General features: G+C 32.6%; 8 protein-coding genes across 19 annotated transcripts; 3 read left to right on the top strand and 5 right to left on the bottom strand.

Moving 5' to 3' along the window:
- Positions 1-2,382: 2,382 nt before the first annotated feature.
- LOC148199734 (uncharacterized) lies at positions 2,383-3,882 on the bottom strand. Its single transcript, XM_088111541.1, has 2 exons — positions 2,831-3,882; positions 2,383-2,750 (listed from the first exon to the last, which is right to left on the bottom strand). The coding sequence occupies exons 1-2, from the start codon at positions 3,755-3,757 to the stop codon at positions 2,445-2,447; spliced, it is 1,233 nt and encodes a 410-aa protein (XP_087967667.1). The 5' UTR covers positions 3,758-3,882; the 3' UTR covers positions 2,383-2,444.
- A 4,348-nt stretch (positions 3,883-8,230) lies between these two features.
- LOC124821454 (small ribosomal subunit protein uS3x-like) lies at positions 8,231-10,327 on the top strand. Its single transcript, XM_088113956.1, has 6 exons — positions 8,231-8,382; positions 8,488-8,635; positions 8,710-8,881; positions 9,517-9,571; positions 9,648-9,779; positions 9,911-10,327. Exons 1-6 carry the CDS (start codon positions 8,353-8,355, stop codon positions 10,082-10,084), a joined length of 711 nt encoding a protein of 236 aa, XP_087970082.1. The 5' UTR covers positions 8,231-8,352; the 3' UTR covers positions 10,085-10,327.
- A 1,850-nt stretch (positions 10,328-12,177) lies between these two features.
- LOC124828880 (small ribosomal subunit protein uS3z) lies at positions 12,178-18,132 on the bottom strand. Its single transcript, XM_088113483.1, has 6 exons — positions 17,993-18,132; positions 17,737-17,884; positions 17,491-17,662; positions 12,778-12,832; positions 12,559-12,690; positions 12,178-12,460 (listed from the first exon to the last, which is right to left on the bottom strand). Exons 1-6 carry the CDS (start codon positions 18,020-18,022, stop codon positions 12,281-12,283), a joined length of 717 nt encoding a protein of 238 aa, XP_087969609.1. The 5' UTR covers positions 18,023-18,132; the 3' UTR covers positions 12,178-12,280.
- Positions 18,133-19,860: 1,728 nt separating this feature from the next.
- ASHH3 (histone-lysine N-methyltransferase ASHH3) lies at positions 19,861-29,145 on the bottom strand. Of its 4 annotated transcripts, none has more exons than XM_047302274.2 (15): positions 28,952-29,145; positions 27,281-27,306; positions 27,140-27,196; positions 26,659-26,788; positions 26,318-26,432; positions 25,506-25,605; positions 24,912-24,990; positions 24,654-24,825; positions 24,483-24,563; positions 24,239-24,365; positions 20,945-20,972; positions 20,720-20,801; positions 20,580-20,625; positions 20,411-20,494; positions 19,861-20,182 (listed from the first exon to the last, which is right to left on the bottom strand). In XM_047302274.2, exons 3-14 carry the CDS (start codon positions 27,155-27,157, stop codon positions 20,426-20,428), a joined length of 1,047 nt encoding a protein of 348 aa, XP_047158230.2. In that variant the 5' UTR covers positions 27,158-27,196; positions 27,281-27,306; positions 28,952-29,145; the 3' UTR covers positions 19,861-20,182; positions 20,411-20,425. The 4 variants fall into 4 exon arrangements, with proteins under 4 accessions (XP_047158230.2, XP_047158227.2, XP_047158228.2 ...); XM_047302271.2 differs by having other exon boundaries at positions 27,140-27,183; XM_047302272.2 differs by having other exon boundaries at positions 19,861-20,176; positions 27,140-27,183.
- A 14,254-nt stretch (positions 29,146-43,399) lies between these two features.
- LOC124828877 (oxidoreductase) lies at positions 43,400-46,653 on the bottom strand. Of its 3 annotated transcripts, none has more exons than XM_088113185.1 (8): positions 46,524-46,653; positions 46,254-46,367; positions 46,101-46,161; positions 45,061-45,099; positions 44,343-44,455; positions 43,955-44,186; positions 43,793-43,845; positions 43,400-43,704 (listed from the first exon to the last, which is right to left on the bottom strand). In XM_088113185.1, exons 2-8 carry the CDS (start codon positions 46,359-46,361, stop codon positions 43,525-43,527), a joined length of 786 nt encoding a protein of 261 aa, XP_087969311.1. In that variant the 5' UTR covers positions 46,362-46,367; positions 46,524-46,653; the 3' UTR covers positions 43,400-43,524. The 3 variants fall into 3 exon arrangements, with proteins under 3 accessions (XP_087969311.1, XP_087969310.1, XP_047158223.1); XM_088113184.1 differs by having other exon boundaries at positions 46,254-46,392; positions 46,524-46,650; XM_047302267.2 differs by having other exon boundaries at positions 43,799-43,845; positions 46,254-46,392; positions 46,524-46,649.
- A 174-nt stretch (positions 46,654-46,827) lies between these two features.
- LOC124828878 (Class I peptide chain release factor) lies at positions 46,828-52,517 on the top strand. Of its 7 annotated transcripts, none has more exons than XM_088113188.1 (8): positions 46,828-47,290; positions 47,367-47,442; positions 47,782-47,814; positions 48,746-48,876; positions 49,013-49,083; positions 49,463-49,544; positions 51,578-51,630; positions 52,036-52,517. In XM_088113188.1, exons 1-7 carry the CDS (start codon positions 46,925-46,927, stop codon positions 51,596-51,598), a joined length of 780 nt encoding a protein of 259 aa, XP_087969314.1. In that variant the 5' UTR covers positions 46,828-46,924; the 3' UTR covers positions 51,599-51,630; positions 52,036-52,517. The 7 variants fall into 7 exon arrangements, 4 of the variants coding, with proteins under 4 accessions (XP_087969314.1, XP_087969315.1, XP_087969312.1 ...); XM_088113189.1 differs by having other exon boundaries at positions 52,002-52,517; XM_088113186.1 differs by having other exon boundaries at positions 51,982-52,517.
- Positions 52,518-56,695: 4,178 nt separating this feature from the next.
- On the top strand, positions 56,696-58,730 carry LOC124828876 (ENTH/ANTH/VHS superfamily protein). The gene has a single exon (XM_047302266.2). The coding sequence runs from the start codon at positions 57,012-57,014 to the stop codon at positions 58,308-58,310; it is 1,299 nt and encodes a 432-aa protein (XP_047158222.1). The 5' UTR covers positions 56,696-57,011; the 3' UTR covers positions 58,311-58,730.
- Positions 58,731-61,071: 2,341 nt separating this feature from the next.
- On the bottom strand, positions 61,072-63,500 carry LOC124828874 (uncharacterized). Its single transcript, XM_047302265.2, has one exon. The coding sequence runs from the start codon at positions 63,450-63,452 to the stop codon at positions 61,668-61,670; it is 1,785 nt and encodes a 594-aa protein (XP_047158221.1). The 5' UTR covers positions 63,453-63,500; the 3' UTR covers positions 61,072-61,667.
- Positions 63,501-69,070: the final 5,570 nt, after the last annotated feature.

Here is a 69,070-nt window from a genome sequence, read left to right as displayed (position 1 = left end):
TTTGGAAATAAATTTTTTTAATTTATCACGTTAATACAATTCTATACTAATATAAAAAAAAATTATTTCCAAATTCATTCTCATTTACCTCCAAATTCATTCAAATAAACAATAAAAAAAATTATTTTCAAATCTTCTCAAATCCCCTCAAATCCACTCCCTCAAATCCACTCAAAAGAACAAAGTCTTAGTTTTTAAATTGACCGCTAAAAAACTATCAAAATTTTAATCGTTAATTGGTTACTAAAAAATTAGGTCATCTTTAAGTGTTGGAGATCAATTTAGCAATCAAAATTTCAATTGTTAATTCAATAGCTAATAGATACAATTTTTACTTTAATTAAAATAGTTATCAGTAACTAAAACAGTGACTAAATCAGTTTACTTATATTCAATTGTCTACCCAACTTATAAATGTTGCATATTTAATTCTACTGAGATTATAATAAATTGCAATATATAATATAATAAAAAGTAGTGTAATACATTATCCAACATAAAACTAAAATGAAATTAGTGCTAAATAAATATGCAAATTTTAACATCATTATACATTAAACATAACTATTTTTCATGTGATCTATCATCACTCGAATAATCCATTGCTAGGAGGATAATAAAGTTATAGCATAGGATTATTCATCTGGATGTGCAGTAAATAAGTTTTATCTACTCTTATTGTTGGTATATATGTTCCTTCAAATCATAATAAAATTTAGGGTTAAATATGTTTTTAGTCCCTAAACTATGGGTCATTTCTGGTTTTCGTCCCTCTTCCAAAGTAAGGTACACTTTAGTCCTCATCCTTTTCGAAACTTTGGTTTCAGTCCTCCAAAACTAACACCGTGAAAAATATGCTGATGTGTCTAACGTCTCTTTCCACGTGTTCAACGTCTCTTTCGACGTGTTCAACGTCTCTTTCCATGTGTTTAAACAGCTAAAATGCAAAGTTAATCCAACGTTGTTGAAGTGTTGGTTTATTAGTTTCATTGCAAAGTGTTGTGTGAAGGATTCGAGCAAAGACAAAGTGGAAAGAAGGTTGAAGCTTGGATATCACCTTCTTGGGCGTTGGTGGAGTTGGGCACGTAAGTTCACATTTGTCTTTGTTTTGGTTTAAAATGATGGATGGATTTGGGGATGTAGGGTTTTGTTGAAGGGTACTGGTTTCGAACTTGAGTTTCTTTGTTAATCACTTTTGAAGGGAAATGAAAGGTGATAGAGGAGGTTGCACACCAAGGAGCATAGGTTCTGGAATGTCCCAAAGTTGTGGATCATCTCACTTAGCTTCAAAAAACTGTGGTTGTGGGGAAAGATTGTTGTTGTTGAAGGCAACTACATTGAAGAACAAAGGGAGACAATTTTATAGATGTAGAAATTGGGCAGTAAGTGAGAATAAAAGCTTTATTTATTGTGTTGAATATTGCATTGCTGATTTATAATTTTCATTTGCAGAGTAATTCAAGCTGTAACTTCTTTGAATGGGTTGATGAAGGAGATTTCGAAATGGAAGGAAGCTTACAAAGGAAGAGTGAAGAAGTTGAAGTGTGTATTGAAAATGTTGTGTTGGAGCTAAGGAAGAAGAAGGACAAGTTGAAGAAGAAATTAGAGGAAGAGAGAAAAAATTTCAAAATGATGTTGGTGTTTTTTGTATTGTCATGGGCATTAACTGCCATGTTTTGTATTCTGTTTGTGTTGAAGGTTAATTGTAATTAGATAGGTTGTGATGTGGATGTACAAGGAAGTTTTAAATTCAATAAACTGTGGAAGTTCAGTTCAATTGTGCCTTGATGGTTGTGTTATGTGCATTTGTGTTATATACTTTGGAAATATTAACAGGTGTGTTTAAAATCACCAAATTTTTCTGTTTAATATCAGAAAAAGTGTTTAAAATTTGGGGGTTTAAATGTCAATTTTGCAGAAACGAGTTTGGAATGTTAATGTGATGATTTTAGCAACTTTGTTTGACCAAATTTGACATGTACTAACTGCCAGCAGAGGCTAAAAGCTTCGAGATGAAAATATCAGTGTATGAGTTGGTCTTTAGCACCAAAAGTGGTGGATTAGAATGGGAAATTTGTAGAGGGACTAAAAGCAGAAACTAGCACGAAATTGTTGGTTGTTCCAGCAGCCAACAGAGGGACTCAAAGCATAAACTTGTACCAAATTGTATAAAATACCAGAAACTGCAAATATTTAAACCAGTTTAGCAGGAACATAATGAAGCACACTTTAGCAGACAGCAGATTAAAGAATTACAACATAAGTAAAAGCAAAGCAATGTGGTCCATATTGATTAATAAAGAAGATGTTCAAATAGTGGTCCCAGCATAGTTTAAAGGGTTACAGACAGTACAAGACAAAAAAGTGGTCCACTACAGCCACTACTTTAATTACAACTTCCTTGACAGCCTACAGCCACTACAATTTGTCTGAAATTACATCTTTCAATTACAACTTCCTTGAGACCCTACAATTTGTGCAGTCAATCTTGTGGATGTTCTTCTTGCCCCTTCACGCATAGTTGCAGATCCTCCACCTTGTGATGCTGATGCAGCCCCAGCCCCTGCAACTGTGGCTGATCTCCTTCCAGCTTGTGGTGCAGATGCAGATGCCCCCCTTCCAGCAATTGATGCAGCCCTTCCAGCTTGTGATGCAGATGCAGATGCCCCCCTTCCAGCTTCTGATGCAGATGCAGATCCAGCCCTTGTTGATGCAGATCCAGGTGTTGATGTAGAAGCCCCCCTTTTGTCCTACGAAAGGAGTAAGATAGTTAAATAACAAATAATTGTAAATAAATGAACTTGTAAATAACATTACCAAGAAGATTTACCTTCCTTTTCTGGCTCTTTTTACATGTCCTTACATTGTGTCCATATGCATTGCAAGTGCTACATCTTATAGCAGTATTGGTCTTTGACAATTTTCCATGGCTCACATATTCATCAACTTCTCTTCTTCTTAATTTTTTTGGCCTCCCAGGAGGTCTTTTGTAAATGGGAGGTAGTAGTTGTGGAGAGTCAGATGTAGGCCAAAGTTGTTGTCCATTGATAGGACTTATAATTGGTGCATAACAAGTTCTATAGGCATCTTTCTTATAGTAAGGATGAACATAATGTTCTGGGTTTTCTGATTTGTAATGAATGGCAGCAATTGCATGTCTACATGGTATTCCTACCAAATCCCACAAGTAACAAGTACATGTGTGATTACTTAAATCAACAACAAATTTGTCCATGGTAAAGCCATGAGTTACTTCAAACTGTGAACCCCCTGCCCATACCGGAAGCCAATTGCCACTCTTTTCAACCTCCATATCCAGCCTTTTCCTCGGTTTAGGCATAACATCACCAGGATATGAGTCAATTTTTTCTCTAAGACTTGCAAACCTACTCATTATGTATGATCTAATCCATTCCATCATTGAAATTATTGGTTTGTCCCTTGCCATTAAAATAGTACTATTAAATGATTCTGACAAGTTATTGATCAGCACATCACACCTAGGATAAGCACTAAAAGCATGCTTACACCAACTTTTAGTTGGTATACCCATCAACCAATTAAAGGCATCAACATTCACATTTTTTAACTCACCCATTTTTTTCTCCCATTCCTTATAGAATGTTGCCTTGGCAGCCCCCATCATAAGGTCTCTAATCAGCAAGCCTCCCCCAAATTTTTTCTTGTAATTGTTGTATAAATGGCGTAAACACAGCCTGTGTTCCACTCCATTCAAGATATCATCAAAAACTGACATTAATCCCTGCAACCATAATACACTAATAAGTATAACATAATCAAAATAAATTTCTAACTAAACTAAAAATTTTAATGTACCTTTTGCTGATCCGAAATAAAGATCCACCTTTGACAATCTATTCCTCCAATATCATCAAGCAGGTGTCTCAAAAACCACATCCATGTGTCTTTGCATTCTGTTTCTACCACAGCAAAAGCTAGTGGGAAATATTGGTCATTAGGGTCTCTTCCTACTGCAACTAACAACTGACCTCCATAATTTGTCTTCAAGTGACAACCATCTACACCAATAAATGGTCTGCAACTACCTAAAAACCCCTGCTTACAGCCCTCCAAACACATGTAAAATGACCCAAACCTTGGTTGCAAGGTGGGTTCGGGTTGATTGACCTTAATCTTGAAGGTCCCAGCCTTGACTCTTAATAACTCAGCCACATAGTCATACAAACAAGCATATTATCGTTCTCCATCACCCACTAAACAATCCATTGCAATTCTCTTAGCTCTTCCAGCCTTCCAATGAGTTATTCCAATACTATATGACTTTTGTATTTCATCTATGATTTGTTTCACTGTCATGCCTGCAACATTGACAAATCTGGAAACCAAAACCTGTGCAATCCATTCTACATTTGCACTTTTGCCACCAAAACCCCTTCCACACTTGTGCTGAACTAGAGTTTTCAGTCTAAAGGTTTCCCTGCTTCCTACCTTGCTAGCCATAATAACAAAACCACACCCCTTCTTACAAACTGCCCTTACCCTCTTCAAATCATTCTTCACAAACCTTACTTCTTTTCCATTCAAAACGCTATGCTCCTGTAAAGCACTCTTCAAATCCTTCAAACACTTAAACTCCATACCCAATCTAAATTTGAATCCCTTATTCATATCTTCTGCTTTATACGTTGGAAAGTGGCTTCTATTGTCCCTCACATCCTCATCACTATCTACATTTGAGGACAACTCTTCTGTATCATAATCTTCATTTATCTCATGTTCTCCAACATCTTCGTTAATGACAAATGTCCCCTCACTCTCTCCAAATCTGCTCCTAACACTTTTATTTTTGTTTTTCATTCTCTTCCACCTATCCAAAACTGGATTAATATTTCTTCTCTCTTCTTCAACATACACATTGTCCATCCCAAACCAATCATCACCATTTGCCATTCTCTCCTCTTCACTTTCATCAACATTTTCCATCCCTTCATCTTCACTCCTCAACAACATTCTCTCCTCTTCACTGTCATCAACATTCCCCTCTTCCTCCTGCTCTTCATCCCCCTCAACATTCCCCTCTTCCTCCTGCTCTTCCACCATTTCTCCCTCAACATTCCCCTCTTCCTCTTCTTCTTCATCTTGCTCTTTATCCCCCTCAACAATCCCCTCTTCCTCTTGCTCTTCCACTTGCTCTTCCACCATTTCTCCCTCAACATTCCCCTCTTCCTCTTCGTCATCTACTACCAGGTCTTGTACTTCAACATTTCCCTCCACCCCACCAATATCTTCTTCATCCATAACAACCTCTTCCTCCATTTGCTGTACTCTTACTTCCTCTGCCTCCTCACTAAATGTAAGAAAACTAATTTCCTCTGCCTGACTGGGTTGGCCATGTTGAACATAGATTTCAACTTCCTCCTTATTTGCCTCTGCATAGTTAGCCAACAAAATGGCTTCTCTGTCATCTGTCAGTGGTCTGAGGTTGTTCATTTCCTTTTGTTTGGAACCCTTCCACCAAAGTTTGAACTCTCCAGAGTACTTGAATTCTCTAACAAATCCCACTGCTTCAAAGTATGACCACATGTCGGGATCGATTCCCCTAATAACATGTATCTCTCCTCCCACGTATTGTAGACCCTTGTTCTTCATGAACTTCCCCATATGATACAAACACACATCAAAAACCATTTTTCCTACAAGGTCAAATGAAAACTTCCCACATTAGACTCACAATGCACAGCGGAATGCCCATTACACACACAATTGCTTTTTTTGTTCAACGAATCACAGAGAAAACAAGTTCAACTTAAACTAAAAAATTACCTTGCTGAACGAACCACCTCAACGAACGACAAAGAAATCCCTTTCTTTCACCAAGCAAACTCAATGAACCACGAAGATGCACGCGCAGATGAACCACGAACCAAACCCAAACAAAGAACAACAACACCAACACCAATTGCAACTGATTTTGAGTACCAATTTCGTTCCAAATTAAAGAGGAATCACTTCCATCCCCAGCTGACTTAACACGTCAGCAAAAAACCAATTACACGTGGAAAGAGACGTTAGACACATCAGCATATTTTTCACGGTGTTAGTTTTGGAGGACTGAAACCAAAGTTTCGAAAAGGATGAGGACTAAAGTGTACCTTACTTTGGAAGAGGGACGAAAACCAGAAATGGCCCATAGTTTAGGGACTAAAAACATATTTAACCCTAAAATTTAAATTAAGCATGAATAATATGAGATGTCAACTCAATGAGTAAAAAACTCACCTCTATTATAGGTGCACATCTCCTATAAGCAAGCTTATATTATGACTTTGTTTGCCAATCTAGTTTCAACTCAATATTCAGTTGCACGTATATTCATAAACTTACAAATTGAAGGAAAGTGTGATAGGTAATCACAGGTCTACTTCCTGCATCTACACTTTAATATTACCAATTTCGTTGTGTCATGTTTCAAAAGAAAAATTAATATTTATTTAAACACTCATTTAATAAATATGTATTAGTACTAAAAGGAGTGGAGGTATAGGTGTACGAAAATAAGGCGTGAAAGCTCGACAAGAATGAAGTCTCGAAATGAAATAAGAGGGGTTTGCACCTATTATAATAGGCGTTTTAATATTTATCATAATATCATTTCATCATAATGTTAATTTTACCATTGCTCACAACTTATTATGATAGGTAATTTTTACCTGTCATGATATATCATGATACATATAATTTTTATTATGAAAATGTCATTGTTACACCTATTATGATAGGTTTATTTAAATACATCATAATATATCTTAATTTTATTATAAAATTGTCACTCATCAATGTATTACGACAGGTGAATTTCACCTATCGTAATAGTTCGTCATGAAATCTTCTTTTTCCACTAGTATCTCACCACCTAAACTCTTTTATATGAGTTTGTGACCCTAAAGGTCAATTTAGTTAATATGAATAAAAAGTGAAAAGATTAAGATTAATTTCCCTTATCTTAGTCAAACAACTCATATTTGAAAATTGTTTCTTAATTTTATTTCTTAGAAGATGACCTAACTATAATAATAAAAATTCAAATTAGAATTTAACACATTATCATGATTATATACTAGCACAAATTTACTTTGAGCATAATTGAATCACAGTCATTGAATAACCCATCACATGTAATTCAAACAACTATAACAATCGTAAAAAAAAAACGTAGAAGATAACTTTTAAAAGATAGTTATTTTTATAAAATGAATTTCAAATCTATTTATAATTTTATATTTTTATTGTTAAAATATTCTAATGTCATCTCTTAAAAACTACCAATACTCTTAGACCAATTTTCTAGGTTCTCATTAAAAGAAATAAATGAAATAAAAGATAGTGAATATAATTTGTTTAATAAAAATGTGTATCTTTTGGGACGTTATTGAAATTTAGTTAAAATTTATTAATGGTTTCCACAACCGTTGAGAGACTTATTAAATAGAAAATGAAACTTACAAAGTTTAATTATTTGAAATAATTTGAAGTTAATAACAAAACTTAAATTTAAAAAAAATAATTTGAAAATAATATAAAATACTTTGTAAACATTAATTATACTTTTAAAAGAAAATTTAATTATATAAAATCAATTCTTAAAAATAATTTATATTTAACCTTTTTTTATATACTCAAAATAAATATAGCACAGTGAACTAGTGCAATTGTGTTATTTTCTTAATAAAAACAAGTTGGGCCCAACATTAGAGTTTCCTTTTGCAACGCTAATGTCTCCATACACCTCCCAATTTTGTGTATAAGAGTGGACTAAAAAGAGTAAACACCATGCCTATCAAAGAAGAGGGGTGTGACAAATCTATTATAGAAAAATGCTTTTTATTTAATAATTAGTTTTAAATTATAAAAAAATCTTTTTTGGCATACTTTTCTTTTGTTAAAATTTGATATTATCAAATAATAATACTTTATATTCGAGCCTCTAAAAAAAGTTGAATGTGAAAATTTTATCGAAAATGCTCAACCATTTTTATACTGAAATTATTTATTAAGTAAACTAATTAAAACTTTAAATATAAAAAATATTATATTTCGAAGCTCTTAGTGTATATTATTAATTTGAAATATAATAATAAATTATAATTATAATTATTACCATTAATCTGATAATAAAGATTGACATATATTCCTGATTAAAAAAAAGAAATTAAGATCTTAAATAAGTGAAAAATTTGGTCCGGCCCAACCCAAAACCCTATAAGTATATTCTTCCGAAATTAGGGTTTGCTGTCACAACCTCTACTTCTCATTCTGTGTTCAGATCAGAATCAGATCTCCGCTTCCCTTACTTCGAGTTCATCTGCAAACATGGCGACTCAGATGAGTAAGAAGAGAAAGGTAAAGAGCATATAGATTCGGACACACCAACATTTTCTGTTTCAGTTTCTGTTTTTTTTCTGATATTTTGTGTTAATTGAATATTTGAACTGTGTCAATATACAGTTTGTTGCGGATGGAGTGTTCTTCGCTGAACTGAACGAGGTTTTGACGCGTGAGTTGGCGGAGGATGGTTACTCTGGCGTGGAGGTCAGGGTTACGCCTATGCGAACCGAGATCATCATCAGAGCCACCAGAACCCAAGCCGTTCTAGGTATATGTGATTGTAGAGCCTCTGTTGGTTTTGTTGAATCCATGTTAGTTTATTGACTGTATTTTGATGTGTAGGTGAGAAGGGAAGGAGAATTAGGGAACTGACTTCAGTGGTGCAGAAGAGGTTCAAGTTTCCGGAAAACAGTGTTGAGCTTTATGCAGAAAAGGTGAACAACAGAGGTCTATGTGCCATTGCCCAGGCTGAGTCTCTTCGTTACAAGCTCCTTGGAGGTCTTGCTGTTCGCAGGTATGTATAATTTTCTGTAAATTTATTCATTTATATAGTGATAATAATATGTATGTTCTTTGGAGTTATCAATAGCCATAGATTTTAGTTTTGAATATTACTAATCTGCTAAGTGCTTGTTTTACTATGATAGATTGATTTATTTTATTTTTTATAGAATTTCACAAGTTGTTCTTGAAGTAAAGTAGAAAATTGATCTTTTAAATTGTTTTTGTTGAAGCAATGTATTTCTGAATAATTTTATCTTGAGTAATTTGTGTACATGTTTATTGTAAATTCTACTCCCTCATTTATATCTGAATTCTTTTTTCTTGGGAATAGATTCTTTTATCTTGAGTAATTTGTTTATTGTAAATTCTACCACCTCATTATGTGTATCTGAATTCTTTCATCTGGGAGTAATTTAAGTTAACCTAGTATTTCTTTTTGCCTCTAGTTACCAAGGTTTGGAAGAAAAATATATTTTACCTAACAATAACCAATCATTTACGCATTCACTAGAATAAGTTTAACGGGAGGCAGAGTTGATTGTGGTAATGGGTGGGAGCTTTATTATTTTTACATTTTGGTAAATACAGTTCATCTGCATGTTTGGCAACATTACAATATTTATGCATATTAACTGTTTGTTTCAGGGCTTGCTATGGTGTTTTGAGATTTGTGATGGAAAGCGGTGCCAAGGGATGCGAGGTTTGTTTATAGAAGCAGTTTTGTTGTATTGCTTTATTATGTAATGGTTTTGTTGATTGTTGTTTGATTTGAGCAGGTAATTGTCAGTGGAAAACTAAGAGCTCAGAGAGCCAAGTCCATGAAATTCAAGGATGGGTACATGATTTCTTCTGGACAACCAGTGAAGGATTACATTGATTCTGCAGTGAGACATGTTCTCCTAAGACAGGTTTGCTTCTATTTTTTCCTGGATGCCTGATTGAACCTCTTTTCGAAGTGGGATTTCATGCGTTTGGCTTCTTTTCCAATTCTCTAATCATGAAATGATGATGCGGATAATTTTTCATGTTGGTCTTGTAGGGTGTTCTTGGTATAAAGGTTAAGATCATGCTTGACTGGGATCCTAAAGGAAAACAGGGTCCTAAAACTCCCCTCCCAGATATCGTCACAATTCACACTCCAAAGGAGGAGGAAGAGTATGCCCGGCCTGCTTCTGTTTTGCCAACAGCTGATATTGAGGTCCCCGTTGCTTGAAAATGTTTTAATTGCTCGAATAGATTTATATTCTGAAATAGCACCTTGAGTATTTGAAGCCGAAGACCCAAACCGATTTTTGTAGTTTCGTTTCTTTTTAACAAACCTTATCCCTGAGTACAAGTATTCAAGCATAAATTATTTTATATTCCCCCTCTTCTGTTTGAATTGTCTTTTTGGATGTTATTTTATTGTATGTTAAACATTTAGGACGTGCAATGCAGTATTAGATTTTGTACTGAAGTTATAAAACTTGTTCGAAAGGTGATTTAACATTGAATTCTGCTGAAAAGTACCTTTTCGTTGACAACGATATAAATAGTATTTTTATCTCTAACGAGGGTTTTAGGACGACTTTTACTGTTAATAACATTAGGGAAAAGAATAATTAAAAAGGAAATTTTATGTTACCTTGGGTGGAGTGGGGGTGTTTAGGCATGATGAAAATTTCCATCTTCTTCCTATTGGTTAGAAGGGACAGAGCAATTTCCATCAGTATCATTAATAGGAAGAAGATTGAGTCATATTAGATTTTAAGAATTTGAGAGAAAAGGAGTACGGGTCAGATGCCACAACAAATAAGATGTCGTCATTTGTTTGAGATCATGATGTTCGATATTACACGCTTATCATAAAGTCGATAGCACATTAGCACTTGTATGTAGTAGGTTGTATAAATCTTAGAATAAATAAAGTAGTTTGTAAGTTCAGAAGGGAACAAAATTAATGATTTAAAATATCCCTCCATTTTTCTATCGTCCATATCAGAAAATGAGTTATTGATTTTTAACCCACTAAATAATCACTTAAAAAATTGGTTGTTCACTCAATCATTTACTTTATGCTCTCTTCTCTGACTTCAAATTATAAGACTATCAATCTATCTTTTCCGACTCCCATCCGTTCCCTCAATTCTTCCTTGAGGAGAGGATTGTCAGTTAAATATTTTGAAGAGTGAAACCGCCTAAAATTAATTTCTTGACAAAAAAAAAGTAAGATTTGGCTGGAAAAATTGCTATTTCTCTTAATCATGTAAATTTATGTTAAGATTGTTGTTTGAGCTATAAGTCATTTTAGCACTCGTTTTCTTTCTGCAATTTAGTAAGGTGTGGTAAAATGTCAGATTCTTTAAGTGATCGAATATTTTTCATTGCAATCTAAAATATGTTTTAAATTTATAAAACTAGGAATATGTTTCAAAAATTGAATTCGGAATGATAAAATATGAAACCTGATATAATGTAATGTTTTTAAAGGTAGAAATTTGCTCTAAACGATATAATGTAAAATGTTTTTAAATTATTTTATCAAATATTTAAAGCATGAGCAGTTTAGACTTCTTTTTAACGCTTGTCAAATGTACATAAAAGAAATGGGATGGACAAAGAAATGCCGACTGTGTTCTACATCCAATTCTTTAGTTATGCTCTTTCCTTTTGGTATTAGCAATAAACGAGAAAAAATTTTATACATTAAAAATACTATAGCCTTTAGATTACCAAACTGAACTGGAACACGATAAATATCTTTAATTATTTCAAAACCACTACGCCCATGATAAAAATCACTTCGAACATTGAACAAAATTCGTGAGCAACTTCCAGATGGCCATGTAAAAAATTCCTTCTCATGTTATAGTACGGTAAATTTAATGATTTGTCTCTAAAAAATTTTATATAGAAAACCATATTTAATATATTTTAAAATATTTTTCAGACTCTATGCAAATATCATTTGTAGTTAAACTTCACATATAATGATTGAAATCGATTGGATAACTGAAAAACAATAGTAGGGAATCAATACAACTATAATTTTAATTTAAAATTAAGTATATTTTTGGGTCCGTACTGATTTTGATGCTTGTATAATATAACAATAAAAAACCCTAAACCCTAAACTTAAATAAAAAATATTAAATTTAAAACTTCTTTTTTATCAATCTTGTAATTTGTAAGAGTAAAAATTTTATCATTAAATATTTAAGAAAAAAAAAACCTGACTAAAACACATTCAATTTGATGTTTTTTTTAACAGTTTTTCAACAGCAAAACCTCTTACCAAATTCAAACTCTCAGCAAAAGATTAAATCATAAAAAAACCAAATGCTGCTGTTGCTTAAATACCAAAATTTTGGAACTAGTTATCCAACAAATACTGCATAGAAATTCAACTACCTATTAACAATCAACATTTTTAAGCAACAGGAACCTCAATGTCGTTGGCCAAAACAGGAGCAGTAGTAGTAGCAGGCTGACTGTATTCTTCCTCTTTGGGAGTGTGGATTGTGACAATATCTGGGAGGGGAGTCTTAGGACCCTGTTTCCCTTTAGGATCCCAATCAAGCATGATCTTAACCTTTATACCAAGAACACCCTGTAAAACAATGAGGAAAAGTTAACCAAAAAGTTGAAATCCTAGTGCCAAATGACATTAAATAAAATAGTATTAGTTAACGAAGAATAGCAGCAAACCTGTCTAAGGAGCACATGTCTCACTGCAGAGTCGATGTAATCCTTGACTGGTTGTCCAGAAGAAATCATATACCCATCCTTGAATTTCATGGATTTGGCTCTCTGAGCTCTCAGTTTTCCACTAACAATGACCTGCTCAAGCCAAACAATAGTTACAACAAAATCATTGTATAAAGCAATACAAAAAACATTAGTTCAAAGAGGCTGCTGTAGACAAACCTCGCATCCCTTGGCACCGCTTTCCATCACAAATCTTAAAACACCATAGCAAGCCCTGCAACAAAGAGTTCAAGACTGTAGAGCTTCCACAGAGGCAGAAAAATGGGATTCGACCAAATAAAAAAATAAGAAATTTTAAAAGCTTCTAGTCCTTAAAAGCACTTTAGCAATGTAAAATACTAAAATGTGTTCCTATAGAAACAAAGTAATAGGATGAGAAGCTATCACATACATATACCATCAAGGTTACCATTAAACAACAACAGTCAAATAGCATTTCATCATGTTCTCAGAGAAGGTGTTTACAGCTGAAAAGGGGGAAGAAAGGCTAAAGTGTATGGGTGCGGGATTCATTCCTTGGAAGTCCGCAAGGGTGTGGTAGTCAAAATCGAGATGTTACTCAACTTCGTAAAGAGTATGGATTATAAATTTCGAAACTCTGACAGTTTACGTAGACTCAAAAAATCATGATAAACTCGAATATAAGAATTTACTTTAGATAAATAAATATTTAAATATTTATCAAAATTACAATAATTTATTATATAACATTATGAATAACTTTTATATTTTTTTATTGAAATATTATTATTAGTTAATCATATTATATATTTTTAAATATTTTTTATAATAATTTTAATTAATTATATATAACATTTAATATAATACAAAAAGTGTCTAAACTTTGACATCTAGAAACTTTGACTTTAAGGCCCAAATGTCAGCAGAAACCCTAAACTCAACATCATATTCCAAGAACAACATGATTGCGAGCAACAACGACAATGGGTAACAGCCACTTTGGGTGACAACGACTTTGGGTGATGGCGACACTTGGCCAGCCAGCGACATATCGTGAGCTATGACACCAAACAAGAGAGACAGAGACAGCACAACAGTGAGATGGATTCACAAGAGTCCAGGGAAGATAAAACCAGGACTAAAACCCTAATCTTGTAAGTGAGCCCTGAAATGATTTCACTTTGCGAAAAAACAAAATTTCTCGTTAAACTTGCCAAATCAGAAACAGACTCGCGAATTCACCCAATTCCACCTCGATCCCACAATACTACTCCAAAATCGAGTTTGCTTATGAGTTAACTCGAAAGCACTTAGTGAACACGTAAACTCATCCCGGTTAATGAGCTAACTTGCAAGTTTGATAACCATGAACACAAAATCATATATAAGCACATAATTAAACTTCAGTTCACATGGTAAGCAAAAAAAAAAGTAAATCATAAACAGTAAGCCAACAGTTGTAATTAGTTACAATAACACTATAAGCCATCCTAGTTACAATAACAGTAAGCCAATAGCTCCATCCTAGTTAATTAATTCTAAAATAATAAATCATAACATATAATCTAGCATGCTAAAATCATAATCATACAAAGATCTTCAACCCCATTATTTCCAATTCCATTTGCTCCACCATTCAAATTAGTAATGTCTACATCATCTTTGTACTTTCATCTTCCTCAACTTTGATTGAAACCAAGTTTTCATCCAAATCCAAATTGTCTGCCTCGAAACCTAATCCTTCACTCTACCTATGCTCATCTTGCATGATACACTCATCATTGGGTGAACAATCATCAAGATCAATTTGAAGCAGTTTTCTTGTTTGCTTCTTCTATGCTAATCTTGAATATGCCATAACAAAAATCATTCACCGTGCTTTGCTTTAGCCTATTCTTTCTCTTTGAGTACTTAAACAAATACAAAGGCAAGTATGATATGAAAGAACTAACTTACCATCTAAAAGGAACTCCAATTAAATTCAAATTCGGAGGAACTACATGTCAAGTTCAATACATGATGGCACACTTTAGTTTTAGATGCTCATCACCATAAGACTCTCACCAATCTATTGGCTAAGGTAAAACCAAAATATTTAACTCGTTTTTTGAAATCGCCAATTTAAACATCAATCAAATCCTTCACCATCCATGTTAAACATCACATTAGATCTTGTCTTACTTCCAACTTAGATTTCAATACAAGACAATAATGCATTTGAGTGTTAAGGAAATAACTTGCAACATGCAAAGGCATGTGAATTTGCTTGTCTCACCTTTCATCAAGAATGTTCATTAAAGGCAAATAATTAACCAAAATATATCACATTAGTTAGTTTTCTGTTTCAAAACCACTAAATTAATAAATAATACATTGATAGTCATATCTTTTCTGGACAACATTGAAAGTTTTCGTATATTCTCCTTAGCTTGGTCCATTGGTTCAAAAAGAAACCCCATGGCTGGGAATAAACTAACTGAAACACACTTCAAATAGAGGAAACACACCCTTTAAACAAATTATGATAGTTCTCCAAAAATCCTTATCCTTCCACATCCACAACTATTTTAATTTTCCATCAATTGCTTTTGCAAACCTATCATACTTTTATTCATTAATAGTAAACATTCTAATTAAATTTCCATTGTTCTCATGAAGCCCCATAATGTCAAGTAAGATGTGGCACAATGAGTAAGACTAGACCTCACCAAATCTTTCTTGTGAAATGGTGTAGTAGAGAAACTAGAGAAGTTCTCAAATAGATAAAGGTTGTAATTCATTTACGTTATATCTTCATGAATTATAAACTTCTTCTCATAATCCTCTAATATTAAGTCAACACAATGTACCACACAAGTATCCATAATAGTGTTTTCCCCTTTGCCCTCATCATTTGACCAATAGCTTTGTAGTTTATTGTATTATCTGCCACAACTTGTACAACATTGTCTTCCACCACCTCTTCAACAACACTAATACTCTATCAATCATCTCAAACCTTTTCAGCTACATTGGATATTGCGGATGCATCTAGGGACTTGAAAAACATGGTTCCATTGGGGTCGTTCACTAGTAAGTTTATTATTATTCTTTTCTTGTCGAGCCATCAACCATAATTGTACATCTTGTTTTCTTCCATTCATCCCTACATGCTTGTAAAACAAGTACATATTTTAAACTTTCCTCTTATGACGCCTCTTATGCTGCACCATGTGAGTTCTCGTGGCAACTCTTAGGTTGGGTAAGTTTCTAGGGGTTTTAATTGGTGGAGATGCATGACCCATTTTGTAACCTCTATCCTATCATGAGATTAGAGTCAAATATTTGGAGGAAGTTCAAAATACATCTCTTGCTTTAAAAGCACGTAGGGATGAATGAAAGAAAACGAGATGTACGATTATGACTAATGGTTTGATTGATAAGGAATGAAGGACAATAATAAAATTTCTAGTGAACAACCTAAAGGGAATTGTGTTTCAAAGTCCATAGATGCAACTACTATATCCAAAACAACTGAAAGTTTTTGAGATGATGGATAACATTTTTTGAAGAGTTCCAGAAAGACAATGTCATTAAAGTTATGACTCATAATGCAACAAACTACAAAGCTGTCTAGCCAAATGTTGATGGCAATGAGAAAAATGCTATTTTGGACACCTTGTGTTGCACATTGTGTTGACTTAATGTTGGAAGATTATGAGATCTCAATTTATGAAGAGACAATCCCAAAAGGTAAAACAATTACTACCTTTATATCTATTCAAGAAGTTCCCTAATATCTCTATGTCAAAATTTCAAGAAAGGAAGAGATTTGGTGAGGCAGGGTGTTATTCTCTTTGCTACATCTTACTTGACATTAGGGTGCCTTCATGAGAATAAGGGAGCTTTAATTATAATATTTACTAGTAATGAATTGAAGTCTAACATGTTTGCTAAAACAATTGATGGTAAAGTAGTTGAAGATGTGGTTTTAGGTAAGGATTTTTGAAAGAATATCATAACTTGTTTGAAAAGTGCATTGCCTCTAATTGAAGAGCTTTGAATTAAAAGCTAGTCACGAGGTTCATTTTTGAAGCATTGGACAAAGCTAAGGAGAAGATACAAAAGGCTTTCAATGCTATCAAGAAAAGGTATTATTCAATTTAACATTCTATATATTTTTTGGTTAAGATAGTGATTTTGAAATTTAAAACAAAAAATCAACCAAAAGTAATATATTTTGGTTAGTCAATTGCCTTGGTGGAACATCATCAATGAAGGATGGGACAAGAGCAACTCTACATGTCTTTGCATGCTGTAGGTTATTTTCTTAACACTCAAATGCACTATCGTCCTAGATTTAAAGCCGATTTGGAAGTGAAACGAGGTCTAATGAAATGTATAACTAGGATGGTAGGGGCTGAGGATGAACAAACTCTTATTGATGTTCAAATTGATGTTTTCAAAAAACAAGTTAAATATTTTGGTTGTCTCTTGGCTACTAGGTCAACCAATTTAAAGACTCCAAAAATTTGTCATTCATTTATTGAGCTTGACACGTAGCTCATCAAGATCTGAGTGTAATTGAAGTTCCTTTGAGATGGTTTGACTAGACCTTATAAAAAATTACTTAACTTTAGGTTGAAAATTTTACTGCCCTCAGGATAGAAGAATCCAGACATACGTACCCTTCAGTAGAAAACCAATTTTTTAAACCAAAATCAATTTCCTGCTCTCCTCGAACAAACAATTTTGCAAAAGCTTCTCTAAATACACTAAATCAATCTACTACCACAATAAAGCATAAGCATTAAGCAAGAAGTGCACAGATTCATAATATCCAAAACTAAAATCCCTGTCTATTGATAACTCAAATTCAGAAATACTATAATCATTATATAAACTAATAAATTTGCTAAAAATTATACATACCTGCGAACAGCAAGACCACCGAGGAGCTTGTAGCGAAGAGATTCGGCCTGAGCAATGGCACATAGACCTCTGTTGTTCACCTTTTCCGCATACAGCTCAACACTGTTCTCAGGAAACTTGAACCTCTTCTGCACCACTGAGGTCAGTTCCCTAATTCTCCTTCCCTTCTCACCTACACATCAAAACACAATCAGTAAACTGATATTGATTCAACCAAAGTAACAGAGGTTATAGAATCACACTTACCGAGAACGGCTTGGGTTCTGGTGGCTCTGATGATGATCTCGGTGCGCATAGGCGTAACCCTAACCTCGACACCGGAATAACCATCCTCCGCCAACTCACGTGTCAGGACCTCATTCAGTTCGGCGAAGAACACTCCGTCCGCAACAAACTGTACAGTCACAACGTTTGAATATTCAATTCACACAAAATATCAGAAAGCAGAAAGAAAAAAAAAAAAGAAAAATTGTTGTTGTTTCTGATTCCGTTAACAATTTACCTTTCTCTTCTTACTCATCTGAGTTGCCATGTTTAGAAACAAAGAGAGCGGATCTGATTCTGATCTGAACACAAAGAATGAGAGCCAGAGATTGTGACTACAAACCCTAATGTGTCTGAATAAGCTTGTAGAGTTTTGGATCAGGCCCAGATAAAATGTTTTAAATTATTTAAAATTTTACTTTTTACCTAAATATTATTGTTCTATTTTTTAAATGCAAAAATAATTTAGAAATACACTAATTTTAAACATAATATTTTAATTACATTAAATATCCATTGAATTTTTTTTAATAAATAATTTATTCTCTCTCATATATATATATATATATATATATATATATATATATATATATATATATATATATATATATATATATATATATATATATATGGGGTTTGGGGGTACGCCTGTTTTTCAGTTGGTACATTTTAGCAATATGTACCGGATTTTAGTAGACAAAAATACCCTTATATATCATGGATTCTAAGTTTTAACGTTAAGGGTATTTTAATAATTTTCATTCTCAAAACTTAAAAAAAAAAGAAACCCCAAACCCTTACTCACCTCTCTCATTCCTCTCAATCCTTTCTCTTTCATCTCTCTCACTCCAACCTTTTCTCTGTCATCCCTACTGTAACCCCAATTGAAACAATCAGAAACACTTGCCTTTAAAAGATTTGCCTTTGTAAAGAGTTGAGTCATTGACATATTCACCTTTAAGGCAAAGGTTCATTCAAGATCTCTTCAATTTCACCATCTTCACTAACCTCTCTAATTTCATCATCTGTATTTGTTGAATCATCATCTCTAAAAAAACCCTCGAGGCCAATTACCAATTCTTTCGGATGTCATTATGCTTGTGAAAATTAGATAAAATTATATACGACAAAAATTATAAAATGAAAACTCATTATATATATATATATATATATATATATATATATATATTCTTCACATTATTTGTTAATAGAAAGTGCTTGGATTTTTATTAAAAATTTACAAAAATAGGAAGGTATGATAAGATAAAAAAAAGTGGGTTATTTCATTTTGTACTTTCAAACATACATTGCATCTTCAATCTTCAAAATATCATATTTCAAAATCTAATGAAGAAAATAAAAAATTCTTTCTTCAATTTTAAAATTTGATGAAAAGAATCTTTCCTTAAATTTTGAAATATGATAGAGAAAAACTTTTTGTTAAATTTTAAAATCCAATAAAATTTTTGAGAAATTTTTCGTAGAATTTTAAAATTTAATAAAAAATTTCATTTGTTAGATTTCAAAATTCTGATGAAAATAGAAAATGATTTTTTAACTGAAGAGAAGAGTTTTGAAATCTTAAAAAAATTAAAAAATACAAGGTAAAATGATGGAAGATGCCAGATGAAAAAAGAAGTTCCAAAGCTTGACTCAATATGCTTGTCACAATTATGAACCCATTTATCATGCTTGAAAATTTAATGTTTTAAAATTCATTTTATACTTTATTATATGAGGAGGCCAATTAGTGGTTAAATTTTATGGCACAAAATAATTTGAACTGGTAGTTATTAATTTAACACAATGTTATTATGATTTTATATTCATACAATAGACAGTAGAATCTCCAAACATGTGAGTGTTCCTTTGCTTTGGTCATGTAACATTCAATGATAGAAAATTAACCTAACAAAGTCAAACACTGATTTTACATGTAATAATTAAAATGACTCTTACAATATAAGTCCAAGAGGAGGAAGATCAATGTGCCTGACTTTATCAGTCATCAGCATTGATCAAAGAGTAATGGACATTTAACAAGTTTCTCCTTTTTTTTCTGCATCAGAACTTCCTCATTATCACTAATAACCTTATGCTCGAAAATTGACAGTAAAAGAATACAATCGAAACTACACATATATTAGGTAATGGTACAAGAAGAATTCTCATTTTAGAGAGTACTTAGGATTTTAAAAAATACAAAGATTATTTCCAGTCCTTTGAACAACAATCATCTAGGCTAACACCATACAGTTTGTCAGAAGAAAACAAAACTTATTGATATCTTCAATCAGTAAGACTTGTGTTTTCATATATCCAGCTTCATTTTCCGTTGGTCAGAGCCTCAGCAACTACAAGAATTATGCACATGAAATGAAAGAATAATGACTGCGATTTTCAGTTTTTCACCTCCTTTCACCTGCACCTGAACAACACAGGTGTTAAGTAATCAATATATTCAAAACTAAATAACATGGTCTAAAGATCAACATATACACTGAAAGCAGACCAACTAATTTTCATCATTACCCAAGTCCCCAAATCAAATTAAAGTATGACAATTTGGAAATTTACCAATTAAAATACAATATATCACAATGTTATACAGATAGATAAATCATGCAAAAAGAAGTATTCACTAAGTAGTTCCTACCAAACAGTTGCATTACTATCTCACAAGCTCCCAGTCCTCTTTTGACATGTCATAAATTTCAACACAACCATCCTCAAACATGATCTGCAAAAGCAAAAATAAATACATATTCATATTTGATGACAATTTTCATCTAAATTGTCAAAATCCAGACAAAGAAATCCCTTACTGAATGTTTTCGAGAATGTTCATCAAACCGTTTAATGACTCCAAACCTGCAGCATTTTAAGAATGAAAATGATTAAGGATATACATACATAAACTTCAGAAGACAGAGTCACAACTAATAAAGGGACAATTTTGCCATACCTCTCCTTTTCAAAGCTTTTTATTCTAATAACTTCACCAATGCAATTGTGTAAGCATTTTCGGTGGTTAACACGAGAACCTCCTGAAAAACCAAGTGCAACAGGGAGATGGGTATTTTATATATCGTAGATAAATTATAAGAGGAACTGATCACAGATTTTATGCACATTTACTTTCAGAAGAAAAAAATAGTAAATAACAAACGAAATAAAAAAGCAAACCTACCAATTTGCAAGCGTCCATTCTGATAAACCTGTCCAGACGAAAGTACACAGTTAGTCAGCAAAACAGATACTAAATTCAGTAGAAGTGATTATGCTAATTAAGTATTGTGGAATGTGCTCAGCGGTTTAAGTTTTTATTCTCTCCCCCTTAAATGGCTAGCTTTTGTGGTGTAGTTCACCAAGACTCCAATTGATTGGTATTAGTGTCAGTTGTCAGATATCTCAAAAAGGTTACCAACAAAGAAGTTGAGTGAAGTGTCATAGAGTGAATCACTATCTCTCTAAGAGTACAATGATAAAACTTTTGGTTTTCCCTCCTTAACACAGTAGTAAAATATGTAGTGTTTGGTTCCTGCCCTTATCAATTTTCCTTAAGTTCTTATCAGCATCTAAAACAACTTTAAGTTGTTAGTTTGTTAGGGTTTGCTTGGATGAGCTTCTCCATAAGCTCTTTTAGAGAAGAAAAAGATAAATTTAACTTCTTCATAAACAAAAATTACCTTATGCACAAAAAGTAGAACAACTATACAAGAAAATTTCTACAAATTAAGCTCGGGAAGTAGTTTATTTCAAATTTTCTTCCTATTTTCCTCTCATGGAGCTTATGGAAATGAATTTCAATGAACTCAGTTTCTTTTCCCTGATTCTCTATCAATTTCCTCTATTTGTTGTTATAAGATAAATTATGTGTCACCAGAATTAGATTAGCTCAACTAAAACATAAACAAGGTTGCTTTTCTGTCATGGAGATTTTAGACAGCACAAAATCACAAGTGTTTTGACTTTCCCATTACAAATTTGAGATGATTTTCAACTTTATAACCCCATGTTACGTGCAGGCACACAAATACATACATACATATATACATACATACATATATACATACATATATATATATATATATATATATATATATATATATATATATATATATATATTTGTTTTGGTTTTCCATGGAAGAAGGCTTATCATATGTTTGATCCAATGCAAAGAATTTTTCCTTTAATGTTTCCTTTGTAATAGTGCAACAGTTTCCCAATGGGTAACCAAACACGGCATTATTCATTTGGTTTTGCCAAGTGGGTGGAAAATCTTGAGAATTTTTCTAAAAGTTGCTTTCTGTTTCAAAACATATTAAATAATGTCTGTATTGATTAAGATGATTCTGTGTAGTAGCTTCTTGAAACTTAAAATATGCCTGTTTATAATGATTGGAAGGTTTTATTGAATGATGCAGTTTAAAGAAAGTGTTTCTCAGTTTGGTGTGGCAAACCAGTTTACTGAACTGCACTCTAAGTAAACTAAAAAATAATTCACTGAACTGCACTGCACTATAAGTGAACTAAAAAATAGTTTAGTTCAGTTCGTTTGAATTATTTTTTAGTTCAGTCCAGTTCAGACGAACTATTTTATAGTTAACTATAAATTTTATAGTACAGTGCAGTTCAGTACACTTTGTCCACCCTTACCCATGGTAGAAGGAGGGTATCTTACATTTCCAAGGAGGAGGAAGTTACTTTCTACATTTCTACCTATCCCCAATCAAATTTTCCATCTTTTTTTTTTCAAATTTTAGTTAATTTGAAAAATGCTAAATACCAACCAAATGGAGAATTGACATCAATTAGGGTTTCAAATAATGTGCAATAGCAGCAGAGCAGAGTGGCTAAGATCCACTACAAGGGCTGCTACAGGGGAGCAAATTTCTGTAACAAGGTAAGTGATCAAATAGCAGGCTGAACAGCGATGGTAGCAGTCATAATGGCAGTTCTATGTGTTGGTTCCAAGAAAACCCTCTGAATTGAGATATTATAGCTACTTCTTCATGGGGTTATTTTTGGGATTGCAACTTCCAAAATATAAAATGATAAAGACCTTTTGACTTTGGTTGGCATTTAAATGTTCTGTTCAAGATACCTATAAGAACTTTTATTTGTAATTATCAATATCATAATTTTTTAGAGTTTATATGTAAATAGCTATAATTAAATAAAAAAATTTAGAAGAGTGACCATTCCACTGTCCACTATCCCTCTATAGTGTCAGCACCACTATGGATGGTTTTATAAACACCAGAATTTAAGCTCAAGTTTTTAGAGATGAGAAAATTGAAAAATCACAGAAAATTATGCAAGAACCAAGATGCTGTATACTTTTAGGCATATAAATTGTTGACACGAAGAAGAAAAAGTAAAAGTAATGCAAGTACCAATTACTTAGTGGAGATTCAACTCAAGGTGCTGTATGTTCTTTCAGGCACATAACTTGGTGAAATGGAGAAAAAACAAAATGTAACCTATTACTCAGAGGAGATTCACCTCACAATACTGTATATGCTTTTAGGCATATAACTCAGTGACATGGAGAAGAAAAAAGCATAATGTAAACTCAGTGTACTGTATGCTTTTAGGAGTATAATTCAGTGACAGAGAGAAGAAAAAAACAAAATCTTGTGAGGACAAGTGTCGATGCATAATTTCAGACCATATGAAGCCATTTTGTGAAAGGTATTGCACTCAACCCAGTTCAATGTTGTAAAATTGTTCCTTTAGTGTTTCAATTGGTATTGACTAAGGGATTTCCTAAAGAACAGTTTTGACATGTTTTTGGCATTCACCAACTTAAGAGAGGGTAGATTTAACTCAAAATTTGTCCTCATTGCTTCTTATTATTTCCCTAATTATGTACTTGTATCCATACTAATTCAGAAGTAATATTCACATTTAAAATTTCATATTTGTAATTTTTCATATCCACTGTCAAGAGTCAACACATTTAAAAACTTTACTGCAATTCACTGTTTGTTTAAATTCACTAATAAGAATTTTATTTTCCTGTTCCATTCATCCAAGATACTGTTAGAACTGTCTACTAATCATCATACCAAAAAAGTCATATCCTAACAATTCATTTAGTCACACCTATGAGGCTTGTATGGTGGCCAAACTCAGCATTATTAATCCTCCTGTTACCCCTTTACCTCTAATTCTTGTACAAAATAATGGAGTTTGTTCTTTTATAGTTTTTTAATCTAAATGCAGCACTGAAATGACAGACTTACGGACCTAATAAAGTTCCCAACATAAACCCAATTCAAAAAAATGTTACATCCTTGCTTCTTGAGCTTACGATTAGGAAATTTGTGATGCAGGACTAACCACCATTCACAAATAAAATCTGAACAAGTCACTGGAATAATCTAAGTTATAGTACTAGGTTATAATTAAAGTTTCATGGAGATTAGAGAGAGAAGCATAGATAGAATGGTTATTTTTCATGAGAAGATGAAGCCACCTGGTATGCAACTAATTTTAATGCAGCATCTGAAGACATTTTAGGCTTGGTAGGTCGAACACCCAATTTACGCCTACATGTAGCAGCACCACAGTGGCAATCTTGATCTGCACCAAATTGAACAAACCTGCAACGTAGTTAGAAACATCCCAGCCAGCCAGAATCATGTTGGTAGCATAACTCAGGAGAAGCCAACACCACCAAAACTTAAAGGGTGAAGCAAAGAACAGGTAAGTGCTCATACTGGTAATCATAAGTCAGATGCTCGCCCTTCTGTATGTCACGAGTTGCAAATATGCCAATTCTTGTTTCACCATCAATTATCCTTAAAAATGGAGAAAAAAAATTGCACGTTACAGGAATGTATAAATCCTGCAGCAACATCATCATACAAATAAAAAAATCAGTAACCAACCATTTCTGCATCTCAGTATTTGGACAGCAACTATGGTTGATGTATCTTGATTTATTTCCCTTATATGTTGCATCTATCACCATATCTCGATTGATTTCACATAAGTAGAAATTTGTTTCACCACGGTGTTTCATGTTCCAAAGCCTTTCCTCACATGTTCTATCATCAATGACTGTAGAGAAAGACAACCGTCGTAAGTAGCTTTCAGAGTAGTTAAGCAAAAACTCACTTTATAAATATTGATAGGAAAATAATCACCTTCTCCAACATATTCTATAACAAACTCCCCATGTTTGATATCTTCATCCGCCACAATTCCAGAACCACATTTCTCAGTCTACAGAAATGTTAAATCTCAGCATGTCAAGTGTAGATATTTGAAGAGAAAATGCTAGTGATTATACAAATTCAAATAATCTAACTAGAATAAAGACACATCTATCTATGAGGACACAAATAAAGTATTGTGATGATAGAAAAGTGGTGGAGATAGTGGGAGGAGAATGAGGACACTAAGAAAGGAATATAGTTACTATTTTTCAAATTTTCAAAGTTACTTTTATGAATGTAAACATTTTTATTAGTTTCTTTAGCAAAACTGAATAGAATAAGGTTAAAGAACTTTCAAGACAAAATGTAAAGAAACACACAGCAATATAGACCCAAATTAAAACGAAAAACAAGAGCAGCTAAATTACACAACCATGTCAGCAGGGCACATGCAAAAATTACCTCAACAAATTTCAATGACCTCTAAACAGAATCTTGATTTTGCTATGAAAAGGAAAATACAGGAATAACTCTTGAGAACTATATTATAACAAAAAAAAATTCTGAGCCAGAAATTTATACCTGAACCAATTTCATCTTTTTCACAGGGCGATTCTGGAATGGTTTGTTAAGACAAGAGCTCCCACATTTACAGCCTGATGAACAGCTAGACAGAAGCATCCTACAGGAACAGTCAACATGATGAGTAAGCTATGACTTAAAATCATGTTGATATACTTGCATCTGTAATATTATATGATATAATAAGTAAGTAGAGACTTTATGTTACATAGTAAAACCAAGTACTAGGTGGAACTATAATATCTGGAAACAATAACCCTTCCAGCCATTTTAAACATCACACAACTTCACAAGGCTAGCAACTCGCATGATTAGTCAAACAGGTAATAACCCTTCCGATCATGGAACAAGTTCAAGCTATTTCTTAAACTTATGGAAACCAAAGCTACACCATCCCATTCCTTATTGGTTTTGAAGGGTTTGAGGAATGCAACATGCTTGCCATGACATGGTAGCTTCGGAACAATTATTATAAAGGCTCAGATCAAGCAACAATGAGAATATTCGGTGCTACCAACAGTAACCATATTTGATGAACTAAGCATGCTTATGAAGAACTTAGTTAACCATACTACACAGCCCATTGAAAAACAAGTACTCAAACAGACACCAAAAATAAATATTTCTGAAAAAAAAATCAATGATGATTTTGGATGGTTGATTGGCTGCTGACAATAAACTTTATAAAAACATATAAGTAATAGAAATAAAGGTAGATTTGGGAACATTACTTAATATGGAGTAGAAACGTACTAGAAATGAGAATAAGCACATGAAGATTTCCCTAAAGAACATGCAAATGGAATACTTACCCACAGTGGCAATCTCTACCACATACACTAGTAGATCCAGCGGAAGGAGTACAGGAACAGAATATGCCATCATCATCAAACCGGGATCTTTTGACCTTCTTTGTGAGATATATATCTTAAATTTGTAAAAACAAACAAATATAGACAATTCTCTAAAACTCTAGCCATCTAAACAGACAAACTAAGTAAAACAGGATCGCACAATTTAGAGGAAATTAGGAAACTAAAAACAACTTAAACTCTAGCAGGCTCAATACATGCAAACTTACTTATAAACCATACAGCTCTACATGAAAGATACACAGTTACTGTGAACATTTCAGAAGAAGTACAAAGGATACTGCGTTTTATATAGGAGTACTGCATTGGCTTTGATTTATTAAACCAATTAGGAAGTTCAAAGTCAACAGGTTCTCGAAGCTCCTTCAACAACTTGTTGAAAACAGATCCAAAATGAGTCTGCTCAGAATTCTGTTAAACAGGAAAAAAAAACAGGAACTAAATCAACAGACCATAGACAATTCACTCAAAAGGAAAAATTCAAATTGAGTTGACTAACACAATAGCAATGGACTACCACAACAACATATTCTATAAAAATTGAATCTGATACGAAAAGCCATCAAAACCAAAATAAATATTTGATTAAATGGGTCATCTTAACTTAAAAGGGCCAACTAAAGATATGGCAATAACTAATGGTAAATTCATGTTAGTAATTTCTATACATTTGGCCAATCCCCCAGCATCATCACATAATATTTTAGAGAACTTAAGCGAATGACTGGTCAAGTCAAAGGTATTACAACAACACTAAACAACCTTTTTCATGGCAGGCATGAAATCTGATAGAGTACTTGATATTCCTATGTGATCAACCTGTGTCTCAGTTTCTCAATAGAAGCTCAAACCATAAATCGGATATTGAAAATCAATACCACAAAATCCACATACAAGACTTACTTGATTCCTTCAAAGGCATACTTTGCCTACAAAATGAAGAAAACTGTATCAGCTTTAAGCAAAAGTAAGACACCAAAATTTTTCCCTATGTTGAATTTCCAAAATCAATAAATCAAAATTAGCATCCTCAAACACAGACATAAAAAATATTTTTTTCCTACATATATGTTAGTGCCATGGCAAACAGAAACTAGACGGGATAAGCAGGCAGAAAGATGGTTCAATATTTATTCCTTGACAAGCAAAAGTGGGAATTGAAGAAAAAAATAACACATAATGAGAAAAACTGAAAAATGAAATTTAAAAAAAAAAATAAAACAAATTATCTGCTAAAACCAACTTTATTTAATTTAAATTCATAAAGAATCATTACTACAATGGCATCTTAATCTGTTTTGGGAACTCCTCCTGGTGTTACATTAAATAATTTAAAATGAACAGAAAACCTCAGAGTCTTTATTTTTCAACCACTAATAATCTGCAGTTTATCTGTTAATCAATTTCACAATTTTGAATGCAGAAATAAGAGCCAGTATAAGAGAACTTAAAGAAATTTAAATTAATATTAAATTGAATAAATTAAGGGGACCCTTACATATACAAAGGGTTTGGGTTATACGCAAAGATCAATTTAATTTCTTAAATCCCATTCAGAAGAAAGCCCCCAATTTTCAAGTAAGTATCTGCTTTTCATTAATTCCACTAAACCCATGACCTATATTTGAGGGACTACATCTATCACCCCCTCCCCCCCAACTTGCTATCTGTTGACACTGGAAACTTTCATTCCTTTCAAAATCTTCTCCATTACCTAATCTTTCAACTATTTCATTATCTTGCACTTGACAAGAACTACTCTTGATACAGACAATTGCTCCAATAAACACATTTTTTTCCCACAAAATAAAACAAATTAATAATAAACGAGTATCTGTCTCGTTTTAGATCCCTTCTCACTACTTTTCATTTGCATGGAAGGCAAAGAAAAAAAGAAGAGAGGAAACAAAGTTCTGAAAATTTACAATGGAGTAACAACTAAGAAATCCTACGTTTACATGTCACAATTATCCTATCCCCACCTTCCCTCTTATGCTTCTCCCTTCTCCCAAACACAAGAAAATTCCTAAAAGAAAAAAAAATACTTTTTTTGAAAAATTCAAACTTTTCCCCCCATTTTCCTCACAAATCCCAATGTTTTCTCCCCTTATTTCAGAAATCACAATTGATATTCTACATTTGGAAATCTCGATTCTCCCCTCCCCCGACCCTCTTGTACCACTTTGCGCTTCGCCCAACCAAGATAAGATCCTCAAAGAAAAAAATAGCCAAGCAACTGAAAAATTTAAACTTTTTCCAGCCCCAGATTTAGAATTAAACACAACAGAGTGAGGAAGCCAGCGAAGGAACATGAATTAAACTAAACGGAGAAACAGAACAAGAAGCAGGAAACACAAACAGCGTTTGCAAGAAAAAACAAAAATTTGGCTTAAACCCATGAAAGAAATTGTAGCGAATGGTAGTAAGTACAGTGTAAAAAGTTAAGAAGTACAAAAGGTATGGAATGAAATCAGTGAGAATTCAAAAGAGATTCGTAGAAGCAGAACAAGTACAGTAAGAAGAGGGGCAAAATGGGAAATATGTACACAATCCAAGACAAGAAGAAGAGAGAACCTGAGATGGGTTTGGTGAAGAACAAAGTGAGAGAAACGAAATGGAATTGACGGTGCGAATGTATATTTACACACATATATGTGTCTGTATATATATATATATATATTTGACAAACTCAAAAAACTGTCAAAGCGCTTCTTGGTTGAATCTCAGTAGAAAGCTTTCAAACTTCAAAAATCTACTTCCGATTCAGAACTTAGCCACCACAATAGGGTTCTGTCTCTTTTAATTATATATATTTAATACTACTTAACTTTATAATAATAATAATAATAATAATAATAATAATAATAATAATAATAATAATAATAATACTAAATGTTTTGATTTCATCGAATATTTAATTTTGGAAACATGTTTTATTTTATGTTTCTTTAATAATACTTTTAACAAACATATAAGTTAAGGATCCCATTAACAATTTTTTTTCATATTAGAAAATTAAAATTGTTAAAGAAAATTTGAATCGCAGATAAAAATGGAAAGAATATCAAAACTACAATGTATACATGTTGATTTGAAAGAATGGTAGACGAATTATATTAATATAAAGATTATTTTCCTTGAGCGAAATAAAGTAAAGGATTTTTATCGGGAGTTTAATTATCATATATTTTATGGAATTTATAAAATGCTATAATTATTATGAAAGTAAATAAATTTATTGTTATAAAATATAGAATGGGTTGAACTTATGGAACACACACTCACCATGAATGATGCATGAATAATACTCTAATTTTTCATGTTCAAATTTCAAAAACACAAAATTACTATATTATTTATTTATTTAAAAAAAATCTTAGTAACTTTAAAAAAAACAGTGTTTGGAAACAAAGGTACTTTTGAGCATCTTGATATACAAAATTGTCTTTTTAATTAGTTTAAAGCATACATAAATAGTCTTTTTAGTCATAAAAAAAATCTTAAATAGGGTTGCAATAATAGACACTTCCCCATTATCATTTTTAGTTCTTTAAACCCTTTTAGTTATTTTATGTTGCATTAAATTCAAAGTTAAATATTGGTTGAAAAAACATGACAATTGAAAGTGTTTTTAGGCTAATTCAATATATATTTTTATTTAAAAGAGAGAAAGAAATTATAATATTATGAAAAAATGGAATTTAAAGTTTTTGTTGAATTTTGAATGTTATTTCTAACTGAATTTTTAAAATACACTGATATTAATACATTAAAAAAAATTAATATAGTTTGAAACATTAAAATCAATATTCATTGAATACATTTTGAAAGATTCAGTACAAAAACGATATAAAAAAACTCTAAATTTGAAAAAGGAAAATATTTAAAATAATTTAATCTATGTAAAGGGGAGATTGTGGACCCATTCAAACATTTAAAACCTTCCCTCCAATCAATGACCATGCAAGCTTCGGATGGTTCATTACACTTATTTTTATCCATATATTCTACTTCGCCTTTGTAAAAAGAATGAACTTTTACGGATATGCTATTACTCCATTTATTAAAAAATTGATTTTAAGTTTAATTCAATCCCACAAAATTAATTTATAAAATAAGATTTATATCTATTTATAAATTATGAATTAGCCTTATATATTTTGTTCGTAAAATTAAATATTTTTAATGAATGATTCGATAATATCGTAATTACTTATAAATTATGAATTGGTTATCTGTAGTCGATGTGAGATTTCCATCGTACCAATAACAAGAAACATAACATGACTTTGTGTTTATCAGTTGCGAACTAAATAAATTTGATACACGGTTTTTGTCTTATACTTCAAAAGATAAAATAAAATAAAAATATTAAAAACTATACAGGATCATTAGATGTGGTAAAAAAAGTTATTACACAAGCTATTTAAATTTACATTTCTCTTATATATACGGGTGTTTTAAGTGATTTATGATATAATTTTTTTATAAGAAAAAATCAAGGTGGTAATCTCCGTATTTCAGAAATATATCTTAATTCATAATGTTTTACTTTCATCGTTAATATAATCCACATAGAACACAGCTGGTTACTGTAGCATGCATAAGACGATAAACTAAGTTATTGTTAATGCACAAAAGAATTTGCAATTAAAGACAACAAAGTTTGAAGTTGAAATTTCGATGTATGTGAAATCATTTGAGAATCCCTTTTCAATTGAAAAAAAATATTGTGCCAAATGTGGGATGATGAGATAATAGACTTTTAAAATAATGTATAATTTTAAAAATTAAAAATTTTGAGTTAAATTTTAATTTACTTATAAATTTAGATACTTCTAATTAATTTTTAATAAAATGTTTTGTGTATTATGCTAATTTTTATATTTTAATTAAATATTTATTGTTTGATGTTGTTTTAGATGATTGTTGTTGTGTTTTGTCATTTTATTTTTTTCCACTACATATAAGATTTTTTGATTAATATAGAATGATTATATTAAATGAAAATAATAAGTTATCTTTATTTCTTTAATTAAATTATTATTTATTAAATTATTCTTATCGTGTTGAATTTTTCGATGAAAGATTACTAAACAGATAAAATATGAGTTTAATTTACACAATTGATATCATATTTAATTTAAAAATCTTAAAATAACAATTTATGGATTTTTATCTTATATGAACTTTATAAATTTCATTTAAGATGAAACTTAAATTCATAATTGAATTTTCAAGACTCTGTCAGAGGTGACTATGACAATTCATTACTCACTATCACATTTTAAGAAAAACAATAAGTTAATTGTTTTACTCTAGATGTGATATCATTTTTATTAATGGCAAAAACTCATATTTTTTAACAGGAAAAAAAATAAATAAGACGACAAAATAACTATGTCATTCGGTTAACAGAAAAATTAAAAAACGGATAATCAATTAAAAATACAAAAAAATCAATACTCAATAAATTAATAAAACTTAATTAAATTAAATAAGATAATACAATAAATATATAGAGAGGAAAAAAAGAAAAAGAATGAACATAAATTAATGACTTTAGGCTTAAATTTTCATAATAGACCCATTTTTATATAAAATTATGCAAATAAATGTGTTTTCGTTATTCATGAATATTAAAATTGTTTTGTGCATAGTAGAGTGCGCTTGTTTAATGCATGATCCACGAGAGAGAAAAATAGTACTTAATAAAGATATAAAAAAGAGAAAAAAGTTGGGGCATCGTAAGAAAGTTAGTGCCGTCAAAATGGGTTGAAACTCGTGAGCAAATCCTTGAAAAAAAATGTAAAATTTTTTATACGAGCCAATTTTGACCCGGCTTATTAAGAACCCGACTCACACGGGTTGAACTCGTGGTGGGTCGGGTTGACTCACCAACCCACCTATTTTTTTAATTAAATTAATTATTTAAATCCTATTTTTTTATTGAAATCAAATTAATTAAATTAATTATTCAAAATGCACAACCTTTACCCCTCTGCAAATAAAATCCTAAGATTATAGATTGGATAATATTATAGATGTATGGATTTATCAACTCCAATTTAATAGATGGATAATATTATAGATTGGATAATTCAGGAATATATCATTTGTTTTATCTTGTTTTTAGACCTATTTACAAGAGTTTTATCTTGTGCTATATATTTTTGTTAACGACTATACGTAGTTTCTTGGTCAAACGGTTGTGTATGTCTCATTAAATTAAATTGGCAAATTTTTATGCTTGATAATATATATAACAATATATTTCTTTTGTTTCATTTTCTTTTATATCAATTGGTCCAATTATTACTGTTTCAATTTGATCGATCAAAGTAACATGTTATAAGAATATGAGAAGAAGAGGGTGAAAAAAAAAGTTAATTAAGTGAGCAATGAGCCAACCCGTTTAACCCACCAACCCGTGGTGGGTCGGGTCGGGTTCGAATTTTTTTAGCTTGCTAATAAATGAGCCAAGTTGGGTTGGCTCACTAAGTGACCAACCCGTGGTGGGTCGGGTCGGATCGGGCTGGGTTACCCATTTTGACAGCTCTACAAAATCATAGGAGAGAGAAGAAAATGTGCAGATTCCTTCGCCACGTCAGCTAGGAGTTAACTTCGTTTCTGCCAATTTAACGAGGACTTGATTCATTCAATTTTAACAACTTTGGAACGTAATGTATGCACTTTTAAAACTGGGTACTAAACTGAAAAAAACCACTTAACATAGGGACCAAGTAAGCTATTAAGCCTATGTATAAATGATGTATTATCACCTATAATAAATAAAATATTTTGAAGTCTCATATTTGATCATTTTTACTGGCTTTTAATATCTTTATTTATTGTTATTTTTTTCACAACAATATTTATTTTCATTTTTAAGTGTTCAATTACAAAAATCTTTCATTTGCTATATAATATAAAATATTTATATTTTTTTCTATCTTTAAAGAAACAAAAATGAATTATTTTACTATTAAATATTTGATAATATCATATTTTTTTGTCATGATTTTCAATTTTTATTTTTATAAAAATTAATCAATAGATGGGTACTTATACTAGCACACAAGTATACGTGTTATCCAATAAAGAAGAGAATCAGACACTATATATGTATGTATGTTGGAAGTCTCACATCGACTAGAGATAATGTCAAATTATAATATATAAATGAGGTACAAATCTCACCTTATAAGCCGATTTTGTGGGGTTGAGTTAGGCTTAAATCCATTTTCTAATAATGTATGAGAATTTAAATAAAGATAAATATTTTTCTTTAATGAATATGAACTTTTTCTTTAAAAATGAGAATGAAATAATAAAATCTGTCCAGCTCTACCATAATTTATTTCTATTAAAATTTGGCTTTCCAAATAGTAATTTTGAATGGATGTTTAATGTTCATAGTTTGAGAATTTAACTCTTAGAAACTGAATTTTGAGTGGGTTTTCAATGTCTTTCGACCATTGTTCATTGTTTATTCAAGGCTTAATAGCTTACTTGATCCCTATGTTAAGTGAGTTTTTTTCAATTTAGTACCTGGTTTAAAAGTGCATACATTGGGTCCCAAAGTTGTCAAAATTATATGAATCAAGTCCCTTCCGTTAAATTGGAAGAAACAAAGTTAACTCCCAGCTGATGTGGCGAAGGAATCTGTACATCTTCTTCTCTCTCATCTGCTTTTCCTGCAATGCCTCAACTTTTTCTCTCTTTTCTATATCTTTATTAAAATACTTTTTTTTCTCTCTCTCCCCCGAAGCATGCATTAAACAAGCGCACTCTACGTTGATGCACAAAACAATTTTAATATTCACTCACATTGTTCGGTCATTGGATTACACCATTCGTTCACTCACACCATCTAGTCAGTTACACCGTTTGGTCACTCACACCATTCGGTCACTCACATCATTTGGTCACTTAGACCGTTCGGTCACTCACACCATTCGACCACTTAGATTGTTCGGTCACTCATACCATTCGGCCACTCACACCATTCGGCCACTCATACCATTCGGTCACTCACACCATTTGGCCACTCACACCATTTGGCCACTCACACCATTTGGTCACTCACACCATTTGGTCACTTACATCGTTCGGTCACTGACATCATTCGACCATTCACACCCTTCGGTCACTCACACCGTTCGGTCACTGACATCATTTGGTCACTTACACCGTTCGGTCACTCACATCATTCGGCCACTCACACCGTTTGGTCACTCACACCGTTCATTCAATTTCTCTTCTCTACCTTTCTAATAATTCTTGAGGTAGAGATTGTGGAGGAAGGAGAGAGAGAGAAACAATATTTAATAAAGATATAGAAAAATGAGAAAAGTTGGGGCATTACAGGAAAAACATAGGAGAGAGAAGAAAATGTGCAAATTCCTTCGCCACGTCAGCTGGGAGTTAACTCTGTTTCTGTCAATTTAACAGAAGGGACTTGATTCATTCAATTTTAACAACGCTGGGACCTAATGTATGCACTTTTAAAAGCGGGTACTAAACTGAAAAAAATCACTTAACATAGGGACCGAGTAAGCTATTAAGCCTTTATTCAATTATATAAGAACTTGATTTTACTAATTTTTTGACACCAAAAATACTATTTTATAATAAAAATTTGGTTTTGTGGGGTTGAATTAGGCTTAAATCTACTTTCTAATAATGTATGAGGATTTAAATAAAGATAAATATTTTTCTTTAATGAATATGAATTTTTTTCTTTAAAAATGAAAATGAAATAATAAAATATGTCCAGTTCTACCATAAATTATTTCTAGGTTTAAACCCTCTGTTGGTCCTCATATTTGTTGGTGAATGTCAAGTGGGTCATCATTTTTTTTTGGGTCTCAATTGGGTCCATATACTTGTAAAATTGAGCCAATTAAGTCCTCTCTGTTAACTTTTCACTCACGGCGTCTAACTGTGATTACGTGGTTCAGGCCGATGTGCATTGTTTGATTACGTGGAATTTTATTTAAATTATGGGGTTATGACATAGGCCATCGCACGTTCTTCATCCAGTCAGGCCATGGGCCTCGTCGCCGGCCGCCGGTCGCGGTCGAAGCTTTGCCGACGACAGTCACTCCTCAACTCTTGGTTGAAGGATGAAACAGAGGGTCCTCATGTTCATAAGTGACAACCATAATTGTGAAAAGCCTACTCAATGAAACTCATTCAGTTCACTGCAATTTTCAAATCCTCCGAAGGGAAGAAACTTATCTTTTTCCACGAATTCGTTGATCAGTAACATTCCACGAACAACATTTCTCAGTGCTAAAAAATTCATAGGACTGAAGTGATTTGCTTTCCATAAATGAACTTGTTGCAGAAGATTCCAAGGGAAGATACCTGGGACAGTGTGTTCCCCTTCACAAAGCAGCACTGAAAGGTGACTAGAAAGAAGCGAGTAAAATGTTGGAACAAGATTGGGAGCTGCTTACACCGCCATAACAAAGGGTTGGGCCACAACCCTCCACATAGTAGTGGGTGCTAACCATGTTCACTTTGTGGAGGAGCTACTAAAGCTAATGCAGCCTCATGAATTAGAATTGCAAGACTTAAAGGGTAACACTGCATTCTGCTTTGCTGCAGCAGTAGGGAATGTGCAGATTGCTCAGATCATGGAGAGAAAAAATGAATCCTTGCCAACAATCAGGGGTGGAGGAGATTTCACTCCTCTTCACTTGGCTGTTTTACTGGGAAGAACTGAAATGACATGGCATCTGTTCCCTAAAAAAAACCAAACAAATATTTCAAGAAGTCGATTGGACCACAGTTTTCTTTCTTTCTATAAACGGTGGCCTCTACGGTAAGCATTTTTTCTTCATAAAATCTTCCATGCACACCGAGAAAATGCAATTATTGAACATCAAAATGCAGACCGACCCATCATTCTTATTGTGTATCAAATCACCCCGAGATCTATATCCTACAAGAACATAAAAAATAACGATGATAGAATTGATGTAGAGTAATATCTTGAGAGAAAAAGCTAATATCAGTGGAGGTGCAAAACAGAGAATGGAGAAACGATTATTCCTCATTAACGTAAAAACCAGTATATATACAGAGTAGTATAACTGTCATTTTGACAGTTACAGCAGTTACGTAGTTTAGGTTTACATTTTAACATTCCCCTTTAAAGCTAAACTACTGAAAGATCTAACTCCAAGTGAATCTCTCAGCCTCTCAAACCTGTTCTGACGCAGGGCTTTAGTGAAGATATCTGCTGTTTGTTCGTCAGTGCTGCAATATACTAATTCCAGTTTTCTTTTACTGGCTTGATCTCTGAGATAATGAAACTTGGTCTCTATGTGTTTGCTTCTACCATGTGAGATTGGATTCTTAGATAAGTTGATAGCAGATTTGTTGTCTATCATTAAGCGTGTTGGTTTGCGGTGCTCAATCCTCAACTCTTGTAGAATGGCTTCCGACCATGCACACTGGCAAGCAGTTTCAGCCGCAGATATGTACTCTGCTTCACAGGATGATAGCGCTACAACGTTCTGTTTCTTTGAACACCATGATATGGAAGCTCCCATTAGTTTAAACACATACCCAAAAGTGCTCTTTCTACCCACTTGATCGCCACTCCAGTCTGCATCACACCATGCTTCTAAAATATCATTCATGCAGTCAGCTTTCCTGGGAAAATAGAGACCATAATCTGTTGTTCCTTTCAAATAACGTAGAATGTGCTTGGCAGCAGTGAGATGAGAGTGTCTAGGATCGTGTATGTATCTGCTGAGGAGTCCGACTCCGAAACTGATATCTGGTCTGCTGTTGCATATGTAACGGAGGGTTCCTACTATCTGCTTGAACAATGTTGCATCAACTTTGGCTTCTTCTTGTTGACAAGAGAGTTTCAAATTTACCATGACAGGGATGGATGTGCAGTTACAGTTCTTCAAGTTAAATCTTTCCAGGGTCTCTAAAATATACTTTTGTTGATGCATGAACATTCCATCTCTTGTTTGCATGAATTCCAGTCCGAGGAAGTAGCCTAAGGTGCCAAGATCTGTCATTTCGAATTCAGTCTTCATTTTTGCTTTGAATTCTTCAATCTCCTGTGTGGAGTTTCCTGTAACCAACAAGTCGTCCACGTACAAGCACACTACGAGGGTACCTAGCTGCTCAACAAATTTTACGTAAATTCCATATTCAACAGTACATTTTTTAAAGCCATACCTGATAAGCAGTGCATCAATGTGTTTGTTCCAAGCTCGTGGTGCTTGGCGAAGACCATATAGTGCTTTGTTCAGTCTGTACACTTTCAGCTCTTGTTCCCTTTTGACAAAGCCAGGTGGTTGATTTACGTACACTTCTTCTTCGAGAGGGCCATTCAGGAAAGCAGATTTGACATCCATTTGGTGAATGGTCCAACCATTGAAGTTGGCTATTGCAACAATGAGCCTCACAGTCTCTAGTCTTGCAACAGGGGCATAGACATCAGTGAAATCTATCCCAGGTTTCTGCAAGAAACCTTTTGCAACCAACCTAGCTTTTAACTTTGCAATACTTCCATCCGGTTTGTATTTAGTTTTAAACACCCATTTTACCTCTATGGCTCTCTTGTGTTCAGGCAATTCAACCAACTCCCACGTTCTATTTTTCTCAATAGCTGATAATTCTTCCAACATAGCTTCCCTCCATTGTTTAATCTCAATGGCTTGTTCCCATGTGAGTGTTTCTGCACCTGCCAATAAAGAACAATGAACTAAATCACCTGTATCTGTAACATCACTGTCATTAAACAGTTCATGATCTGCGAGTCTCGTGGAGGGGAATCGCGTTCTCTGTGATCTTCTGACCTCAGCAGCTTCATTAGTATCAGGCTGTTTGATCTCCTTGGTTCTATCCTCCTCGAGCCAGGTAGTCACCTCAGCACTAGATTGTTCCATATGATTATTCCTTGCATCATACCATCTAGGCACAGCTGACTCATCTACTATCACATCCCTGCTAATTGCGATTTGTTTCTTTACTGGATCATATAACCTGTATGCTCCAGTTGGATGATATCCAACGAGGATAAAGGCTTCACTTCTGTCGTCCAGCTTCTTTCTTTTCTCTTCTGGGATGTGTTTATAGCAAACTGAACCAAAAATTTTCAGGTGTTTCACATCAGGTTTCCTCCCTGACCAGGCCTCTTCTGGTGTGCATGTTGGTAGTGCCTTGGTGGGACTCCTATTCAGCAGGTAGGTAGCAGTCGAGACAGCTTCTCCCCATAGGTAGTTTGGTAGATTTTTCCCTTTGATCATACATCTGGTCATGTCCAAGAGCATGCGGTTTCTTCTTTCTGCTAATCCGTTGTGCTGAGGTGTGTAAGGTGCTGTAACCTCATGTATAATTCCTTTGTCATTGCAAAACTTGTTCATTTCTCCAGAGTTGAACTCGCCTCCACCATCAGTTCTGAGAATTCTAACTTGCTGACCCGATTGTCTCTCAGCCATGGAACAAAATTTAACAAAGTGTGTGTAAGTTTCTTTCTTTTCTCTTAGCAAGTATATCCAAATTTTTCTGGAAAATTCATCTACAAAGAGTAAGAAATACTTGTTACCTCCTAGAGATGGTACGTCAAAAGGGCCACATACATCTGCATGTACCACACTCAACAGCTGTTTTGCTCTCTTGGGTGCGTAACTCTTGAACGATTTTCTGATTTGTTTTCCAGTAACACAACCCTCACAAACTTTGTTTGGTATACCAAATGTAGGAATGCCTCTCACAAGATCTTTATCTCTCAGTTGACATAGGCTTCTAAAATTGAGATGCCCATATCGAAAGTGCCACAACCATTCATTTTCTTTCTTGTCACTTGTTGCAGTCAAACATTGTATCTCTGTTGCATTCAGATTTACTCTGAATGTTCGATTTCGCGCAAGAGGAGCTTTGAGAACCATCCTCTGTCTTTCATCGAATACCTCAATGTGTTTCTGTTGCATCTTCATGGTATAACCCTTTTCGAGAAGTTGGCCGAGACTGAGGAGATTGCTTTTCATCGCTGGTACATATAGAACGTTGTGCATGAATACAGATCTTCCATCTTTGCGAGTGATTAACACTTTGCCTGTGCCTTCAGCTTTAATTGTGCTATTATCTGCAAATCTTACTGTGCTCTTGACACTTGTGTCCAGATCAAGTAACCATTTTCTATTACCTGTCATGTGATTGGAGCAGCCCGTATCCAAATACCACAAAATTTCTTCCTCTGCATGGCTTGTTTTCCCAGTGAGTGACACGTACTCTGTTTGGTCGGTCTCCTTTGCACTTTTGTCTGTTTTCCACATCTCATATTTTCTATCATGTGCACCAATACTCATCAACAAAACGTGATCTGAGTCTGTTTCCAGTTCTTCTTCTTTTACAAGATTTGCTTCATTGCTCTTTTCTTTCTTGTTGTTTTCATTGTGCCAACACTCAGATGAGTAATGACCATATTTACTGCACGTAAAGCATTGCACATTTCGTTTGTCAACACCTTTTCTGCCTCCTCTTCCTCTGAACCTTCCTCTAGCTTTATTTCCATCTCTGTATTCATTGCTGTTATCATCCTTGGATTGCTCAAAAGTATTCATGAATCTTCCTCCATTTCGGCCTCCACGTCCACCACGTGATCTTCCTCTTCCTCTGCCAGTTCCACGGTTCTTGTAATTTTGATTACTTCTAGCTTGAAGCGCTTGATTTGTGTTTTGCGTTGCATTCTGTTCTGATGTTCTTCTTTCTATCAATCGTTGTTCGTGTGCTTCAAGAGAGTTTTGGAGCTCTTCTACTTTCATTTGCTCCAGATCTTTGCTTTCTTCGATGGCTACGACAATATGATCGTACTGAGGCGTTAACGTTCTCAATATCTTTTCAACTATCTTCTTATCTTTTACTACTTTATCACACGCTCTCATTGCATTAACGACTACATGTATTCTGCCGATATAATCTTCGATGGTTTCTTGTTCTCCCATACTCAAGAGTTCATATTGTCTCTGTAGTGATTGAAGTTTTACCTTCTTTACTCTCCCTGAGTTTCCATATCCGTCTTGTAATATGTCCCAGGCTTCTTTGGCTGTTACTGCTTTAGACACCTTTTGAAATATCGTTGCAGAAATACACTGGTGTAGAAGCATCCGTGCCTTACAATCCAGTCTCTTGTTTTCTTTGTAAGCCTTCTTGACTTCTTCCGTGTCACCTTTTGTAGTTTCTTTAAACCCTTTCTTGACAATTTCATCAACTTCTTGAAATCCCAAGATAGCATCCATCTTTACACACCAATCATCATAATTCTTCCCGTCGAATACCGGCAAACTGCTCTGGATCATTCCTGCCATCACCTTTCAACGTGAGTCCTTCTTCACCAAACAACTCTTTTGTCTGTTCGACGCTTTCACCAGGTTCAACAACCTGTAGCTCTGAATACCACTGATAGAATTGATGTAGAGTAATATCTTGAGAGAAAAAGCTAATATCAGTGGAGGTGCAAAACAGAGAATGGAGAAACGATTATTCCTCATTAACGTAAAAACCAGTATATATACAGAGTAGTATAACTGTCATTTTGACAGTTACAGCAGTTACGTAGTTTAGGTTTACATTTTAACAAACGATACCCAGTAAATGGTTTAAAGTTGTCATTTTTATTAGAGAGAAGAAATCTACGGGGGCCATCGGCCATCGGGTCGGCACCATAGAGGAACCTACGGTGGAGGAACCATTGTCATTGTCTCCAGCGCAACCTTTACCCACCTCGAAGACCAAATCTGGGCCCAAACCAGCGATCCCCACCGCGAAGTAGAAGACCAAATTAAGCATCTCACCAAGGACCCTCAGGTCGTTCCTGCTCTGGTCTAGCAACATGCATACCGTCAAAACCCCCAACATCCGCTTCCATCGCCGCCAACAACGCCCTTCTCCTCTTCCAACGCATCCATCGACAGCCGCGACCTGAACGCTTCTCCACATGCATCATCGAACACCACCACGACCTCGTTAACGAATCCAATCTCTCCCACATCATTTCCCCCTTCCACTCCAAGATTCGGCTAAGCCCCAAAGCCCAAAAAAAAAAAATCAAACAATTTCCAATCTTAACAATTTTTAATTTATCCAAGAGAGCGAATGTTGATCAGAATGTGACAGGGAACCTTGACCTTACGTCTCCTTTGTTTTATAATCAGTATTTCAAGGACTTGGTTGTTGGGAGAGGGTTTCTCAACTCTGATCAAACACTTTTCACATGCCCATAGACAAGGGAGTTTGTGAGATTCTTCAGTACAAATCAAGATCAATTTTTCAAGGCCTTTGTAGAAGGAATGCTTAAAATGGGCGACTTGTAGTCTGGTCGACCTGGGAAAGTTAAGGTTTGAACCATCTTTGGTTAATTAATTTTCATCTTTTTCTTCACATTCCAACTTTTCAGATTATAAACTCTTGGATAGTTTAGTAAATGAGAAGACGACCTGGCTGAGAAGCAGGAGAGCGACGACATGGAGGCCATAGACGGTGGAAACATCAATGGTGTAGGATCAGAAGGTTTTGTCTTGTGACAGGTCAAACACAGATGATTTAAATAACAAATTCTACGTAATATAGCTCTTATAAATCAGCATATTATATGTACACCACGTCAGCAAACTTTGACGCCGTTTGTGAAAATTTAACGGACATGACTTAATTGGTTTAATTTTTCAAATATATGAATTCAATTGACTCAATTTTACAAGTATATGGACTCAATTGAGATCGAAAAAAAAAACGATGACCCACTTAAGATTCACCAACAAATATAAGGACCAACATATGGTTTAAACCTTATTTCTATTAAAATTTGGCTTTCCAAATAGTAATTTTGAATGGATGTTTAATGTTCATAGTTTGAGAATTTAACTCCTTATAAACTGAAACTGAATTTTGAATGGATTTTCAATGTCTGTGGACAACCGTTCATTGTTTATTCAATTATCTAAGAACTTGATTTTACTAATTTTTTGACACCAAAAATACTATTTTATAATAAGAATTCGGTTTCTCAAAAATCATATATTCAATCTGCACATTGTAAAGATCTATTGTAGTAGATCATGTTGACAAGTTCTTTTTGTGAATTCTTTTTCTTTTGAAATGTGTTTAGTTGCAGAAAAAAATAATCATCAAAAGGTCGTAAAATAATCATTTTTCATAGATTATCATAATAATCATTATAGTATGGTCAAGGTTTTTATCATAATCATTTTTCATAAATTATCCCAAAAAGGTCATAAAATAACTGATTATTTTGTTAAAAATATGTTAAACCAATGAAATGACAAATAAAGTGTTATTTCACAAACATTTTAACTAAGCATTCGTTACATAATTTTTATTTCATCGGATAAAACGGCTTATTGAACAAATTTATCATGAAACTCATTGAAATAGTTCAAAAGGAATTTATAAAATTCCTGAATCATTTTCAAGATACGAAGGACCATTACAATCAAGTTTATGTTTCAAGAAGACTTTAATACCACTTGTGTTACAAATAATTATCATTTTGATTTAATTTCAGACTTTCTAAAACTAATTTTAAAATTATAATTAGGTTATTAAATTCAAAGATTAATATTTAATAAGCTATACAATAAGAAATCATATTTCTTTTCCTATTTGAGACCAAAATAGAAAAGGAAGATGTCAATTTTACATTTATATAAATCACTTATTATTTCTTTATAGTAAGATGATGCCAATTGATTATGACGAACTATCAAACAAAAATCTATAAACAATAAATTAATAACTTTTATCTTGTTTCATCTAAATTCATTTCATGTCATTAAATATGTCAAGCATGTCCAAAATATGTTAATGTAAAATCCAAGAAGGAAAAACTAAATCAGAAAAATGGTCTAAATTGAACGAATTTGGATTTTTTTTGTTGAATTTTTGGTAATATCCTTCAGCTTGATGAGATGAAATAGAGTAATGATAAGATAACACATCAATATATTTAGTTGAGACATGATAAGATAAAATAATCTTAAAAGAATGAATTTTTATATTTTTTCAAGAAAGATGAAAATAAAAAAAAGGGTAATGTCAAATGAATAAAAAAAATTTGTGTCAAAGTATCATTTTCAATGAAATATACAAAGTCACAACCTAAACAAATTTTTGTGAACTTTGGGAACCAATCGACAAGTCAATGAAACTCTACTGGATGTTCTTGATATATTCTTGTACTCTTCCTTTCCTGTTGTATCCAATGCATCCTCCAAGTTAAATAAATCTCCATCTGATTCCTTGTATTTCAAAGCTTGAGTTTCATTTACAGCCTAAAAAGGACAGATTTTGAAGTATGAGAAAAATTGATTTACAATGAATTACTTTGTGCAGAAAGAAATGTAGTAATCTGTACCCTACCCTTACCCCATTGTAGCAATGTATCGCGCAATCTTTTATACCGTGCAAGTAATCTGTGATCACACACAAAAATGTGACTAAATTTGAGCAAGAACAAAAGGTGTTAAGGTTCATAAATTTGTTGTTAATATAGCATTACACAAGGGTTTACTATAGCAGTACCTGAGTATGCTTTGTCCTTGAATATCAGTAAACTGCGAGGCATCAATAAAACAGAGAAAGGGTGGTGATCATCAAGCCACTCATCTTTCCCAATCTCAAAATCAGAATCTTTCTCAATACCATCCTGGGAATCCTGTTTGAATCTTGCATGGGGAGTGAAGTCCATGACTACAGGAGATCCAAGTGATAGAATGGCTACTACTGGAAAATAAGCAGGTCCATCTTGATGTGGCTTTAGAATAAGAAAAATCATTAGGAAATAGTAAAATACACACAAAAACAGAAAAATTTCAAAACAGAAAACACAAAAATCAATGATGAGATGTTACATAGTCTAAAAGGAAGAACAGATGAATGGTCATAAGCAGGGTTGAGGTTCAGGACAAACCATTATGCCTTGATTATGCTGGTATTCGTTGATAAGAACATGGTTCATTGCTGATGGGAACAGCCCAGATTCATCATATATTTTTTGTGTGAGATTTGTTAACCATGGAGGCACTGCATGAGAGAGAGACTACTGATAAGTTAGCAGCATATTTGGAAAACAACACAAACAAAAGTTACTTGCAGAAGACCAACCTTATTTCATTAACACAATATTATCATGTATTCTCCCCTTTGAAAGTTGGTCAAATTAAAAAATAATCAAGTGGAAAATGTCGATCAATGATAACAATGTTTTAATCATCTTCAATTCATTTTTCAAAAGTCAAAGCATTTTGTTCAAAGAGGAGTGAAGTTCCAGAAACGGGTCCCAAAAGTATACACAAAGGCAACAACAAAATAACACTGATGAACTAAGATGATGACAGAATCATTTAATAACTTTTAGTCTGAACAACAGGAAGTGAATCAACAGAATATACCCTTTCTGGTGTGCAATTTCTTTTCATCTTGCAGCAGGTACATAAAAAAGGTAAAGCAAAAGTAACTAAACGACTGGCATAATAGTAAAGCTCGGTTGTCACTGTTAGAAACTACCAAAATGCAGGTTTCTCACACCTAGAGCATAGAGGTTTCTCATATCCAACAGAAAATCATAGCAGGTATTTGTGCAGATAGCATATCTAGATCATAAAAGAATTGCAGATTTCCCCACTTACAAACTTGAGGTAGAAGGCCCTTCTCGTGGACAACACCACCTGCAGTCAACAATCACCAGACAATTGATAAGGAAAATTTCACTTCAAATTTGCTAAACATTTCCAATTCAATTCATTGTATGAGGGAATGAATATAAATATTTTTGACAAGTGCATGCTCAAATTATACAGAGTGTGTTTGGTATGTGGTGTCCTCTTTCCAAGGCATGTTGAACACTGACATGACTCCTGGTCATTGATTTTCAACATGTCTTAGTTTATATTCAAAGTTTGACAGTAACTATTTAAAAACCCTGATTCAACCATAACCTTACAAATTGCCTTGAATGAATACAGGGACTAATTCTAGTATAGGTACCAATTTGAATACCCGTACAATAAAATTTCTAAAACTAAGTACAGAGGATATAGCATACAGAAATATAAAAACATAAACATCAAAGTATTAAAATAAAAAAAAGTAAATACCATTTTCATATTATTCTAAGTCAGGCGAGCAAAAATATTTAAGAACTTAGCGTTATCTGTTATGCATGATCAGATACATAACCATGTATGCACATCTAATAAAAAAAGATAATAACACTTTGACAACATTTTTTTGACAACTTTTTAACATCATCTACATGTTATTATATGATTGGTACAAAATTACTTCACAATCAATAATAATAATCATAAACACGAACCTGAAATGACATGTAAATGATGTTAAAATGTTTTCAAAATAATGTTGTCAAAGTATCTTTATAAAAAAAAAACAGTACCAAGTACATATAGCTGGTATAGGTACCACAATGATTCATAATACATGACAATAACTGAGTAGATAAGAAAAATGATATAATCATAAATCATATCATCAACTTCCCCAAAACAGCAAAAAATAATCTGCTGGGTATTGTAATACTTATAAGGCAAGTTCAGTTCCTCAATTCACTCTTTTCTCCATGATTTATTCTTTCTCAACTCCAACCTTCCAAAAGTTTGTCAAAAAACCATTTACCTCTATATCTGTATATTCTACAAAAAAAGCATACCCCAATTCTGTAGCCTTCTATTCTTTAACATCTTCCACTTTGATGCAGGGGTTTCATAAATCTAACAACAGGCAGAAACCCCATCATTAAAAAAATGAATATTTAAGAAACATTAAATAGAACAATGAGAAGCAGAATGAGAGTGAGTACTACGTTGTTTAGAAGAAGGCTTTGGTCACTGTCCGTTATGAAGTCAGGAACGTAGAAGAGAGTTGGCAAAGACCCAACTTTGTAACGACCCAAATTATCTTTTTCCTCCATTACTCTCTGGCAAATCAAGGGTTTTCAATGTCTTCAAAAAGTAAATAAAAAGAGAAACTTTACCACAACAGTGTGTTGGCAATAAGCATGCCAAATATTTAATCAATTATACACATAAAGGGAAAATGGTTTTATAATTTGAGAGAGTGGGAAAGAGAGAACCTGCTGGGCCTGCCGGAGGTGCGGTGGCAGCGGCGGAGAGGAGATAGTCGTTCGAGTTTGGGCGGTGGGTGACTTGAAGAATCTCAGCTTTACACAAATGCAATAAATAAATAAAGATGATAAATTATTCTCCAAATATATATCTTTTAATTATATATATCTTTTAATTATTTTGATAATGTTTTAACACTGCCGTTTTAAATATTTAATTAAATGATTTTTATTATTCATTTTAATGAAAAATATCTTAGGAATAATATTTTTATAGACATAATTAATAGAGTTAAACTATATGAACTAAACCTTGTTCAGTTAATTTCATCCTATGATCAAACCGTTGTTAAGGTTCCAAGAACAGAGGATGATTTTGCTTTTGGAGCCATGCTAAGGGTGGTCTAACAATGGCACACAAAACCCTCTTCAGACCAACTTTCATTCTCACACTCCACAAAATGCCCATTCCAGTTTCATACCGCTCATTTCGCCCCTCTCAACAACACTTTTCCTTCCTCAACACCCTCCGAATCCCACTTCCTGCAACAGCAAGAACAACCAGCAACACTCACACCCACTTATGGTGCTCTAATTTCAGCACCAATACGGCAATTGAGGGTTCAGAAAAATGTTACCTTTACCTCACGGACGAGGATTTGATGCGGCAGTGCGAGATGGATACCTTCAAGGCCTCAGGACCTGGTGGTCAACACCGTAACAAGCGCGAGTCCGCAGTGCGCCTCAAACACCTCCCCACAGGAATCATTGCTCAGGTTTCTCCCCTTTCCAATCTCAAAATCTCATCTTGCTTCATTTCACGTCATGGGGTTGTTGTTGTTGCTTGTTTAGGCTTCAGAAGACCGCTCCCAGCACAAGAACCGCGCTTCTGCGTTGAATCGCCTTCGCTCTCTTATTGCACTCAAAGGTATCCGTTTCACTGTTTGTGTTGGTAACCAGAGAGGATGTGAAGGATATATAGATCATAGGAATTAGCTAAATAAAGAGTATGCGCAGAAGGTAACATGTTGAACTGATAAAAGATTAAAAAAATGTACATGGTGCTCTTATACATGTTATATTACACTGGGCATCAACTAATCCCAACAAATTCACTATAAGTTACTTACTCTGATAGAATTTTACACTTATCCTAGTTTGTTTGCATGCTGTTCCTAGTTTGATTGTTTGATTCATTCCTTGTTTCTTGTGTCACATTGCAATTTGCACGTAATGAATCAGCTGGTTGACAAAATTTTTGCGTTAGACTGCTGTGCTCAAGTGAGTGCACTAGTTAAGTGTGAGTAAACCCTCTCTCTGGCTTGTTTATTTAAGTTTTACCAAAGGACAAGCTTTTGGCGTTGTTGTTCTTATCATGTGAGTCGACTGAGTTGAACTTTCAATTTTAATGGAAAAAATGAGAAATGTTTGTAATGCGCTCTTTATTTTTGGCTAAAATTGATTGGAATCCATATAATTTTGTAGGTTTCCCTTCTTATTTATTAAGATTCACTTTTGGTTTTACAGTAGTTAATAATTTTAACTAATAATAAAGGGTTAGAAAGATCGTATTAGAAGTTGTATTGCTAGTACTCCTATTGGATAATAGCATAAAAAACTTGTAAGGAGTTGCATTTAAATGCTATTGTCCTTTACCAAAAGCTCACATTCGTCCCCAACTTTGGAAATCACTGTTCTTTCTGTGGATTTAAATGACTTGAAGTTTTACTGAAGTTAGGGACTAAAGAGTGGGACTATAGAGTTTCAAGGACTAGAGTGAGAGTTTACGCAAGAATTTATCTTAGTCTGAAATATATATGGTTTTACTGATAATTAACTACTGAAAGAAGGGAATGGCTCAGAGATCCCCCTTGTTCATGTATTGAATTGGGTACCAATGAAGTTGGATCAGAGATCAATCTGGCTCAGGGGCACAATTTGATTGGTTCAACTAGTTAAATTGGTGCTTGTTGAACATAAATCATTTGAACTAGGTAATTCATTTAAGTAAAATCAGACTGAATATATACTGGTCCACAGTATGACTGATTGAACTGACCACTTTGGTCTGTGGTTCCCAACATTGACTTTCAAGTGCTATGGGGAGAGTTTTTATTTTCCTCCCTTTTCATATTCAGGATATATTTTGCAATGAGATAAATAATCTTTTTGTTTATAGTAAGCAATTTGCAATCTTTTCTGACAGATAGCATGTTATTTTCTTGATTTAGTCAGGAAAACGGTGGATCTTGATCCTTATTCACCGCCTCGAGAGCTTCTTCAGATACTTCCTCCCAAATCATCCATTAGAGGGTCAGATTGTGGTCCACAAATTGGACCTAATAACCCAAAATTTGCATTGGTATGTTGTTAGAGGCATTTGTCTCTTTGCCCCTTACCTTTTATTTATTTCTTCTTTATTTAGTTATATAATCACTCTGCTAGTTAAAATTTAAAACTTACTTGCAGCTGAACTATGCTTATGGTCCTTCTAACAGGGAATGCAAGCTCTTTTGGATCTCATTTTTGCAGTTGAGGGGTCTGTCTCGGAAGCTGCAAAGTATCTTGGGTATTTGATATTTGCATTAAGTATGAGTTTTTCTTGTGGTGTTTTCAAGTACATGGACCTCATTGGTTACTGTGATCGTGGCATTCAAGATTTATAATATTTTTATTTAGAGGGTTACTTTTGAGGTGAACAAATGCCTTTTACGTGCACCTATGTGAATAATTGTTACTACTTTCTAATGAATGTATGCTCAAAGATTTTATTATTGCTATACAAGTTGACAAAGAAAATACACAGTAGTTTCACTATTCTCGATTAACTGAAATATTTGCCCTTTTATTCTAGGCTAACGTGAGATGTTTATTTTAATTACTGGCCTACCTATAAATTGTTAAAAACTTTTCTTTAATTGTTTTGGTGTTTATTAATTCTATTGCAGGTTATCCACTGGGGCACTGTCTCGGTTAATCCTATCTGATGAATCACTTAGAAAGGAAGTAAATGATCTGCGGGCATCAAAGGTATACCTTGTGGGAGATTCTCTTGAATGATACCAGTATTTTATCTAATCACGTAATACTTTATTTAATAAGTGGTTACATAAAATGAAATGCATTTCAGATGGGATTGTTAGCACCCGATTCCTGATTTGGAAAAATAAGGAGGGGCCCAAGGAATCAAGTGGGCAAGCCCCTGTTAGCTACTAATTAGGCCTTTATACTTGATTAAACCATGTTAGGAATAGAGTAAAAGTGTAAAACTGCTAAAATTAGTTAATCAGTTAGATTGTGAATGCTATCAATAGAGGCCAGGACATGTAAAGTGAGTTAGTTAATCAATGAGTTTTTTGGGTGGGAGAGACTAGATTCTTGAACTCATGGAGGCTTTTGTAGCAACACATTCTTGCTCATCTTCAAAAACTTTGGATCCCATTGATTTAGTAGGAGAAAAATATTCAATCTCTACGTTTTGAAACAGTGTGTATCGAGGACCTGTTTTTATGATATGTTCAGACTAAAATATGCACAATAAGCTGTTTTTCTCATAACAAAATATATAAATATTATATGTTGTAATTTTCTTTCTATTTATTAGGAAATGAGAGAGTTAGAGATATGATTGACATGGGTAGTTACAATCTGGACAGAAGTTCTGTTATAAATGATTCATTGTATTTCAATTGGTTATCTTAAAATTTGAATTTTGGCCTATTAACTGTCTAAAACCAGCTTGTAAGAGGGGAGTTTTCCATTACATTTATATTTCATATCACTAGTCGGTATGAGAACTCTAATACTTCAACTTATACCAAAGACTAAAACATTTACAGATGATTTGATAATGATTGTATGCAAGCAACTTGATAGGTCCAACAAGAATCACTAAGATAGATGTTGATATCATTTCATAATTAAGTTTAAGTCTAATTCAATCCTATAAAACTCACTTGGAAAATGAAGGTTGTCCTCCTCATTTGCATATACTGCTTTAGTCTTCGTTGATCTTGGGATCTTCAACAGGTTATGTAAGGTTGTCTTCAGACAATCTGTTAAAGGTTTTTGAAGCTTTTGACGGAAACTAGGTGTCTGATTTTTTCTGAGAAGCTGATACAGTTATGTGCTGTAACATGTGTTCATTTACATTTTTCTAGAGGCTTTTTTCTGTACAAAATTTTGTATTAGATTCATCAATAAATAGTTTGCATAGAAGGATATTATTGGGTGATTGATTGATTTTTACACCTGGAGAAATTAGGTTTTAGCTTGATGTGTCTGCGATCCTAATTTTTAAAATCCTTGGAAATCTTGTAACTAATTGGGGGAGACTTGCATAAAATTAAAGGTAGGTAGAAACTGTTTGAAGATGAGTATCTTCCACACTTCAAGTTCAAGCATCAAATATGGGTGGATGTGTAATAATTGGTAACTGGTAGCCAGTGGTAACTAGCCACCGATAAAGAAGTTTTCGTTTTTGTCCTTTTTTTTAAACTTTATTTGTATGTGCCAAATGCTGAATATTCCTATTCTTGGAAAGACAAATATTCTTACATTTGCTTGGAGGCAAAGATCATTTCAGGAAATTGAACATCACAGGATTGTTGTAGTTGTGTGCTCCTGCAAGAAACCTCAGTCCAAATACGATTTAGATATGAAAAACCTTGTGATGGGTTTCTCTTCCATTCATTGGCTCAAAAGGGATACCTGTCCGAATTATTATTGCTATAGATTAATCTTTCTTTTTGCTATTGTGAAGGCTCAATTTTCAATGGAGATATTTTAGTTATTTCATTGCTTTGTACCTTGTTGAATGCTGGTAAATGTTTTGGAAATACAAGACATAATCTTTGGTTGGGTATCCAACAGTGACATGCTTCCTTATTGGCTAAACTGCATTCATATTAGATAATAGTTCTTCTGTGATGGACAAAAGATAAGATATGACTCCATCTTTTTCTTTTCGAATAGTATTGCTATATTTTGTTCTCAGCTTCATAAGAAAGTTCTATATTTATTTTATCTAACTACTGGCAATCTACTTTTTGGAACGTGAACAGGGTATGAAGCCTCTCAAGTAGAAGAAGCTCTCAAGTTTTCATTCCTTATGAAGGTACAATTTATTCCATTTCCTGCTAATCATACACCAACAAATTTGAGTCACCATTTTGGGTATAGTTATATAATAAATAGTGAGAGAGAAAAACTTCATTATCTTATAAACTGGTCAGATAATGGAAATTATGTTTCTACTAATTGTTATTTTAAATGATACCATGCCAAACATTCTGTTAGGTTAGTAGTGTTTTTCCCTTAGTCAAATCATAAAAACTTGAATCCAGTTGCAGACTTTAGCTCTTAAACTAAGTGGAAAAGAAAGGATAGATTTTAGTCCAATATTTAGCAAATTCATTATGAAGAACATGTGATTTCCTGGAGTTATTTATGACATTATTTTGTGCAGTTTTTTTTTTTCCTGTTCAGACTTCTCATAGAGATAAGGGGTTCTTTTATTCAGAAGACAAATCTTTGAACCTGTACGAGATATTTTTCCATCAAAAAGCTGATGTTGGCGATGAAAATACTGAAGCTGGTGAGAAGAAAGGTGTCATATGGCTGAATTTTCAGCTTGTAGAAAACTCATTCTTTGAAACTCAACGAGCACGTTGAAAAAGCTGGTGCTTTGAGGTGTGCTGAAGGGAACATTGAGATGACAGAAGATGCATTTCTCTGAATATCAGAACTTTTGAAACAATATAAATTTCTTGATATTCTCACACTGCATACGAGTTATAGTCTCAGTTTAATGACTATATTTTTTCGGTGGAAATGTGAAAGCACTTTTACACTGTCAGCAGAAAATTATCATTTTGATGATTTTTTAGATAATCATTGGACCCTTTGAAACATGGTCATTGGAAAAAAATCCATGATGATTTGTGATTAAATACAATGTGAAACTGTTTTAAATTGTTTATATATAATTTATTTTCTCTTTTATTTTTCTCTCTATCAGTCATCAAATTAAGTTGACAAGATGAAACACAAAATTTAGGTACTTGTAGCATTTATTTAATGTATATATTCTTTTTTTTTCTTGATTTTTTTTGACTGGGTATGTCTTTTATTCTTTATTTGTTTCTACAGAAACCAGTATCAAATTGTTCCTGGAAGTCATGATTCTAACAATATTTCTTCGAACACTCGATGGCATCCACTAACAAAATGAATATATAACATTTTATTGGATAAGAAACGTACATGTAATCATATTCCTTTGGATTTATCTCTTCCAATTTTACAATAGTGTTGCTTTTCAAAGGAAGACTTGTGAACCCCACCTTGGTTTAATTTCGATACACTTTTTCAGTAAGATAAAATAAAATGAATTAAGAAGACACAAATCTTTATTTTTTCCTCAAAAGATCAAATTAATTTGTGCATCTAAGCTTTTTAAAAAGTTTATAGATTTCTTTTTCATGAGTTCAAATGTGTAAAAAGTAATTTGAATTGATGTAAAGAAATTTTATCTATTATATATATATATATATATATATATATATATATATATATATATATATATATATATTACTTTTTATCATAGATCATTGAGTGTTTTATTGATTCTCTATGTTTTATAAATTACATTATTTTGGTTAAAAATGCTTTTGAAACCTTTTTTCTTTGGATAAGATTAAGAAGTGTTCTTAAGAATTACTTAATAAGGAATTAAAAAATTGAGTAAAAATGTTTTTAATTTCTTTTAAAAAATTTAAGTTTGTTTTCAGTCTTTAATATTTGTGTTTGTTTTTGTTCTAATTTTGAAACACATGACATTTAGTTTTAAAGTAGTTTAAGTAATACTTTACAAGCATTATTAGATATTGATTTTAGACTAAAGTTGTATGTTTTAAAATTAGATGGATTAAAAATATACAATATATTTTGAGACAAAAAAGTATATTTTACAAAAAAACCAAAATTGTCACTAGTATATTCTTAACATAATTTCTTCTTGTTACAGTTTTTAAAAAAATATATTTAATCTTTAACCAGGTCCAACTGTTTGATAAATACTGAAATGAGAGTGTGAGAAAGATTTGATATTTCTAGGAAGCCAAAATCTGGTTCCCCCAAACCATGGTTTTAGATGCAGATATGCATCTCATGCATAATTCTTTTTGCATATTTTGTTTGGCTTATGCTCAAGTGAAACATATATTTCTTATCACATTTAACTTAAAATTTTTTTAAATAGCTTTCATTTTTCAGAATGAGGACCTGCTGAATTCAAAACTCCAAACCAGAAACCAAACATATGCTTTCACTGTTCTTACTTTTCACCTTTCTCAGAGTCAAATTCCCATCATGTTACTAACAAAGTCCACAAGCAGTGGCTGATAACTGACCACTTGTTTTTGGATGAACACCAAATAATAGTAAGTCCTAATTGGTTGAAATTCTCTTTTCTCCATTTTTCTGTTGTGGAGATTCTGGCTTATCTTGCTGTTTCTTGACTTTGCTTTGTCAATGAGAATATATCAGTAAATGAACAGTTTCCCATTCTCGTACTAGCCACACTGAACAGGATGAGGGGTCTGAGTCACTGTGAAGGATAACATTTCTTTATTTATAATGCATAGTTTATGTGCACTATTGGCTTAGTCCATTAGAAATTTGCCAACCCTGAAAATGATGCCTCACAACACAATAATCTTAATGCTTCTTTTACACCATCAAGTTGGAAATTGAGGAATCCTCCATAACATGGATATTCCTAGCCGCCAACAGCATATACATTGTAGCTGATTGGACGATTTCTTGCTGCAGAAGGAGGGTCACTGAATAAAATAGAAGCGTGCATGAACATTGGTAGTTTATTTAAGATTGAACACATTTATTCAATAGATTTATAACAGACTATCATAAAAAATACTTTAATAACAAGTTGGTTTATATGAAATTGAATTCTGTTTTTCGAGTAAGGTGTTATATTCCAGTTGAAAAACTTTATTAAGATGGATTATAGCAAAATTGAATTCATGGTTTTATTGAAAACATATTTTGATCACGTTCTGATAAATTTTTCAGAAAAAATGACATCTGTACCTGATTTTTCACTTATTTTACATACCCTTCTTTTTTCTTTTCTTTGTCTCTGATCTTTTGTTTTTGTATGAAAAAAAGAATCCAAAATTCAATGTACTCAGAAAAAAAATGTTTAAATTTGTTGGAAATAAGTGAATTTAAGTTCTAGATAGGTAAAGATTGACAAAATTAAATATCATATAAGAAAAAAAAGACTCAAAAGCTTAATTTGTTGAAAGTTTGAGTTAAAAGTGAGGTTTTGCTCTTTTTTTTTCTTAATATGACTTTTTCTGTCAACACATCAGTTCAACTGTTGAAATAGTGAAGTAAAGAACTGACAATCAATCTGACCAAGGTCAGGTTTTACAACCCTGGTTTGGTTCATGTAATTTGACTTTCTGTTATCTTTTATGTGTAGTGTAAAAAAACTATTATACTACCTTTTCTTTGGAAGTATTCTGTTTGCAAAATAGCATTCTCAAGGTGCTGTGTGTGACCATGAGTCTGTTTGTTTCTCTGATCAATCATCAACAGCAAGTCATAAATTTATCCCTTTTGACTTGGATGTGGTGTTTTGTTTTTGGTTTGGTTTGTTGTGTTTGATTTTACTTGCGGCTGAAATTCTGATCTGACCAAGCTACAGTACATTGAGGCACAAACATATAGGATTATTATTGGTAGAATAGAATATTGCAACAACACTTTTCTCCTTTGGATCTGTATGCCAGTGGGTGGGACTTCAACTTCCCTACCAAAAGCAAAATGAAAAGTTGTATGATTATTTGGAGAACCTGTGGATGAGAAGAAAGATTTCTCAAAGTCAAAATTATTTTGTATGTTGCGAATGGCAAGAGAGTTAGATGCTGGCAGAATCATATTCTCAAAAGAATAAGGTTCTTTTTCACCTTCCACCATCTTCCACTTTTTCCCTCGTTGACTCTTCTTCTAAAATGACATTAAAGTCTTATATGCACTCCAAAACTTGAAACCCTTCTTCAAAGCCAAACTTTATTATTCCATTTTGGTTATTATTATGATACTGATGGCAGCAAGCAAACCTAACAATCAATTGGATCTTTAACAAATGAAAAGCCTTGATCACAATCTATCCTTTGATTAACTCTCATCTAAGCTTTTTCCTGTGGCTAATTATTTGCTTCGTGCTTATCTATAAATAATTGCTGCCAGCTTTTAAGCAAAAAGAATTTGGTTAGATAGAACAAAAGCCTATAGCTAAGGGAAGATAAATTGTCTTTTAAAAGGTTAAAAACTAGATACAACTAGGAATAAGGGCAAAGCAAACCCAAGAATGCAGCATGTGTCATGACTTTTGCATGTATGACATAGCATAGCATACATAGCATCTCCTATAAAGCAGTCATGTGCATAACATTTAGAGACTGCTCAAGGATTTGAAAGGCCTATAACAAACTTAAAATAATTTTTTTAAAATTTAGTTTTCGAGCTTTTTGAGTTTAGTTTTAGGCCTAGATCAATTAGTATTAAAAAACAAATTTTTTAGGTCTTTTTATGTTGGAGACCTAAAGCAAAAGTTTTAACATCTAACACATGTAACAATCTCACGAGGGTAGATGTTAGTAGCCTTGTTCCTACAACCTATGACCTCCTATATAGGTCACAAGAAGCAACCTTAGTATTGTATCAGGTTTGAACATTAAGTGTGTGCTTGGTTTCACATATAGAAGTATTTGTTCTAAGTCAAATAAAGAATTATTTTATGTAAGTTTTACATTTTCATTTGATTTGACATGAAAAATTGAGAATGTATATATATGGTAATCCAAGCAAACTATTAGTTATTTATGAGCATGCATTCCTCTAAAGAGATTGTTTCAGATAGATGCTGCATAATTTTAACCAAGCTACCATTTTACATCAATCTCTTCAATTCACACCAATATATAATATGGTCATGGTTAAAGAAAAAAGAAGAATTAGGGAGAAAAATTTGGCGTTATCAATAATCTTGCTTGCATTTCTGTCACTTCAAGAGAACCAAAGAAAGAAAGCTCTTCCTTTTTGGTTATACTCGTTGACTTTGCACGTGGATTATTGCCCTTCTAATATATACGATATTGCTGTGTTGTTGCCTTGTTGGGTTTGTAGACTTCTAACCTATCACACACAACAATCTAAAAAGTAAAAACTATTTTATATGATGAATGTTCTTGTCCATATTACAATTCTGTGTTTAAAATATGAAAGATTTGATTCTGCAATTTGTACTGCTTAAAATTTTTTAAGGTCATACTTTTTCTCACTCTTCTCCCCACCCACCTTTATATGCGTGTATTCCTGCAACTGCTTACCTCTACACATCAAATTGTGCCATAATCTTCTATCAACATTACAGAACTTCTTCTCCTTTTCTTAAAAAGAAGAATAATGGGTGTGGACATACAAGGTAAGCTTCGTTTAGCTCTTGGCTCAGTGAAAGATCATGCCTCTATTGGCAAGGCCATGATGTATCATTACCAACATGATGGCTTTTCCAACATAGAGATTGCAGTGCTGCGTGCCACTGGCCATGATAATGGCACCATTGGTGACAGATATATGCATGAAATCCTCTTTCTTGTGTCAAACTCTCCAGGCTCCATTCCTTTTCTGGCTGAAAGGATTTCACGTCGCTTAGGAAAAACTAAGGATCATGTTGTGGCCCTCAAGACTCTTGTCTTGATTCATCGCCTTCTTAGAGGGGGAAACAGGTCCTTTGAACAAGAATTATGCAAGGCACATGTCTCAGGTCACCTACAGATTAGTACAAGATGTTTCACAAAGAGTTCTGATCACCCTTCAGCTGGTTTTCTACACAAATATGCTGCTTATCTTGAAGAGAGGATGAGTTGGCTCATCAACCAAGCAGGGAAACTTGAGCCTGTCATGTCCAAAGGGTTAGAGTTTAGGCGCTATGATGAGAAATCCTTTGATATGGCATTCAGAACATTGCCTAAATGCCAAGTGCTTATTGATAAGGTGTTGGAATGCTCACCACACGATATTTTGTGCTCAGATCATAGCCTGGCTCAAGCTGCCATGAGCAACACCTTGAGAGAAAGTTTCCAAGTTTATATGACATTTTCTGAAGGCATTGCAGCTCTTGTGAACATGTTCTTTGATCTAACAGAATCAGCCAGAGGCCTAGCCTGTGAAATACTCAAGACAGCTTCTCTCCAGAGCCAAAAGCTTCATGATCTGTATGAAAGTTGCAAATATGTGGTTGAAAACAAGAACTTGGATTACCCTTCTGTTCAAATCATCAGTATGAGTCATATAGTGGCACTGGAACAACTTGGTAGTCAACAAAATGAACTTGCAACTTCACATGTCTCTCTATCTAGCATCTCAAGGCCACCTCCAATTTCAGGCCACTTGACAAAATCAAAAGAGATGATAGAGTTGGAAGTGGCAGCAGAAGAAAACAAAAGGAACGAAGAGAAAATTGATGTAAACCTGTCACCAACCCCAACTCTTTTTTCATGGACACTAGAGACTAAAATAAGCATGGTGTGGGTGGTGTTTGAAGATGAAGTTCCCAATGAATCACAGGTTCTTCCAGCACAGCAAAAGCTTGGAACTGTTGATGCTGTTGCTGATATAAAAAGTGAATATGGTAGGCCTAGTAGTGTGTTCCTGAATCCATTTTCATCTACTTTTCAAACAAGCATGTCTTCAAAGGTATGAGCTTTGCCGAATCAACAAGGTTGAATGAGTTCTTCAATGGTTTTGGTAAACTGAATAATACTGTCCAATCATTTTCCCTGTTTTACACCATGTTGTGAAGGAAAAGTAAATGGTGCTATAGCTTCTGCATACTACATAAAGAACTGTAATATGTGAGTAAATGTTGCTGTGAGAAACATGGGGAAAAAGTGTTAGAAGAGTACTAATATAGAATAGGTTATTTTCAGACATGTATAATATTGTTTTCATATTTTGATTGTTTTCTGTAGGTACAAATGTTTTAGGTAATTCAACATAAAAGAGAGGGAGGAAATTATTACTGTCATCTTTTGTGGGTGATGTTTGAGTTTGGTGTTATTTTTTGTTTGTTCAGTTACTTTCACTGTATAATAATAGATGTATAATTTTGTATGTGATTATCCTTGTGCAAACAATAAACATTTTATTAGGTAAAATCTATAGTCCTCTAATGTAGAAGACAATGATTAAATTTGATATAATTTAATCCTCTAATTAGGAAAAATGACATCAAAATAAGGATGATAGCAACTTTGCTTGAGGAACTAAATATCATCTTTCATAATTAAGGAACTACACTATTATTATTTCCTTGAATACCTTGATTAATATTTATTAGATATATCCTTTTTTTTATTAAGAATAATGTTAATCTTTGTTTAAAAAGTTTTATTGTTACCATGTACTTAAATAGATACATGTTAAACGGTACTAACAGATTTAATAAATATACTACAATTACCAATTAATATTTGCTAAAATATTGAATTAAAAAAACTAAAATATAAATTTGGTACTAAAATTTTAGAAACTTATAACAAAATATTGTAAACATAGAGAAAGCATGTCTCTTAAGAAATAAATGCATACCTTTCCTTTTAGTAATAGATATTATATTTTATCATTTAAGAATAAGTCAAAGAAATAAATTTTGTGAAGAGAAAATTATAAAAGAAATTATTTGAGTTAAAGATACTCCGTCTCTATTTTTATTTATTATAATGGCATCTCAAACATCAAAATTAAAAGAGCAAATAGATTTCAATAATATTATTAAAAAAAAACTAAGTCTTTTGAATTTGATACTGTGCTATAATATTCAAACTTTAAATTCGATTCAAAAGATATAACAAATAATGTTTTTGAGGATTTAAAAAGTTTAAATAAGATATTTAATGTGGAAAAAATCACCTAAATAAATAAAAATGATAACGGTTTTTTAAATATTTTCATTCACAAACGAATCCTTAAGTCATCTTCTATATACTATAAATTAGAATAGTTAACATAGAAAATGAAGTTCTCAGTTTTTCAATTAGAGATTCTTATTCTCTTTTCTCGCCTTTGGGAGGTAGATTTTACATTACTATAACTAGAAAATTTTCTTTCTTTCATATCAAATTACCATCCTTTTATCTTTTATGCATCATTTTATTTTCTTTATTTCTTATCCATTTCAATTTAAAAATAACTCTATATTCCAATTTAAATAATTTTCTTATAAATTTAAAATATAACTTATATAAAAAAGATATATATATATATATATATATATCTCTATATATATATATATATATATATAAATATTTATACTGTATAGTTTACAGGCTAAAATATAAATTCTACTAACTATTTTGAATAATATATAATGAAATTCAAGTTGACACCTAAAATATATTCCAAAAGAAATTAAACCAAAAATATATTAATGGGTTTGATTGAACCGAATAATGTGGACAGGAAAAAATTGAACCTATTTGATCCAACTTGATTAATCATTTTAATTTTATATTCCTTAATTTATTTTTAATGAAATTTTGTATGGTAAATAAGTTCAATTTTGTTTTATGTTATTTTTAAATAGTGTCATCTAGCTGGATTTCACATTTTCTTATAGTAAATAAATCCACAAATTTAGACATTAAATTATAAATAAGTCTAAATTAAAAAAAAGGGAAAATATGATTTTATCTAACAAACCCTTATTTTCAAACAAAATTTTAAGATATAAAATAAAAATTAGGCAAAAAAACATTTTTTATATTTTTTTAAAGTTCTGATTTTTATCTTGAATTTTAAAGCAACTTAAGAAAAAACTGAACCAAACTGAAGGTCCTGTAGAAATGCAAAGCCCTCTCGAAATTTTGTTTTATACAAGTTAGAATAAGTTGCAGTAAATTTTCTTGAACAAATTACCTCAATTTAGACTTCATTCAATAAATTATAATAATTTTTTTTATTTTTAAAAATTAAAAATTAAAAAAATTTAAAAATTTAAAAGTTTTAAATTTTGATTTTTTATTTTATTTTTTAGTTACTTTAAATTTAAAATATCTCTTTTGATCTTAAAAAGTGGTTTAGATTAGCACTTTGGACATGCTTAAAGAATAAATATATCAAGGATTAAAATGATTGAAAATGGATAAAATATATCAAGGATTAAAATTTAGGAGGAATAAATATATATTTTATCCATAATTTTTTACTATTACATTCAGAAAATCGAGATTTATGTCTAAGTAAATGATCACAAGTACGCTCAAAATAGATTTCTAATAAAACAAAATATGGTTTATAAATTAGATTATATAATTTGCAATTAATTTCATTGTTACCAAATTTTTATTATGGATTATAGGGATATATTATATAGCATGTCATTATAACTTTTTCTTTTTAAGTTGTGTATAATTAGTAAGATATGAATGACAAATTTTTTTTATAGTTTTTATGAATGAAAAGATGAAGGATGTTGGTATAAGTATATTAACATTGAACTCTGTTGTTTACAGTCATCAAGTTTACAGCTTCAAGCAACAGACATTCCTGCTTTATCAACAACACAAAAGCTTACTTTTCTGTAAGAAATAAATGAAGTTATTATGCCTTCAAAATAGAAGACATGCTGAACCTTTTATACGCAATGAAGAAACATATTTTACCCAAACTTCTGAGCACAATCTTTTGGAAAAATGAGAACTTAAACTGCTTTGAAGTATCCATTCGAGTGTATGTACTATCTGAATCTCTCTATGGACACCAAACATACAGTTATGTCCACCAGAATCTTGCAACATCATGTTGGCATCGAATTGAGTTAATATCTTGGCAAAAACATGTGTGCATATCAGAATTGTCATAATCCAGGTTTGAATTCCTTGGAAGAAATTCTTTACTTTCTATCATCTGTTCATGATCAACTTGAACCCACCATGGTGAAAGGGTTGAATCCCATCATTAAGAGGCCTGTTTGGTGGTCTAACATTATGACCAGATTGATCACAAAACTTGATACAAACCCAGCTCAGATAATCAATAGAGACTATATTCCCACAAAGTTCAGGTCAGCAACATCTCTTGAAATGCAGTATCTCCTTTATTAGCAGATAAAAAACGTACAATAAATTCAGTAGTGCCAGCGTCTACTCTAAATCCTTTGTCTTTCATTATTTGAAGATATTTTCTAGACCTAGAAATATCATATTTTCGCAACAGTCCCTGCACAAAGACATTGTAAGAGTTTTTATTAGGCGGGCACCCATTCTCTTCCATTTTATTAAGCATCTCTTCAGCATCATCCAGCAGTCCTTCTTTACACAGACCTTTAATCATTATGTTATAAGTATATGTATCAATTTTCAACCCTTTATCTAGCACACTAGAAAGAAGCTTCCTTGCATCATCCAGTTTTCCTGCTTTGCACATTCCATCAAGCATGATATTGTAAATCACAATATCAAGATCCCGACCACTCTTCTCCATTGCTGTGAACAACGACACCGCCTCAGAATCAAACCAGCATTTGAACAAACCATCCAACACAACAGCACAGGTGAGGAGACTGGGAACCTGGCCATGCTTTTTCATATTGAAAAACAACTTCTTCGCAGCCAAAGGCTTTCTCACTTCACAATACCCACCTATAAGAATGGTCCAAGTGAACACATCGGGATGCAACCCTTTTCCAACCATTTCACCCATCAGAGACATAGCCTTATCAACCTCCTTAACACTACACCACCCATGAATCAACAGATTATACGTCACAACACTCGGCAAACACCTCTCACCCTCGCTAACCATCAATCTAAACACCCTCATCGCCTCCTCCATCCAATTCCTCAAACAATGCCCTCTAATCAACGAGTTATACGTAACAACATTTGGCTCCACACCAGTCCTAATCATAAAACCAATCACATTCTCTGCCCATGAAACCAACCCCTCTTTGCAAAAACCATCCACCAAAATCGAAAACGTTTGCACATCCGGTGCAATCCCCTTCTCCACCACCATCTCATTGAACAAAACCACCCCCTCCCTCCACCCTTCAAACCCACCACACAAACCCTGAATCAAGCAATTGTAACTCACAACATTAGGCTCAACAGTAACACCCATCTCACGGAACAACGCAAAAGCCTCATTCACCAAACCTCTCTTACAAAGCCCATCCAAAATCGCATTATAAACCACAACATTCGGCTCCAAATTTCTCTCAACCATCTTCCTCAAACACTCCATAGCACCAAAAGTATCCCCAATTTTACACAGACCATTAATCAACTCCCCGTAAGTTCGAACATTGCACGTATACCCTAAAGTTTCCATTTTTTCCACCAACCAAAGGGCACGATCCATATCCCCTTCAATACAAAGACCGTTGACAATGGTATTAAAAGTCACCAGCGTGGGTTCCACGCCGGTTTTGGTCATGAGCCCCAAAACGGCGAACCCCGACGTCGTGTGGCCCAGGTGGCAGAGGCAATTGATGAAAATGTTGAGTGTGCACACGTCAGCACATTCGCTTAGCGAGTGGAGGGTTTTGATGAGGGAAATGGCGGTGGCGTAGTGGTATGATTTCGCGACGAGGCCGAAGAAGAGGTTGAAGTCTTGGATGCAGGGAAAAGGAGTTAGGGCTAGCATTCTGTAGAAGAAGTTAACTGCAGCGGCGGCGGTGGCGGTGGTTTCGACGGCGCGAATAGAGTTCAAGAGGCGGGTGCGATCGGCGGCGTCAGAAGCGGGTGGTGGAGAGGTGGAGAAGGGGTGCGAATAGTAAAGTGATTTGACGGAGGGGTGTAAAAGAGAGGTGGCGGAGGTTGTTCTGTTGAACCGAAGTAACATTGTGGTATGATACTGTGTGTTGAATTTGGGGGAAGTTTAGGTTTTTGAATTTTAACATTGCTATTTTTAATTAATTTCATCCTATCATACTATACTTTTTGTTCTGTCTTCTCTTCAATTTTAAAAGATAAAAATAAAGTAATTTTGTCACTGTTTATCCAAGATTTGAAATATAATTCATATATTTAAAATAATTATTCATTGAGACTTTTAATTATAATATATTGTATTTATTTTAAACAAATCCAGTACTCGAAAAAAAAGTTTTTTCTTATTTGATCAAGAAAATTGGGGACGGTGATATCCTAAATTAAAATGGAAGAAAACCTTTAGGTTCAAAAAACGCTAACAAAGTTAATTACATTTAATTCTTTACAAAAAGAAAAAAAAAAGTCTTTGAAAAGAAAAGGAAAGCTAGAATGGCAAGAAATATCTAAAGTCTACATTTCTTAATGATTAGTTACCACCGTAAAATAAATATACAAAATTTAATTATTTAATTAAATAATTCAATAAAAAAATATATGATCATGCTAATTACTTTAATTTATGTAATAGTTATATACTTTTATGGTTGCTTAGGGTGTGTTCTTTTTGGGGAATTTAGGGGAGATGATTTGGGGGAGATGATTTGAATGAATTTGTGTGGATTTGAGGGTAATTTTATTAGTTGTTTTTTTGAGTGGATTTGTGGGTAATTGAGAGTGGATTTGGAAGTAAAGTTTATGAGAATTAGTGTAGGATTTGATTGATGTGATAGATTTTAAAAATTAGTTTAATTGGTAGAAAATGAAGATGACCAAATTGCCCCTAGTTATAAATGTGGGTAATACCATGAAGCTGTAACCGGTTACGGGATGTGTAACCGATTACGCGTCCGTCTTCTACAATGAGTAACTGGTTACGACACTTGTAACCGATTACGTGCGAGCGTCTGCAGCTTCTTTGTGCGAGCGTCTGCAGCTTCTTTGTGCGACCGTCTTCGAACCCAGTACATGACTAACGAAAGAAGCACGTTCATAAATAAGGCACGCATGGATGCACAGTGTGTTCGTACCGGGGCATATAAGTCTTTCCCAACTAAATCAGCACAAATCCTCGCACTTTAGCACAGATGAAATGCACAGTGTTTTTTCCAAAATCCTCTCCCTTCAATCACCGCAAATCGGCGCAAATCAGCCCATGAGAACAGCTTCACTTTTGCAAATCCATCCTTCCCAATCTACTTAAATAGTAAATTCCCTTCAAAAGAACAGGCCCTTAATGAATTTTATATTATCGCGTGGCATAGGACACTTAATAAAACTTTCAAATCATCATATCGGATTAGTTTCAATTTTAAATTTGAATTAAAGTCATGACAAAGAAATAGAAAAGAATATACATTTTATAAAACAATGAAAACATAATACATTGCTCGTAAAAAGGGAAAAACGTAGTACATATCAATTGTTTTTAACGGATTTTTAATATATTTTCTAAAAAATCTAATGTTTTTTAAGGTTAACAAAATTAATTGACTCAGAAAAAAATATTATATAATGATTTAAAAACTTAGTTATTTTTAAGAAATAAAAATCCATAAGAGTAGCTTGAATTTTAATTCAAATATAATTAAAATGTAATAGCATTTGAATTATACATTTTGATGGTTGATGTGAAGACAAAGGTGTGGTAAGAATCTTGTTTGACTTGTGGAAACATTATATTATGTGAATTATTATTGAATTTCTCACTATTTACTATTTACCTGATACAGTTAAGGATTTTCATGATGAGATTAATACAATTATATATACCAAGGAGATAGTCAAACTTTATGAATATGTAATAATATCAAACTAAAATCCTAGGTCTACCATAATAGGTCATGAGAATGATACTAATACTAAGTTCAACTTACCATCACATCAAATATATGCATAGTGATAGAATATCATTTACTTTTTGGAATATTTATCGAGGATTTGTATGTTAGATCATTTAAATAATCTTATCTTTGGTAGAATTTCTAATCCGTGTCTCCAACCATATACACTTATCTATTTCTTAATTTTGCTAAGTTCCCAAAATAAATATTAATAAATGAATATAATAAGCAATAAAAGGAAAGCTAATTATTTGAGAATTTTAGAAAAAGTTATTTAGAACATGAAAGTGAGATTTGAATTGTAATTATGATGGATATAGTGTATTGTTGCTTCTGTATTTTAAAAGAATGAATTTTTAGAGAAAATTCTAAATGTTAGCATTATGAAAATTGTTGATGGATAAATGAAAATTTTGTTGTTTTATTGATATTGAGTAAATAGCAACGTAAAGTAGAAATGGTAATGAGACGGTGAGTTATGACTGAATTTTTGTTTATAAAACATATTAGAATTGAATATATATATATATATATATATATATATATATATATATATATATATATATATATATATATATATATATATATATATATATATGATGAAATTAAATCTCTAGATAAATATGTATTAGAATAATAACTTATTATGTATTTTGATTTTTTGAGCAAATTATAATGAATTTTTAAGAATTTGTTGATGGATGTAATTTGGTATATAATATTTGGTGTGGATGTAATTTGGTATATAATATTTGGTGTGGATGTAATTTGGTATATAATATGTGATAACAATTAGGAATCTAAAAAAAATCTAGAAATTTAGGCTTGTTCCTTCATTTTTTTGTGTGCATCGTTAAAGACTAAAATATAATCATTGGATGCCACTTTGAAAATTTTAGAAAGATCAGGCTCACTAACTTACTATTGTTGGACATAACTTGTGTGTCATTAGGGTTGTAGTTGCAGTGACATAAGCGTTGTTGGGCGGTAGCAATAAGGCGCTGCTCGAAATTTTGGCAGTGAGCCACTTTTTTATTTGTGCAAGGCAGTGCTTAGGTACCATTAGGTGGGATTAACACTTAGAGCTCTCTGTTTTTATAGTGTTGGGTAATGGATTTACTGCACTAAGCGATTTCTATTAATGATTATAGTTTGTGAACATAAAATCTTATGAATTAGAATTGGTATGATACTGTGAGGTTTAAGCCAAAAGTAGTTATTTTCAAGGAAAAATACTACTAGTGTATGTACGTCAAAGTGTATTGAAAGGTGATTTTATAATTATTCTGATTCTATTAGTATCCAATTCATATAGAGAAAGATATCTAGGTGTTGAGAGTCGAACGAGGCTTCACATAACAGACAATATAATATGAAAGAGAATTATACTAGGAAGTTAGTGAAGTTAACCCTTTCATGACTTGATGAAGAATATTGGTTTTCAATATGGTTTTAACAAAAAGAATTTGGTAGTAAGTATGATAAATATAGAGTTTCACAAGTCTATTTATACATTAATCTTCTAAAAGTAGTGTCTAAATATAGTTGAGCCATCTTGTGGACTAAACTTACTTGAGTTTTTTTTAGCCTTGATGACTGAAATGATGACTAAAATGAGATAATTGATTTGAACTACTTGACCTTTTTAAGTAAATTTAAGTTTAACTTTTATGAAAAATGCTCGCTAAACAAGTAATTGAGTGATGTTAATGAAAAAAAAAGAAAACTAAATTAAGGATTGATTTCATACCAAAGTTTTGTTTGAATAATCTTTATGATATGTTATTATAGTTTTTATATTAAGTTTTTTTCCTTCTTTATTGTATTAGTTTACCTTTATTTTTTCTCTTTTTGTATTTGTTTAGTTTTATCTTATGTAATGATTATATTAATATGTGAACATAGACCCATATGATAATAGTAGCACATAAGGAGGGGAAAAGAGTGACTCAAGGCCTAAAGTAGAAGTTAGTTTAGGTGATGATATATATTATCTTATAGAAAAAGTATATTAATTATAGTCAATTTCTTTCTGAAATATTTTGAACTTACTTTAAATGCCCTTTTGAAATATAATTTTTTAATTGGCTGTAATTATACTTAATTTTTATTATCGGTATGTTATGAATTCTCTTTGCCATTAAATAAGATCGTAAGAGCTTGAAATTTTTAAAGTGTTACATAACTTACATGTAAAATAGCATGTATTAGACGAGTATCACTATAATATCATTTAACACATTGTATAGGACGTTTTTAATATTAATTTTTCATAATATGTTCAATATGACAAATTACACATTGTACAATATCTTTGCATCTTGGTGTAAAATGATTGAGTCACTACTATATAACCTTTAACATCAATTTTTAACCCAATGTAAATACCACTCATGTAATAAGTTCACAACTTTTTACATTGGTTATTCAGTCGATGTAGTATATGTTTGACAAATTAAAAGAAAATCATATATTGCATATATTTTAATACTAACCGATGTAATACATGGATTTCTTTTTTAATTAGATTTTGTTTCTCTTTATAAAGAAAATGCCATAATCTTTGACTTCTAAATGCATATAAACAACTTTTAAGAATTATATACAAAGATTTTAGGATGATGAATATCATAGAAAAACATAAATCCCGAGATTCAAGCTCAAAATCAACAAAGGCTATGTGATTCAAGTCCCATGGTTGTTGTATCTCAATCTCCTACCAATTAATTCATATAAGCATGAAATTTAAATAAAAAAGTTTTAAATCAATATGAGAATATATTTTTTTACCAGTAATGAACTCCTTTGATATGGCTAGAAACTCCTACAATGAAAAACTTCACATGCTGCAAGGTTTCAACTTTTTCTCGTACTTTGAGAACATCAAACAAATGGGATACTTTAAATTCTAATCTAAATAAAAAAGTTTATCTTGAATTAAATATCATTTATGAAATATTTAAAGACAAATGAGTTGTGGCTTTTGACGAGTAACAACACAATGCAAGAGAGAAGATGAACATAAAAATGAAGGCATTACAACAACTTAGTAAATTAAATCAAGAGAGAAGAGACAAGAGAAAGGATGAAACCCAAACAAATCATTATTAGAAAGTGGATTTTTTAAGTCTAACTCAACTCTCATAAAATCGATTTGTAAGGCGAGATTTGTATCTGCTTATATATTATAGTTTAGACCTTATCTCTAGTCGATATGAGACTTCCAACATATATTTTCATCATTTAATTATATCAAGTGATTGACAACTCAATAAATTTTATATCGATTTTGATATGAACTCATGTAATATATGTTCTCTTTTTATCAAAAAAATTGTTGTAATCAGATTTAATTTTACTTTCGGATTGAATAAAGTAATATTTAGATATAAAAAAATAATTATATATATATATATATATATATATTCAATTGAATCTTAATATTTTTTAAATAAGTTATTTTTTTTCTTTTAAATTCACATTAATAACGTGGTTTAAAAACTGTCACATTTTAATGTATTATTATTTTATTTTAAGTTTTTTTTTTGTGTTTTATTAATTTTTAAAGTTTCTTTTTCTTTTGCCTCTTCTTCAAACTCTCAAACTACTTTCGATTAATTCAGATTTTTAGAAAAAAGTTGTAGAAATTTTAGAGAAATAATGATTTTTTACAATATGAATATCCATTTATAAACTTTTTATCTTACAAAATAAAAATGCTTATATTTCATCTTATTTAAATTATCTA

This window comes from Vigna umbellata, chromosome 4 (assembly GCF_029865625.1).
Source record: "Vigna umbellata cultivar VRB3 chromosome 4, Vumbellata_1.0, whole genome shotgun sequence".
Classification (NCBI taxonomy): Eukaryota; Viridiplantae; Streptophyta; class Magnoliopsida; order Fabales; family Fabaceae; genus Vigna; species Vigna umbellata.
This window is presented reverse-complemented; position numbering and strand designations above follow the sequence as displayed.

Coding starts and splice junctions, on each gene's coding strand:
- LOC148199734 (XM_088111541.1), bottom strand. CDS start 3,757: ATGTCAGTTTTTGATGATATCTTGAATGGAGTGGAACACAGGCTGTGT. Junction 2,751..2,830: donor AAAAGAGCCAGAAAAGGAAG/GTAAATCTTCTT, acceptor CTCCTTTCGTAG/GACAAAAGGGGGGCTTCTAC.
- LOC124821454 (XM_088113956.1), top strand. CDS start 8,353: ATGGCGACTCAGATGAGTAAGAAGAGAAAG. Junction 9,572..9,647: donor GCGGTGCCAAGGGATGCGAG/GTTTGTTTATAG, acceptor TGATTTGAGCAG/GTAATTGTCAGTGGAAAACT. Junction 9,780..9,910: donor GACATGTTCTCCTAAGACAG/GTTTGCTTCTAT, acceptor TTGGTCTTGTAG/GGTGTTCTTGGTATAAAGGT.
- LOC124828880 (XM_088113483.1), bottom strand. CDS start 18,022: ATGGCAACTCAGATGAGTAAGAAGAGAAAG. Junction 17,663..17,736: donor CAGAACCCAAGCCGTTCTCG/GTAAGTGTGATT, acceptor TTTGATGTGTAG/GTGAGAAGGGAAGGAGAATT. Junction 12,691..12,777: donor GCGGTGCCAAGGGATGCGAG/GTTTGTCTACAG, acceptor TGGCTTGAGCAG/GTCATTGTTAGTGGAAAACT.
- ASHH3 (XM_047302271.2), bottom strand. Junction 26,789..27,139: donor TCATGCCTGCCATGAAAAAG/GTTGTTTAGTGT, acceptor CCTGTTTAACAG/AATTCTGAGCAGACTCATTT. Junction 25,606..26,317: donor GGTAGAGATTGCCACTGTGG/GTAAGTATTCCA, acceptor CTGTTCCTGTAG/GATGCTTCTGTCTAGCTGTT.
- LOC124828877 (XM_088113185.1), bottom strand. CDS start 46,361: ATGGAGGAAAAAGATAATTTGGGTCGTTACAAAGTTGGGTCTTTGCCA. Junction 45,100..46,100: donor TAGAAGGCTACAGAATTGGG/GTATGCTTTTTT, acceptor TGTTGACTGCAG/GTGGTGTTGTCCACGAGAAG. Junction 44,456..45,060: donor GGGCCTTCTACCTCAAGTTT/GTAAGTGGGGAA, acceptor TCTCTCATGCAG/TGCCTCCATGGTTAACAAAT.
- LOC124828878 (XM_088113188.1), top strand. CDS start 46,925: ATGGCACACAAAACCCTCTTCAGACCAACTTTCATTCTCACACTCCAC. Junction 48,877..49,012: donor ATAACCCAAAATTTGCATTG/GTATGTTGTTAG, acceptor TCCTTCTAACAG/GGAATGCAAGCTCTTTTGGA. Junction 49,084..49,462: donor GAAGCTGCAAAGTATCTTGG/GTATTTGATATT, acceptor ATTCTATTGCAG/GTTATCCACTGGGGCACTGT.
- LOC124828876 (XM_047302266.2), top strand. CDS start 57,012: ATGGGTGTGGACATACAAGGTAAGCTTCGTTTAGCTCTTGGCTCAGTG.
- LOC124828874 (XM_047302265.2), bottom strand. CDS start 63,452: ATGTTACTTCGGTTCAACAGAACAACCTCCGCCACCTCTCTTTTACAC.